Here is a 72,089-nt window from a genome sequence, read left to right as displayed (position 1 = left end):
GGCCATTTTGTTTTTGTCTCTGACGAAGATCTGAGCCGCTGCCTTTTGAAAGCTGTAATTAGCTTTAAGCTTGAAAAGTAAACAAGAGCTGATTATACGGCGTTTGTGGTACAGAACGAAGCAGAGCCACATGGCTCAGCCATTGAAACAGACGGTTTTTCAAAGTTGATTTCATATGTTGTTTGAATTTGCAGTATTAGGCCTACAAAAAGGCTATTCATATACATTTTTAAAGTGGTTTCACAGTATTTGTCAAATGTGTGCAAATTATCACATAATGAGAGTTTCTAGTTGATTTACTGGGATTCAAGGAACAGTAGCCCACATGGTTAAATAAACAGACATTCCATGATCACATGAATGGTGCCATACTGTATGATAGATTCAATCAAGAGGGACCTTATGCAAACGTTTGTAGCTATATGTGTTCTGGGACATGATGGGTCTGTTAACATTTTCACAGCACGCCATTTTCCAACCTTGTGATTAAGATCCAGGGCATTCTTGCTGCCCCAAAAAAATTCCAAGGAGTATTCACGTCTTGTCTCCATCTCCTGCCTAGTTTCTCCAAGCCAAGTGTGATGACGGGGTAGGAAAGCCGATGGTGAGGGAAGTTGGCAGTGGCCAGGGGGAATTGGGGGCTACACCATCCAAAATCCACCATCTTGTCTTCCATCCCATTTGCGTTGTATTCATTAGGCACCAAACAGAAGAAAACTGACTGAATGTGGCGAGTGGCGCAGTGGTCTAAGGCACTGCATCTCAGTGCTAGCTGTGCCACTAGAGATCCTGGTTCGAGTCCAGGCTCTGTCGCAGCCGGCCGCGACCGGGAGACCCATGGGCGGCGCACAATTGGTCCAAGGTAGGGGAGGGTTTGGCCGGCAGGGATGTGGGTTCGTTTCCCACGGGGGGCCAGTATGAAAAAAAAAAAAAAAAAAAAACGTATGCATTCACTAACTGTAAGTCGCTCTGGATAAGAGCGTCTGCTAAATGACTAAAATGTAAATGAATCAGGGAGGGACTCTGACCTCCGCTTCGGTGCGCCCTAATGAAACAACTCTGGTCTCCCGTCTGAAAACACTGCGCCTGACTTACCACCTCTCATTGTTTTCCTTTGTCAGGATTGAAAGACACGAGGAGCAGATGAAATAAACCCCAGCTGCTTTCAGAGGAGGAGGCCCTTGGCTTGGGAAGAGGCTTGTGATGGCTGTGGTGTGCTGCTGACCCCACGTTGAACTCAGAATGAAGTGGGCTAATTCAAGGGAAGTGATGTGGGAGTCCACTATCTGTGTAAATAGAATGCACATCAGTATCTTGTCGCAGGTAGCAGGTAAACATGTCTGCATACAGATGGAGGATCTTAATCTGATCACCCTGTTGCAGGAGAACTTTCCTGCAATGCAGCAAATGTAAAACTTTAGTGTATTTGAGGTTTTAAAAAGGCTTCTGAAGTTTGTAATTTCCACTTAGAAATTCCCTTACAAAAAATGGATCAACTCCTACAAAAATGTCTATCAATTATAATCCACATAATAATTCACAGTTCCTGTTGCTGCAGGATTATTTTCCTGCTGTAGCAAACTGGCTCAAATGAAGATCCTACATCTGTAGTTGAAGTTTAGTAAATTAAAAACATTGATGTTCAATAGATCTAGTAGTGGATACTCACCTTTTACTACATAAGGACAGTTTTTCCCAGTGGTGGATGCCTACTAAGCATTCATTTTATAGCCTACACGACATACTGAATCATGCTTCAAGCCTGTCAGACTTGAAGCATCTGAACCACAGGAGGCTGCTGAGGGGAGGACGGCTCATAATAACGTCCGGAACGGAGCAAATGGAATGGAACCAAACACCTGGAAACCATGGAAACCACGTGTTTGATGTATTTGATACCATTCCACTTATTCCTCTCCAGTCATTACCACGAGCCCGTTCTCCCCAATGAAGGTGCCACCAACCTCCTGTGATCTGAATACAAGTCAATGATATACAGTAAACTGTAGGGACTATGTCTGTGACGCGCCCTCAATGAATGACTGCAGCGCTGTTTATTTTTGACCCTGTCTTTTTGTTTTGTTTCTTTAAGCACCATGTCTGTCAGCCTCAGTGTAATTAAATGGAGACAGAGAGGCATGAGGGGAAACGCAGCCTTCTCTTTTAGCAGCAGTGAGCCGAGCCGCAGCCAGTACTGCCTGGAGGTGCTTTCCTCTTGAACCCCGGCCAAGAGTCTTTTCTCTGCTTTTAACCCTTTGCATCGCTGTGTTTCTCATCCAATTAACCCCCGCTACGGGAATGAGGAGGTTTCACTGAGATAGAATGACACATATTGAGATAGAATGACACATATTGAGATAGAATGACACATATTGAGATAGATTGACACATATTGAGATAGATTGACACACATTGAGAGATATATCTATCTATCTATCTATCTATTTCTCTGTCTGTCTGTCTGTCCATCCCAAAAATATATCTGTCTGTATATTTTTTATTTTACCAGGTCAGTTGACTGAGAACACATTCTCATTTACAGCAATGACCTGGGGAATAGTTACAGGGGAGAGGAAGGGGGATGAATGAGCCAATTGGAAGCTGGGGATGATTAGGTGGCAATGATGGCATGAGGGCCAGATTGGGAATTTAGCCAGGACACCGGGGTTAACACCCCTACTTTTACGATAAGTGCCATGGGATCTTTTGTGACCACAGAGAGTCAGGACACCCGTTTAACATCCCATCCAAAAGACGGCACCCTACACAGGGCAATGTCCCCAATCACTGCCCTGGGATATATTTGTTTTGACCAGAGGAAAGAGTTCTTCCTACTGGCCCTCCAACACCACTTCCAGCAGAATCTGGTCTCCCTTCAAGGGACCAACCAGGACCAACCCTGCTTAGCTTCAGAGGCAGCAGTGGGATATCTAGCTAGCTAGCTGTCTATCAATCAATCAGTCTCTGCATATCTGTCTGTCTGTCTGTCTGTCTGTCTGTCTGTCTGTCTGTCTGACTGACTGACTGTCTGTCTGTCTGTCTTTCTTTCTTTCTTTCTGTCTATCTACAGTGTCTTAGTCCGCTAAAGGCCCTGTAGAAACTGGGTCAAATACAAAATGAGGACATGAGGATAGATGTGTCATCGCTGGTCTGGTCCCATTCACACCCTTTTAGTTAATGGTCTGCTGTGTAATGACACAATGTGTCATTTGCAGTGCATACAATGTTGAAACATGATGTCACCATATTTCCTTCATGTGCTTTCCTTGTGCAGAAACTGGACGTGTATTCCACTTAAAAGTCTGTTACTTATTTAGTTCATATAAAGAACTTCACAACATGGACTTCAATGTAGATTTTGTTTGAGTATTCAGAAAAGAACAAATGACCCGTTCATTCATTTTAACTATTCAAAGCTGTCTCCCTCTCAACGTGATGCTTTGTGCTGATAGAACGGCACATTACAAAACTCACATTTACCCAAGATGCCGGTGCAAACACGACACGGCAAATGTACGTACAACTGCAGCTTTTTATTTTCTTTAAGCTCCTTAATGTTTTCCATATTGCCAGTGTAAATGGATACAGGAAATGCTGTCACACCACTTTGCTTTCCAAACTTCCAGAATGAGGTTTTGGCTCTGGGTGATGTCTGTGTGGTGGATTCCAGCTCTCTCCCTGGTCTGACCCTGCTCACATCTCCTCCCTGAGAGTTTGCTCTCTCCCTAGTGCTGATGTCAGGACTCCATTCTCCCCCTGCTGCCAGCTCTAGTCATCTCACATCTAGACTAAACTCTGTGGATTAGTGTGTGTGTGTGTGTGTGTGTGTGTGTGTGTGTGTGTGTGTGTGTGTGTGTGTGTGTGTGTGTGTGTGTGTGTGTGTGTGTGCGTGCGTGCGTGCGTGCGTGCGTGCGTGCGTGCGTGCGTGCGTGTGTGTGTGTGACTCGGTATTTACAAGTATAATATATTTCATATAATATATAAAACTTTATATTAAATCTAGGTAGATTATATTTGGGATAGTTGGTTGAGATAGCTGTCTTTGTGTGTATGTGTTCTTGCGTTAGCGAGCATGGGTGTGTGTTTGTGTGTGTATAATGAGCAACTATGCTTACTGTGTGTGTGTGTGTGTGTGTGTGTGTGTGTGTGTGTGTGTGTGTGTGTGTGTGTGTGTGTGTGTGTGTGTGTGTGTGTGTGTGTATTTAACTATTCTTGTGGGGACCAGAAGTCACCACAAGAATAGTAAACAAACAAAAATTTGACCAACTGGGGACATTTTGTTAGTCCCCACGAGGTCAAATGCTATTTCTAGGTGGTTGAGGGTAAAGGTTAGAAATTAGTGTTAGGGTTAGAATTACGTTAAGGGTTAGGGTTAGTTTTAGGGTTAGGGTTAGGAGCTAGGGTTAGTTTTAGGGTTAGGGTTAGGAGCTAGGTTTAGGTTTAGGGTTAAGGTTAAGTTTTTGGGTTAAGGTTAGGGTTAAGGTTAGGGTAAGGATAAGAGTACGGGTTGGGGTTAGGTCTTTAGGTCTAGGGTTAGGGGTTAGGGGTTAGGAAAAATAGGATTTTGAATGGGACTGAATTGTGTGTCCCCACAAGGTTAGCTGTACAAGACTGTGTGCGTGTGTGTGTGTGTGTGTGTGTGTGTGTGTGTGTGTGTGTGTGTGTGTGTGTGTGTGTGTGTGAGCGTGCGTGCGTCATTATTTTCACTGTTTATTCCATCTTTAGCCATATGTTACGACGCACCACACACATATATACAGACATGGTCCACCTTATGCTTTGGTTCCAATGTGAAGTCCTATGTTAGTAACATAATGTTACATCCTATGTGTGTAAAAGTAACAGGTCAGCGCTAGGTTAGACCTGTCAGAACTCAGGGTGTCGGAGATGTCTGAGCACCAGTTAACACAGACAGGAATCAGTGTTAAGAATGAGCCCCGAGCCAACTGGAGATGAGTTAGACAGCATTACAAGTGGCGACACTTTCCCCAGCTCCTTTTCTACAGCTCCTGTACAGATGCAGAGAAGGGGGAGAACAACGTTATGTGGAACATTTGTTTTAACATGTTCTAATCCAGGCACTCTGTGCAATTCATTCTTACTATTGTGACATTGTTGAATGATCGAGGAGACCTGCAGGCTGTCCAATGTACAGAGACATTTCTCCGAATCGTGTAAAACATGCACTTTACTGAACTTCCTTCCTCCTGTAGTGACCTAAACGATGGTTGTGTAACTTTAAAGTTTTGTCGCTGTACATCTTTTCAATTCAATTATCATAATCCTTCAATAAAGAACATGAGTTTGTCTTTTCAAGACACTGTGGAGGTTTTAATCTTTCATTTGTCTCTACTCATGTGTGACAACAAATGCAAGGCGCATATGGCCCCTGCAGTATTTAGGGATTGTCTTTGTCCGGGCAGAAATCTGCCAGGTCATTCTAGTCCTCTACAGATACAGGCCCAGGTGACAGTTGGTTCAAGCTTTGTATTCAAACCTCAAACTTGAATCTTTTCATATTTTGCTCTCAATCGCTCTCCCTCTGTCTCTCTCTTTCTCTCTTCATATCAAAGCATTCTGTCTGACAGTGGATGGACTAGACTAGAACAGGGTCGTATTGTCAAATCCCTCTTGAACCAACCAGAAACTACAGAAACGTTTTCATTCCTGTTTCTTTGTGAAAATAAGGTGTTAAAAAAAAAGAGAGAAAAGGTGGAACGGAGAGGACTTGACACAAAAGCATTTTTCTGTGGGTTACCGGTCCGGGCGACATGTTTGAAATCGAAGAACTTAATTTCAGCCCATCATGGAGACAAGAAAGGATAAAACAATACTATTTTGCCTAGTTGTAACCAGATAGTGTTTTTGCAGAGCAGTTAGAGGTATCATTACTGTATAGAGCATATAGAACATGAGATAGGAGACAGGGAATTTCACACAAAGTAGACAACGGCTCCGCTTGGTTCTTGTGTTGTTCCGGTCGCCCTGGTTTAAGTGGTTCTCTACGCTTTTGTGAGGCCTGTCTGTCAAGTACTGTGGCGGTGAGAAAGGAAGGCCTCGGCTGTCAGTCTAAAGGAGTTACTCCACATGAGGCCCAAGGAGCAGCAGTAGTCATCAAATCAAATGTGTTTATAAAGCCCTTTTTTTACATCAGCAGATGCCACAAAGTGCTATACAGAAACCCAGCCTAAAACCCCAAACAGCAAGCAATGCAGATGTAGAAGCACGGTGGCTAGGAAAAACTCCCTAGAAAGGCAGATTTGATTTGATTTTGATTTTGATTAGTAGTCACGGCAGCTCTTGAGAAAGCCTGTTGACAGAGGTGTTCCCACACGGCCTCCAGGGCTGGACTTCTACCTTGTTCTTCTGTAGGTCTACTCGACAAGGCTTCTTAATGTAGGCCACCATGCTGCACTTTGGGTTTTGATGATGTCTCTGTCACTGTGGACCTATGAAGAGGATAGCTGGGTGATATGGACATCCCACACCAGTGTTGAGCCATGAATGACAAGTCTACACACTGTAAATGTACAGACACACACACACACACACATCCATACGTACACACACGCCAGCACGCGCACTCTACACACACGTATGTATGGTGGTATTATAAATGTTGTATTTTAGATATGTAGTGATGTAATAATGTTATACAGTGCTTTCGGAAAATATTCAGACCCCTTGACTTTTTCCATATTTTGTTAGGTTACAGCCTTATTCTAAAATTGATTCAACTGTTTTTTTTCCCTTCTCATTAATCTACACACATTACCCCATAATGATAAAGTAAAAACATGTCCTCTGTAGCTCAATTGGTAGAGCATGGCTCTTGTAACGCCAGGGTAGTGGGTTCGATCCCCGGGACCACCCATACATAAAAAGGTATGCACACCTGACTGTAAGTCGCTTTGGATAAAAAGTGTCTGCTAAATGGCATATTATTATTATGTAAAAATACATTTACATAAGTATTACTCAGTACTTTGTTGAAGCACCTTTGACAGCGATTACAGCCTCAGGTCTTCTTGGGTATGACGCTACAAGCTTGGCACACCTGTATTTGGGGAGTTTCTCCTATTCTTCTCTGCAGATCCTCTCAAGCTCTGTCAGGTTGGATGGGGAGCGTCTCTGCACAGCTATTTTCAGGTCTCTCCAGAGATGTTAGATTGGGTTCAAGTCCGGGCTCTGGCTGGGCCACTCAAGGACATTCAGATACTTGTCCCGAAGCCACTCCTGCGTTGTCTTGGCTGTGTACTGAGGGTTGTTGTCCTGTTGGAAGGTGAACCTTCACCCCAGTCTGAGGTCCTGAGCGCTCTGAAGCAGGTTTTCCATCAAGGATCTCTCTGTACTTTGCTCCGTTCATCTTTGCCTCAATTCTGACTAGTCTCCAAGTCCCTGCCGCTGAAAAACATCCCTACAGCATGATGCTGCCATCCCCATGCTTCACCGTAGGGATGGTGCAAGGTTGCCTCTAGACGTGACGCTTGGCATTCAGGCCAAAGAGTTCAATCTTGGTTTCATCAGACCAGAGACTCTTGTTTCTCATGGACTGAGTCTTTAGGTGCCTTTTGGCAAACTCCAAGTGGGCTGTCATGTGACTTTTACTGAGGAGAGGCTTCCGTCTGGCCACTCTACCATAAAGGCCTGATTGGTGGAGTGCTGCAAAGATGGTTGTCCTTCTGGAAAGTTCTCTCATCTCCACAGAGGAACTCTAGAGCTCTCTCAGAGTAACCATCGGGTTCTTGGTCACCTCCCTGACCAAGGCCCTTCTCCCCCGATTGCTCAGTTTACCCGGGCAGCCAGCTCTAGGAAGAGTCTATGTGGTTCCAAACTTCTTCCATTTAAGAATGATGGAGGCCCCTGTGTTCTTGGTGGCCTTCAATGCTGCAGATATTTTTTGGAACGCTTCCCCAGATCTGTGCCTCGACGCAATCCTGTTTCAGAGCTCTATGGACAATTCCTTCGATCTCATGGCTTGGTTTTTGCTTTGACATGCACTGTCAACTGTGGGACCTTATACAGTGGCTTGCAAAAGTATTCACGCTCCTTTGGCTTTTTTCGTATTTTGTTGCCTTACAACCTGGAATTAAAATGGATTTTTGGGGGGTTTGTATCATTTGATTTACACAACATGCCTACCACTTTGAAGATGCTAAATATTTTTTCTTGTGAAACAAACAAGAAATAAGACAAAAAAACAGAAAACTTGAGCGTGCATAACTATTCACCCCCCCAAGGTCAATACTTTGTAGAGCCACCTTTTGCAGCAATTACAGCTGCAAGTCTCTTGAGGTATGTCTCTATAAGCTTGGCACATCTAGCCACTGGGATTTTTGCCCATTCTTCAAGGCAAAACTGCTCCAGCTCCTTCAAGTTGGAAGGGTTCCGCTGGTGTACAGCAATCTTTAAGTCATACCACAGATTCTCAATTGGATTGAGGTCTGGGATTTGACTAGGCCATTCCAAGACATTTAAATGTTTCCTCTTAAACCACTTGAGTGTTGCTTTAACAGTATGCATAGGGTCATTGTCCTTCTGGAAGGTGAACCTCCGTCCCAGTCTGAAATCTCTGGAAGACTGAAACAGGATTCCCTCAAGAATTTCCCTGTATTTAGCGTCATCCATTATTCCCTCAATTCTGACCAGTTTCCCAGAAGTGTTGGGTTTGCGCCTGACACAGCGTTTTCCTTGATGGCCAAAAAGCTAAATTTTAGTCTCATCTGACCAGAGTACCTTCTTCCATATGTTTAGGGAGTCTCCCACATGCCTTTTGGTGAACACCAAACGTGTTTGCTTATTTTTTTCTTTAAGCAATGGCTTTTTTCTGGCCTCTCTTCCGTAAAGCCCAGCTCTGTAGAGTGTGCGGCTTAAAGTGGTCCTATGGACAGATCTCCTCTGTGGAGCTTTGCAGGTCCTTCAGGGTTATTTTTGGTCTCTTTGTTGCCTCTCTGATTAATGCCCTCTTGCCTGGTCCGTGAATTTTGGTGGGTGGCCCTCTCTTGGCAGGTTTGTTGTGGTGCCATATTCTTTCCATTTTTTAATAATGGATTTAATGGTGCTCCATGGGATGTTCAAAGTTTCTGATATTTTTTTATAACCCAACCCTGATCTGTACTTATCCACAACTTTGTCCCTGACCTGTTTGGAGAGCTCCTTGGTCTTCATGGTGCCGCTTGCTTAGTGGTGCCCCTTGCTAAGTGGTGTTGCAGACTCTGGGGCCTTTCAGAACAGGTGTTTTTATACTGAGATCATGTGACAGATCATGTTACACTTAGGTTGCACACAGGTGGACTTTATTTAACTAATTATGTGACTTCTGAAGGTAATTGGTTGCACCAGATCTTATTTAGGGGCTTCATAGTAAAGGGGGTGAATACATATGCACGCACCACTTTTTTTCTTTCTTTTTTAATCTTTCTTTTTTAAACAAGATATTTTTTCATTTCACTTCACCAATGTGGACTATTTTGTGTATGTCCATTACATGAAATCCAAATAAAAATCCATTTAAATTACAGTTTGTAATGCAACAAAATAGGAAAAACGCCAAGGGGGATGAATACTTTTGCAAGGCACTGTATAGACAGGTGTGTGCCTTTCCAAATAATGTCCAATCAATTGAATTTACCACAGGTGGACTCCAATCAAGTTGTAGAAACATCTCAAGGATGATCAATGGAAACAGGATGCACCTGAGCTCAATTTCGAGTCTCATAGCAAAGTAGATATGTAAATAAGGTATTTCTGTTTTTTTATTTTTAATCCATTTGCAAAAATGTATAAAAACCTGTTTTCACTTTGTCATTATAGGGTATTGTGTGTAGATTGCTGAATATATATATATTTTTTTTTTCATCCATTTTAGAATAAGGCTGTAACATAACAAAATGTGGAAAAAGTCAAGGGGCCTGAATACTTTCCGAAGGCACTGTATGTACTGTTTTATTAGATTTGTATCCTTAATTTGTTTGGACCCCAGGAATAGTAGCTGCTGCCTTGGCAACAGCTAATGGGGATCCATAATAAACCCTTGGAAGAGTAGTTGCTGCCTTGGTAGGATCTAATGGGGATCCATAATAAACCCCAGGAAGAGTAGCTGCTGCCTTGGCAGGAACTAATGGGGATCCATAATAAACCCCAGGAAGAGTAGCTGCTGCCTTGACAGGAACTAATGGGAATCCATAATAAACCCCAGGAAGAGTAGCTGCTGCCTTGGCAGGAACTAATGGGGATCCATAATAAACCCCAGGAAGAGTAGCTGCTGCCTTGGCAGGAACTAATGGGTCTCCTTAATAAGTACAGATATTAATGTGGCCACCAAGTCCTTTATTTACGTAATGTTTCACATTGCATGTCGGATAGTTGTGCAGTGTCTAGAGCAATTTTGCTTGGTTGTGTATTTTGTAACAATATCCCAGCAGACATTATTGTCTGTTGACAGGGTATAGAAATAATCCATGGAATTTCTGTGGAATTTCAACGGAATGTTGTGGCACTGAGGTAAAAGAGATGTGTGTTCCTCCTGTGTATCCTCCTGTGTTCCTCCTGTGTATCCTCCTGTGATCCTCCTGTGATCCTCCTGTGTATCCTCCTGTGATCCTCCTTTACAGTAGATAGATAGACCACAGTAGACCTCCTCCTTTACAGTAGATACTACCTGTGTGGTCTAGCTGTGTGGATATGTCATTGGTAGGCCTGGTTATGATACAGTCCACTATTGCATTGAAATCACATGGTCAATTGGTAAGTTTCATAATAATGATCTATCAATTGAATAAACACCCATGGATCTTGGACTATAAAGTAAAATGTTACCCAATTGTTCATAGATGTTGCAGTCACCTACTTTGGAACTTAAAAGGATAGTGTGAGATTTTATCAAGTACGCGCTTTTCTACTTACCCAGAATCAGATGAATCCATGGTTTCCATTTCTGTGTCTCTGTGTCCAGTATGAAGGAAGTTAGAGGTCGTTTTGTGAAGCCAATGCTAACTAGCGTTAGCGCAATGACTGTAGAAAAACTGCTTAATTTCCAGAATCTCACACTGTCCCTTTAAATGACGGATTCAGATTGATCTTGAAAACATTAAGCAATTTTGACTGTGACAAATGTCTAGGACTAATTGGTTTCTTATGGTTATGATGTAGTCATCATTGATGAGTGAGTTATCATTTATTTGTCTAAATTCACCCATGTGCTTCTGTTTGTCACCTTTCAAACAAGAAAGAAGCTAGCACACACACACACACACACACACTGACACACACACACTGACACACACAGATACTGACACACACACTGACACACACAGATAGGCACACACACACTGACACATCAATTCACATACTGTATATGTGCCTCTGGTCGCAGAACCATCATCATGACAACAGAGACAGAGAGCGAGACGGAAATAAACAGAAAGAGACAGCGAGACAGAGACAGAGATAAGGTGCTCCCTCCCTCTCTCTCTCTCTCTCTCTCTCTCTCTCTCTCTCTCTCTCTCTCTGTTTCTCCCTCACTCTGTCTTTCTCTTTCCCTCCCTCCCTCCCTCCCTCCCTCCCTCCCTCCCTCCCTCTCTCTCCTCTCCTCTCCTCCCCTAGGGGATGGGATGTTCTCAGCAGTTGTAAAGCAGCCTGGCGGCTAGCAGACGGTCTGGCTCCACTGGCTGGCTGGGCATAGACACACAGCCAGACATTCTGTCATGGGCTTCACTTTCACTGGGCTCAGCTAAACAAGCTCCCCCAGCACCATGCAGGAACACACACACACACACACACACACACAAACATACACACACACACACACGCACATGCACAGACGCCTATAGACACAGGCAGGCAGACAGGGAGGCATGAACACACACACAAACACACATACACACACAAACGCCTATAGACACAGGCAGGCAGACAGGGAGGGAGGCATGAACACACACACAAACACTTCCTTCCCCGATGCCTGAACATGATACTGAACACAGGAGCTGTTTACTCGGCCCTACTTGTCCAAACACACATTGATTTACGAGGAGAGAGACAGAGATAGGGCCTGACGGATGACAATGTATTTACTGTCAGACCATACAACAGATGTGTGCATTCTGACATATGCTCATGCTCTGAGACTGCTAGGTGTGTATTACAGTAGCTGTCCTGCCTCCTATCCCTGTCTCCTATCTCTGTCTCCTATCCCTGTCTCCTATCCCTGCCTCCTATCCCTGTCTCCTATCCCTGTCTCCTATCCCTGTCTCCTATCCCTGTCTCCTATCCCTGCCTCCTATCCCTGTCTCCTATTCCTGTCTCCTATCCCTGTCTCCTATCCATGTCTCCTATCCCTGTCTCCTATCCCTGCCTCCTATCCCTGTCTCCTATCCCTGTCTCCTATCCCTGTCTCCTATCCCTGTCTCCTATCCCTGCCTCCTATCCCTGCCTCCTATCACTGCCTCCTATCCCTGTCTCCTATCCCTGTCTCCTATTCCTGTCTCCTATCCCTGCCTCCTATCCCTGTCTCCTATCCCTGTCTCCTATCCCTGTTTCCTATCCCTGTCTCCTATCCCTGTCTCCTATCCCTGTCTCCTATCCCTGCCTCCTATCCCTGTCTCCTATCCCTGTCTCCTATCCCTGTCTCCTATCCCTGCCTCCTATCCCTGTCTCCTATCCCTGCCTCCTATCCCTGTCTCCTATCCCTGTCTCCTATCCCTGTCTCCTATCCCTGCCTCCTATCCCTGTCTCCTATCCCTGTCTCCTATCCCTGCCTCCTATCCCTGCCTCCTATCCCTGTCTCCTATCCCTGTCTCCTATCCCTGTCTCCTATCCCTGTCTCCTATCCCTGTCTCCTATCCCTGTCTCCTATCCTTGCCTTATCTGCTGACTGCAATAGACACCTGAGAGGAAACACAAATACACACTATGCCATGTTGTCTCAATTCACACATACCGATTTGGCTTTTTTGTTAAATAGGTCAAATAAGAAAGTGGCATAAGTAATATTGGTCTGTCATCCAGTTAAGATGAATCAATTGATGGATCAATATAGATACAGTGGCGTCATCGATTTCTCTCTCTCTTTCTCTCTCTCTTTCTCTCTCTCTTTCTCTCTCTCACACACACACACTCTCTCTTTCTCTCTCTCTTTCTCTCTCTCTTTCTCTCTCTCTTTCTCTCTCTCTCTCACACACACACACTCTCTCTCTCTCTCTCTCTCTCTCTGTATTTCTCTCACTCTCTCTCTTTCCCCCTCTCTCTCCCCCTCTCTCTCTCTCCCTCTCTCTTTCCCCCTCTCTCTCTCCCCCTCTCTCTCCCCTCCTCTCTCCCTCTCTCTCTCCCGCTCTCTCTCCCCCTCTTTCTCTCCCTCTCTCTCCTCCTCTCTCTCCCTCTCTCTCTCCCCCTCTCTCTTTACCTCTCCTCCCCTCTCTCTCGCCCTCTCTCTCTTTCCCTCTCCTCTCCTCCCCTCCCTCTCCTCCCCTCTCTCTCTCCCTCTCTCTTTCCCTCTCCTCCCCTCCCTCTCCTCTCCTCCCCTCTCTCTCTTTCCCTCTCCTCCCCTCCCTCTCCTCCCCTCTCTCTCTCCCCCTCTCTCTTTCCCACTCCTAATTTTTCTCTCCCCTGTCTCTGTGTGTGGGGTGGTGTAACAGGAGAACGGGGCAGGCCTTCCAAAACGTCTCCCGCTCCCTCTTCAGTTCTCCCTCACTTGGTAGAGATAGAGTACCACTAGGTCAACCTGTCATTCTCCCTGACCATGATGGATCGCTGTAGAAGTGCATACAGGATATCTCTCAGCACTTCTACAGCCAGTTTACTGTGATAACCACTCACCACCGCAGTATTACAGTATACTATAAGTCAATACAGGATATGTCTCTAGGACTTGTGGTGAATGTGTATCTGTCTGACTAGTTTATATACACTTAGTAGGCTTACAGTAGTTGGCAACCATGGTTCTATGGAAAGAGCTACCGGGTGTGCAGGATTTAGTTCCAGCCCAGCGCTACCACACATGGTTTGATTTATTTGAAGGTTAATCTAGGATAGATGTAGGATAACCATAACCATAATACAATATTTATTTCCAATGTGCTCCTTGGTGGGAAAATATATAATCAACAAGATCTTGATTAGTTGACTCAGATGTGTCAGTGCAATTGAAAATGTCAGAATAGACCACTGTGGTACAGACAGAGATGTGTAACCTGGGCCGGGATTCACTCCCATCCACGTCAGATCTGCGTTATTGCGCACTAAACATTTAAAGGTAATTTCCGATTGAGCCGACATGTGAAGAGTTTACCGAGAACGTTGGGAAAAATGCCTTTAAAAACCGCATTGTCCACTGTACAGAGCGCTGCGCTATGAATTGAATCCCAGCCCTTTTGTCAGGTCAACTATTACTCTCTGCTGCCATCTTGCGGTTAAAGCAATTAACTATATTATTGCCTCGTGAATTATCTCATGGCGCATTCCCTCTGACTTCCTTCTCTGCGGTGCTTTTTCTATCTACAAAAGACTGCGTATTTTCCATTTATAATAAAAGATAGAGAGAAATGACGCATGGTAGAGAGTAATGCTGCACGACCAAGTATAACACATGGATACCGAGACATAAGTATCCTATGGGTTCATCCCAACCACACGGCTAGCCTGATAAATCCAGACTATGAGTGACAGGCCATCCATACTTCTTACTGGGCGTTGTCAGGCACACATGTAACCACACAGTGATCCGGTGGCTGACTTTGATGGAGGGTACCCCACAGATCATTTGAGGGCCCTGAGGACATGATATGACATGGGGGTGTCAGACACACACGCGCGCGCCCTGGGGGCAGGAAGGGGGAGATAAATGAGGCGAAGTGGCTTAACCAAACAGAACAGCCTCGAGGGTAGATTTTCAACCCCAAACAGCCCCACCCCGCCTAACATTAGCATGTTTATAGAGGTTGAATGTGTTTGTTTACATTCGACTGCCCCTGGAATCACCTTTTGATGAAACCTATTAAGAGCAAAGGACCTTGGAAGAAGTCAATGCTCTGTGATAAAGTATAGCATATGAATACTAGCATATGAATACTAGCCTAGTGCTCACATCGTTGTGTACCAAACAGCCCTGGTTTTCAACCCATAGATGATCTGAAGACATTGTTAGAGTCATCAAGTAATTTAATGTTGTTGTTAGGGATATATCAGTGTAAGAAAGCCTGTGCTTCTAACCTTTTTTTTTTACAACGACCGACACAACAAAGACCAAACACCGGCTCACCAAAATGCTTTTCTTTATGCCATTTCCATTTGCTAAACTCTGGCAATATAATAAGGTATCATATCTAAGAACAACATTCTATCTTGCAGAAATAGGTTTTTGTTAATTTGTTTTCGCCATTATATGACAATCTGTGTGTGGGCTTATCGAATTAGCTGAGAATTCCAACAATAACAATGTTCTCACTCATATTTCACAACCGCTGAATTACAACGGTAGCCCAGGGACGTTATTTGCATATTGTAGAGGGTGTGAATAGGCCTAGGAGAAATGATATCAACCACAGAGAAAATCAATGGGCTGTGACCAGATGTTGTGTCTTCTACTCATGTAATATCTCAGATTGACTAAAGGCTTTAGATCATATAAATGCAAATGTGGGATTATTATACATGACACGAAGTTCAATTATGTTTATGGTACAGAGAGGTTTTTTTTTTTTTTTTTTTTACAGAAGAACTGTTCCTCAATCTGTCTTGGTTTTGTGTTGGCTGAAAGTACATGATTAGACCTTGGTCTAGTTGGAGTCTAAAGGCCATTAATATAGAAACCAAAAAGTGCTAATGGTTCCAAATGGTAAATATATGCTCACAGCAGCGTTTCTAAACCCTGATCCGGGGATCCTAAGAGGTGCAGAATTTAGTTTTTTCCTTAGCACTTAGTACTAATCCAGTGGTAATGTCTGTTTTTAGACAAATACCTACATTTTAACAATTGCAGCAATTAATTCATGACTCATACTGTGAACTTTAAGGAGGCTAAACAATAGTTTTAAGTCTGTAAGCGGTCTTATCTATAAAATACTGAGACTACAATGACAGAGGAAAATGTGTTTTTGGATGGCAACCTTTCAGAACGCATGTTGAGAGCTGCAGCATCCAACTTTTGCCACATGGGAGCGCTAGAACACCTCGCTTGTTGACACCCCTGTGCACTGCAACTCCAGAGGCCATAAGCACAAAGCAAACTGAATGAGAAAAGGCAGGTGTTGTTCTAAAGAAAAATGTCTCTCCCACTTAAATGTTTGATTATTGATGATATCATTTATCACAAAATGGAGGAATTGGAATATACAGTTTTGTTCAATACGGATTGGAGCAATTCATTTCTAACATATTATATTCATATATCACACCATACTATAACCTAGGCCTATTCATTATAAAAATGATATCTCTTCCTTGTGTGTTCTGACTGAGAAAATTGTAGGTTTATAAAAATATATATATATGAGGAATGTCTAATGGTGTTTTGCCACAGTATAAATTACTTATTTAAACTAGGAGATTGAAAAATCATTGGACTATGCAAAATAAGTACAACTAAACAGTGAGACATTCAATTCTCGCTTCCTTGTTTTTTTTTTTGTTGAGTTACAGTGAAATGAAACATGAAAACCATAAACAGCAGACATATAGGATAAGCTGAGTCACCCGTGTTCAAGGCGTGCCCCATTACAATACCTAACATATGACCGCTCCAGTTGTTGTGCAATAGAACAACTAGATAAAGGGTGACACCATCTCTCTTTCCTGACCACTATCAGGAACAGTGCTCTATCCTACTCTATCCTAAACAACAGGAAATTAGCCCGCCACTCCGTCCTCACCCGTATTGACCAGGACAGTCATTTTAGACATGAGTCACCACGGTGGTGTGGGGGGTCATGTTATAGTTGTGAGTGCATGGTCAGCAGGACCATATCAAGGCTCTGTGGGACTCAGTGGAACTCGGGTATAGTCTGGCTAATCAATAGCTGTGTGTGTGTGTGTGTGTGTGTGTGTGTGTGTGTGTGTGTGTGTGTGTGTGTTTAACCTGTCTGTCTGACTCAGGTAAACTTCAGCTCACCCACAACACACACACACACACACACACACACACACACACACACACACACACACACACACACACACACACACACTCACAGTACTCCAGAACAGGCACCTCAGCAGACTGAGACATCCTAGTCTAAAACAACACCACGTTGCTGTGTGTGTGTGTGTGTGTGTGTGTGTGTGTGTGTGTGTGTGTGTGTGTGTGTGTGTGTGTGTGTTACAGTAAATAGTCTGTGGATGTTGTGTACAGTCTAACACCTGAAGGTTAGGACACTGTTTACCTGGCAAGATGTATGCACACATGACTGTAAGTCGCTTTGGATAAAAGCGTCTGCTAAATGGCATATTATTATATTATTAAGATGGTGATTGAACTTGGGTAACTGATTGTTGATGATTTATTTATTTTTCCTAAATAACCTAAATGTACCAATTCTTACTTCATACTTTCTTATATTAATAGGTCAATGTTAGGTGATAGAGAACCAACCAGAGCACCAACCACCAAACCAATGGAAGCATAACTTTTTCAGGAAGTTTCGTAATACTTTCAATTCTGCAAACTGCACAATGCTTTACGACGGCCCATTAGAGTAAAATTACCCCCCCCCCCCAAAAAAAATAAAAAAAATAAAAAAATGTTTACGGTTATTCATAGCCCTACACACCAAATTGTGCAACACTGTAGGTTTCTAAAGATTTGTTGGTCAGGAAGTATAAATGCAGTATTGCTTCCTGTACTGGAATGGATCAACCAGTGTAAATGATGAGTCAGCCACACCGTCGTCATTATGCAGAGGTGTAGTGACTCCTAACTGAAATAAACAGAGAGAGGAGGGAGTGAACGACCTTGAGGCCTGGGAGAAACAAGTGTGTGTACATCGTGTGCTGCCTCAGACTTGGAGCTGCCAGAGGCTGTCGAGAGATTGATGGCTTTTAGAGGGAGAAAACATCATGCCATAGTAGTGCCAAGGAGATTTGTGAAAGCACTGCTTGACAGCTCTCACCAGTTCTCCCTGAGACCCATCATGTCAGAAATGGACTGGAATAACAAGCTGTGGTGTTTCATACAGGTAGATCATAATAACAAGCTGTGGTGTTTCATACAGGTAGATCATAATAACAAGCTGTGGTGTTTCATACAGGTAGATCATAATAACAAGATGTGGTGTTTCATACAGGTAGATCATAATAACAAGCTGTGGTGTTTCATACAGGTAGATCATAATAACAAGCTGTGCTGTTTCATACAGGTAGATCATAATAACAATCTGTGGTGTTTCATACAGGTAGATCATAATAACAAGCTGTGCTGTTTCATACAGGTAGATCATAATAACAATCTGTGGTGTTTCATACAGGTAGATCATAATAACAAGCTGTGGTGTTTCATACAGGTAGATAATAATAACAAGCTGTGGTGTTTCATACAGGTAGATCATAATAACAAGCTGTGGTGTTTCATACAGGTAGATCATAATAACAAGCTGTGGTGTTTCATACAGGTAGATCATAATAACAAGCTGTGGTGTTTCATACAGGTAGATCATAATAACAATCTGTGGTGTTTCATACAGGTAGATCATAATAACAAGCTGTGGTGTTTTATACAGGTAGATCATAATAACAAGCTGTGGTGTTTCATACAGGTAGATCATAATAACAAGCTGTGGTGTTTCATACAGGTAGATCATAATAACAAGCTGTGGTGTTTCATACAGGTAGATCATAATAACAATCTGTGGTGTTTCATACAGGTAGATCATAATAATAAGCTGTGGTGTTTCATACAGGTAGATCATAATAACAAGCTGTGGTGTTTCATACAGGTAGATCATAATAACAAGCTGTGGTGTTTCATACAGGTAGATCATAATAACAAGCTGTGGTGTTTCATACAGGTAGATCATAATAACAAGCTGTGGTGTTTCATACAGGTAGATCATAATAACAAGCTGTGGTGTTTCATACAGGTAGATCATAATAACAAGCTGTGGTGTTTCATACAGGTAGATCATAATAACAAGCTGTGGTGTTTCATACAGGTAGATCATAAGCACATACACACAGACACACAGAGACACACACACACACACACGCACACACAAACACACACACAAACAAACAAACACACACACACACACACACACACACACACACACACACACACACACACACAAACAAACACACACAAACACACACACACACATAACATATAACACATAACACATGACAGAAAACACACACACACACACAATGACACTGGCGTCAGCATCATTAATCTGAGATGGGTGTCAATGATCAAATGTTTGCATGTAATATCACTGGTGTTAGATATGAAACTTCCGAGGCATTGAGACCACATGCTCTAACGTTTATTTCACGCTACATTGTTTAGTTACATGACGACAAAAGTGCTCTGGTTGTTGGAAACCGGTTTTGATTTAGGGCCTTTGATTCTGCTGAAGGCTTCAGTGTTTTATATAACAACTATTGAACGTTTTTACTATATTTGGTATTTGAAATGTATTAACGATGAAATGAAGTACTATACGTTTAGTTTAGTTGTATGTAGCACAAACTTGATGTGACGTGTCAGCAAGCAATCCACACCAGACCAAGGTGGTTTTATCAGGTTAGCTCCAGTGTTTTCATCTTATCAGAGCAGCACAAAGACTCAGCTTCCTTTTCTTCTACCCTCCCGTCCTGCTCTGGGACACCAGCTGACATAACACACACCCGCCCCTTCCTCCTCCCCAAGTGTCCCCAGAGTCCAGTCCACCACAATGCCATTATCGTCCATCGGATTGTACATGGTCATTACCCCATTCAGCTCTGCCGACGTGCCTTTTGTGCTGGGTAATTCTTCACAGCATCCCCCTACCCTGCTCCCACCCCAATCCCTGCTCCCGTCTACTGCAGCCCATCTGTTTAGCCCATCCCCTTCCACCCAACACTCCAAACCAAACCAGCTGTCTTGGCTGTCCCAGTCCCGGAGGGCATAAACAGGTGGCGGGCCTAGTGCGGGACGGCTACATGCGACGCATGGTAGTGCTCTCTCTCTCTCTCTCTCTCTCTCTCTCTCTCTCTCTCTCTCTCTCTCTCTCTCTCTCTCTCTCTCTCTCTCTCTCTCTCTCTCTCTCTCTCTCTCTCTCTCTCTCCAACCTGTCAACATAGCACAGCACACAGTGAGTGCTGGGAGGAAGCAAGTGCTCTTATGATTGTCTGTGCTATCTCTATGTGCAGGCAGTTTGGTTGTAACCACAGACCCGGAGGTAGAGAAAACCACGAGGCCCTGCAGCTGACTCCTGCGGGACACTCTTAAACACTTAAATACATCTGGTTGTTTACTGCACAAAAAAAACAGATGAAAACACATTTTGGGATGATTTGAGTTGTTGCTTATTTATTTCAGGCATGATCCATGTAATCAGGATAACTGATAACACAAAGATAATATAAAACAGATATAATATTTAAAAGGGCAATCTGCAGTTCAAACAATAACAACGTGGATCACCCCACCACTGATTTGGTAAATAGCCGATGGGTTGAGCCTGGAGAAATGTAAGCACTCTCAAATTCCTAGACAGAGTTAAGGACTGACCATCCATGAGAACAAAATGACCGTTTTAACCATGTTCTAAGGCTATACAGTGTTTGTTCACAATTACATTGTTTACCAACAAAGGAGGAAAAACAAGCTTATATTTTGAGTTAGACAATTGATCGAAGCTCATGAGACATTTATAAGTTGTAATCTTCAAGACTCAATGGGCATATATCATGAATTTAAAAGTCCAAAAAAATGGACGTAGCATCGCAGATTGCCCCTTTAAAGAAGAAGCAGTCCAACAGTATTCCTGTGGAACTGGCTGTTATGTTGATATCACCAACCAGAACATTAAAGTCATACCAGTAACAGGCCACCCTTTAGAAATCTATTTATAAAAGGTTTGGAGGTTCTTTTGACAGCAGGTATGAAGGAAGAGGAGGCCACGCCTTTAGCTGATGTAAAAATATACATTGCCATCTCATGGTAATAGATACCAGGGAAAGGGTCAGTCATGCTGAGCTTTAAGGGAGCGGTATTCTTACAACAGGCTATGCAGTGTGTTAAGACAGGCTGACGAGGTGGACGCTGGTCAATGAGCCAGTACCCACACACTAAAATAGCAACAGCAGGTCAATGTTACTATTCTAGGAAGAACGTCAACTGTCAATTGTTGGAGCTTCTAGGAGATTGGTCTACACTCAGATAGTTCTTTATTTTTCTGATTCTAAGACAAAAGTACAGAAGATTGGACAGTGATGTAGTTAATAGATATGACCACAGAAAATGACAATAGGCCGAATATAGCAAATGATTTGAAACACTTCCACCTTGAGAAACCACCCAACCAGTCCTCTCAGCAGTGCTGCTACTTACATATACTGTATATCTGACCCTCGCTACCCCCCTCTCTGACCATTCTACACCCTTCACAGATAGGGGGCTTGTACGTGTGTGTGTGTGTGTGTGTGTGTGTGTGTGTGTGTGTGCGTGTGTGTGTGTGTGTGTGTGTGTGTGTGTGTGTGTGTGTGTGTGTGTGTGTGTGTGTGTGTGTGTGTGTGTGTGTGTGTGAGTACTGCCCATTAAATGTTAAATGTATCTTGCTTGAGCTAGGGTTATGTTAGCCTGGCCTGGACAAGCTGGGGCAGGTTGTGTGCATGCTGGCCTTCACCATACTACTTATAGCAACAAGTACCTACTCACGTCACTACTACTGCTGGGGCTGGGAGAAAGCAGAGATCCCACTGCTGGGGCAGGGAGAAAGCAGAGATACTACTGCTGGGGCTGGGAGAAAGCAGAGATCCTACTGCTGGGGCTGGGAGAAAGCAGAGATCCTACTGCTGGGGCTGGGAGAAAGCAGAGATCCTACTGCTGGGGCTGGGAGAAAGCAGAGATACTACTGCTGGGGCTGGGAGAAAGCAGAGATCCTACTGCTGGGGCTGGGAGAAAGCAGAGATCCTACTGCTGGGGCTGGGAGAAAGCAGAGATCCTACTGCTGGGGCTGGGAGAAAGCAGAGATCCCACTGCTGGGGCAGGGAGAAAGCAGAGATACTACTGCTGGGGCTGGGAGAAAGCAGAGATCCTACTGCTGGGGCTGGGAGAAAGTAGAGATCCTACTGCTGGGGCTGGGAGAAAGCAGAGATCCTACTGCTGGGGCTGGGAGAAAGCAGAGATCCTACTGCTGGGGCTGGGAGAAAGCAGAGATCCCACTGCTGGGGCAGGGAGAAAGCAGAGATCCTACTGCTGGGGCTGGGAGAAAGCAGAGATTCTACTGCTGGGGCTGGGAGAAAGCAGAGATCCTACTGGAAAGTCCCTACCAGGGTGATGCATTGCATTCTCAGTCTACACTGATAAATCCCCTAACCTCCCCTCCCCCCCATATCCAGAACACAATAACAACACTATACTACAGACCTACTCTCCTCTCTCTCTATACCCCCCCAAAATAACAACACTATACTATAGACCTACTCTCCTCTCTCTCTACCCCCCCCCCCACAATAACAACACTATACTATAGACCTACTCTCCTCTCTCTCTATAGCCCCCCCCCCCCACAATAACAACACTATACTATAGACCTACTCTCCTCTCTCTCTATACCCCCCCCACAATAACAACACTATACTATAGACCTACTCTCCTCTCTCTCTATACCCCCCCCCCCCACAATAACAACACTATACTATAGACCTACTCTCCTCTCTCTCTAAACCCCCCCCACAATAACAAAACTATACTATAGACCTACTCTCCTCTCTCTCTATACCCCCCCCACAATAACAACACTATACTATAGACCTACTCTCCTCTCTCTCTATACTCCCCCACAATAACAATACTATGCTATAGACCTACTCTCCTCTCTCTATACCCCCCCACAATAACAACACTATACTATAGACCTACTCTACTCTCTCTATATCCCCCCCCACAATAACAACACTATACTATAGACCTACTCTCCTCTCTCTCTATACTCCCCCACAATAACAATACTATGCTATAGACCTACTCTCCTCTCTCTATACCCCCCCACAATAACAACACTATACTATAGACCTACTCTCCTCTCTCTATACCCCCCCACAATAACAACACTATACTATAGACCTACTCTCCTCTCTCTCTATACCCCCCCCCCCACAATAACAACACTACACTATAGACCTACTCTCCTCTCTCTATACCCCCCCACAATAACAACACTATACTATAGACCTACTCTCCTCTCTCACTATACCCCCCCACAATAACAACACTATACTATAGACCTACTCTCCTCTCTCTCTATACCCTCCCCCGACAATAACAACACTATACTATAGACCTACTCTCCTCTCTCACTATACCCTCCCCCCACAATAACAACACTATACTATAGACCTACTCTACTCTCTCTATACTCCCCCACAATAACAACACTATACTATAGACCTACTCTACTCTCTCTATATCCCCCCCCACAATAACAACATTATACTATAGACCTACTCTCCTCTCTCTCTATATCCCCCCCACAATAACAACACTACACTATAGACCTATTCTCCTCTCTCCCCCCCCCCCCTCCCCCCTTACACAATAACAACACTATACTATAGACTTACTCTCCAGATGGTTTACATAACTTTCCCATTTCCTTATCTCTGCTACTGCATGGCAAACGATACCGGAACGCCAAGTCTGGGACCAAAAGGCTCTGAACAGCTTCTACCCCCAATCCATAAGACTGCTGAACAGTTAATCAAATATCTACCCTGGTTATTTGCATTGACCCCTTTTTTATTTTCACTGAATCTCTTGCACCGGCTCTATGCACACTCACTGGACTATACCCACACACTCACACATACTACATTGACACTGCAACACACACAAAACACACACATGCATGTTGACGCCACACACACACACACACACACACACACACACACATCGTTATCTATCCTGATTGCCTAGTCACTTTTATCCCTACTTACATGTACTGTACATATTACCTCAATCACCTCCACTACCTCGTACCCCTGCACGTTGACTCAGTACTGGTACTTCTTGTATATAGTCTCGTTATTGTTATTTTATAGTGTTACTCTTTCCTTTTTTGCACATTTTTCTTACTGTTTAACTCTGCATTGTTGGGAAAGGGCTCGTAAGTAGGCATTTCACGGTAAAAGTCTACACCTTTTGTATTCGGCACATGTGACAAGTACAATTTGATTTGATTGCCACAGTCTTGTAGCAATCATGGTTTTAGGATTGTGTTCTATTGAGAGGAAAGTATGACATGTACTTCAGTGGTGTGTTGTGTGGATTCTGTCCAATCATCTGGAACAGATTGGGAGTGGACCCCTTCAACATGTTTCCCAAATGCTTAGACAAGAGGAAAGCCTCTCCTGAGTTCTGGACTGAAATATTGTTTATGTTATGTTTTTCTAATAAACAGAGATGACATACTTTAGGAACCTAGTGATCTTCTATAGGCCTCTATGTTTTATTCAGTGATGGTGCTGCATGCATTATGGAATGTTACATAATGTATCAGACTTGATCGTTATGTGGAGTTTTCAATCACTGCTGGCAATTGGTATGGGCCGGGGCCAGGCGAAAGGCAGGGCCCATGCAATGCAGACGCTGCACATTTTGGTCAGCTGCAGCCTTAGGGCTTTCACAGGTCTACTTTTCAGTCTGAATGGGGAGTCTACGGAGGGTAGTCGTCCTGCGTTTGCATTTGAAGTAGATTTTTTAGCATACTTCAGACTACGACGGCGGATGACTATGAACTTGGCCAAACTTCGTTGATAAAATAATCACACGTATACCAACGCGTAGGAAACCATATTACATATTTTTTTATTCAAAATCCTTAGTCCAAAATGACGAATGTTTTTTGTTTTTAACCTAATTTAGGCGAGGATGAAGAATGCATGTAGAATCGACTAGAGCGAACTAGGTTTCGCCGCGGAGTGTTACTGGGTTGAACAGTGTGCGGTAATCTCTGAGCAGGAGCTCGTCAGCGCTGAAACTGGGAGATACAAATCAACTTTGTTTGTGCAGCCTACGTGTGCATTTAACAAAGTCGTTGTTCAAGCGCCCACTTCATTTTGTCCTTTGGATAGTTGTAGAAAATATTTACGTCTGTATCTTGCGAAACCTAGGACCACAGTACTGGAAGGACTTTACTGACCTCAAGATGTCAATTCTGCCTTTTACTCCCCCCATTGTGAAAAGGCTTTTGGGTTGGAAAAAAGGCGAACAGAACGGACAAGAGGAGAAATGGTGTGAAAAAGCAGTGAAAAGCCTAGTGAAGAAGTTGAAGAAAACAGGGCAACTGGATGAATTGGAAAAAGCCATCACAACCCAGAATATCAACACGAAATGTATTACCATACCGAGGTAAGCGACTATAAGCATGCATTGCAATGTTTGTGAGGAAGAAGTAGAATCGATTGAATGTGACAGATTTCAAATACAAAGCTGGCTAGTTAGGTTGGACTTTCCAGTTGTTGCTTTCCCTTCCTCGCAAGCAATTTGATATTGTAGCCAGTGAATATTTCTCATTCAAGGATAGTTTGGCTTTTGAGCGTTTGGGCATCCTGCACAAACCATAGGTAGGTAACTAGCCAGCTAACGTTAGCTAGCTAGCTAACTGAGCAAGTTAGACAGTGAGCTGCCTCTTGTCTGCATCATTAGCAATCATAGTACAGTAAACATAGCTAGCTAGCAAATGTAGCTAGCTAGCGAGTGTTTAATGTTTTGAGGGTTGTCAATGTTTGTTTTCAACAATCATCATTGCATGCCACTTTTGTTGCACAACGAATTATAATTCACTGTCCTAGCTATCAAACTACACACTCCGACGGTAGATATATATGATACAGAAAACGAGGCGAATCTGCATAGTGCAATAGACAGCTGTAAAATTCAAAACACAAATGGGTGACGAAGTTATATAATTTGGCCTTAATCTGGGGCGCTTTCTACTAGGGTGGTGCGTAGGCGAGACTGAATCATCGTTTTCGCCATGCAGTGCAATACATCCACTGCTGTCTTGACATATTTCAACCCCTACAGTACCCAAACGTACTCTCCTTAAAACCATCAATTAGGCCTAGCCTAGTTCTTCAGCTGCATCCTTTAAGCTTGTCATGTCACTGTAATGCTGAAAAGCTAGCATCTATTTACACCTCCTTGTCAGCTCAGTCAATCTGATGTTTGTAAACTCAATCCATGTTTATTGTTCAGAGCTTTCATGTCCTTCAGTATACAGTATCGATGTTTTGTTTATTTGCAGCGACGCTAATGTGTAATGCTAAAGTTTGGGCAACTTCTGTGACCCTGCTGCAGTCACTGTTGTTATTTCAGCATCTCACAACAAAGCAGACCTGTGTTTGGCTGAAACTGTCATCATGACAGTGACGTTGTCCTTTGAGTTTCAGCAGTTAATACACACGTTTTTCTTATGTCTACAACAAAATAACATCTCACATCTTTATCAATGAATAGGCCTTCAAAATCCCATCTCCACTATTGTTTGACATGGACTGTGTGTTAGCAAGCTGTGGGGTGTGTGTGGGCAGAAGTAGGATACATTTAGAGCTAATCAGGCACTCCCACATTCTTGTTTGACCATCACAAGTGTTGTGCATTCTTCAGTCAATTGAATATCCTCTTAGCCAGGCTTGTAGCGCTGAAGATATCTGGCCCGGAAGTATAATATGCTAATATCTCCCTAATACCCTGGCTGTAGTGCAGGTTGTCCATAAGCCCTTGTCACAGACCAGTTTCATATACCCACTCCTTATAGTCAATGCTGGGACTGGAATGGGGAAAGCTGATCCTAGAGCAGTGCTTAGGGGACATCCTGTCCCTGAATAACGCCCCTCATTTCCCGGCAGGCCTGTTCCTATTTATTCCCCTGTGGTGGGGCTGACAGCAGCTGCTTGCTCAGGCCTGTCGAGGGGGTCATGGGGAGCTCTCCTGGCTGACACATTCGTTCCCCAGCGCCTCATCATCACTATCATCACAGCTGATGAGCTAGCTAAGCTACGGTAACGCACCAGGATCTCTGTACTGTGCACCGGGTTTCACTCAGTCACAGCTGGCTTGATAGAGCTGATGGTGGTGGACTTGTATGGAACAATAACATGTGTAGCCTATAGGACAGGTGTTTGTGGGGAGACCCTAGTTGACAAATGAGAATGACAAAATACCTGTAATATGTTGTCACATTGTTACGTTCAATTGAGAATTGACCTCCCAGTAAATAGGCCTACTTTTAATCATTTACTTTGAGCAGTGGTCATTACCCACTTAGGCTTTCTGGTTTTACAGTAGGGCAGTTCCATGCCCGATTGGGCCAAAATATATTTATGGTGTTTTGGATCCTTCTGAGATTAAATCCATCGAAAGGTCCTTTGGGGAAGGGTGTTTGACATTGGGGGAAGTCTAATATATGGGATTGCCCAGTAACACAGGCACCAGTCATCAGATCAAGGTACTTACTCACTGATCTAGACCCCAAATCCTAAAGCTGAGGAAGTTGAGCAACTGACCTACCTGATCTAGACCCCAAATCCTAAACCTGAGGAAGTTGAGCAACTGACCTGATCTAAATGAAGCACAATTATTTCAGATTGAAACAGGAGCTGCGTTAAACACTAACGCCTCGGTGCCCAGTATGGATTTAGAGGCCCTGAGTTGTTAGATAACGTTTCAAATGGGTTTAACAGCAGCAATCTCCTCTAAGAAGCCGTGCAATCAGAGAGAAGTAGAACCTATAGCTGGCGTAGTGAGCCGTTGTGTGTCATGGAGCAGTTTTAGGCCTCATGATTTTCTTTCCTCCTTGTCCAAACATCCAATTCATGATTTGGTTGTTTGGAAACCAGTAGTCTTATTTCCTGTTACATTTTTATTTTCTGAAATGTTGCGCAAAAATTGCAGTTCTCTACCCAGAGTGTGTTCTTATTTTGTGGTGCAAAGCTATTGCTCTTAGCCTCTTAGCCTCTTTACACCTTTGTGGTTTTGACAGTCATTTTTCCTTTTTAAACAATGGGTAGCTCCGAGAAACTAGGGCTCTGGGCCAAATTCATGTCTTAGTCATTCTGCGGTGTGTACTTATTGCTTTGTGACGTCTCACGCTCGCTCTCACTCTCTCGCCTGAGCAATGCTGATGGCACTGGCAGGAACTTCGGTATGAGAGGCCTGTTAGAGGCCCACTTCCGCCTAAAACAAACATTCTCACATCTGTCAAGTCATTTTAAGAGTGACTTTCTCAGAGACTGTCGAGGCGGCTGTTAAGTGAACGAGTCTGCGCTGTTTGAGGGAGGAAGAAGACTAATGTGCTCTCCGTGTCGTTAAACTTGGTTTAGTGAACTCTAGGCTAGGTGAGTTCTGTGACACGTGTGGGGTTCGTAAAGCAAAGCGGACAACACCATCGTTTTCACGGGAGTCTCCCCTTTCCATAGTGGGGTCATATTAGTTTGTATCGCAAACGGTCCGGACGCTACAGACAGAAGTTGGCACAATCGGCAGTACCGACTTCAGACTAGTCCCGTGGGGCTTGTGGGGGTCTTGGAGCAAAATGGAGACCACCATGGTGTTCCTGAGAGGCTCGTCATAGTGGGCATATTAGTTATTAGGCCAAACCTTTCGGTCGCTACAGACGTTTTCCTGAGAAGACCGATTTTCGGTATGTCTCCTGGACTGACAAATAGCGCTGTATTTCTGCCACTTTCCACCACAGATGTGGAAGGCCGACATTGGTGGATTGAGACGCAGCCCATGCAAACAAAACCGACATCCCTAGCTTAAACTGACAGATTTTGATGGATGTTTTTATTATGTTAATTAGATTGTTGCATCAACACTCTTAAGGATTAGGAGGAAGACAGTCCCAGAGGCAATCCAATCACAGCGGCTGTGAATTCAATACATTCAAATGAATAAAATGTAATAAAATTAACCAATCCTATTTGAAAATTAGGAGCAATCGTCAATTAGTTTCATGAGTTGACTGTATTTGAACTGGTCTTCCCTCTTGACCAATCCCAATCTGTAGGTCTTTACTGTGGTGCGGAGCTGAGAGGGCAGAACTGCAACAGACTGCACAGAATTCTCCAGCTCGCTCGCTCGCTCGCTCACCCCCTCTCACTCTTGGTTCGGGGCCAGGACCCGGGAGCAGCAGCCTCTCTTGTCCACACACGTCCGTCTGGCTGCAGTCTGGGGCCGCCGACTCACACTGCAGCATGTTTGAGCAGGAGAAAGACAGTGCCTGAGTTTGTGTCTGGATCAAGTGCCATTCTGTGACTTTGGCTAATATGCCTTATTTTTTTAGCCGTGGTAGCGAGTATCGCGAATTGTGTTACTTAACCTGGTATCGGTATCAAAGTCAGAATTCTGGGATCGTGACAACACTAAGGGAAAGAGACAGGAGAGAGAGCAGGAGGGAGGGGGAGAGAGGGGGAGCAGGAGGGAGAGGGGGAGCAGGGAGGGAGGGGGAGAGAGGGGGAGCAGGGAGGGAGGGGGAGAGAGGGGGAGCAGGGAGGGAGGGGGAGAGAGGGGGAGCAGAGAGGGAGTGAGGGAGCAGGAAGAAGAGAGGGGGAGGGAGGGAGGGAGAGGGGGTGGAACTTGAGCTGATAACAAAATGATTAAACAGATTTGTTTTCCCACCACAAGTGGTCTACGGTGCCGTTGTACATCAATAAAAGCGTGTGTGCTGGTGTGTCTACTAGATAAAGTATGGAATGATTAATAAACTGCCCTAGTTGCGATTCAGAAAATATTTAAGAATGCATTATACCACCGAAGTGATTTACAGGGAAATTTAAACCATGTACGCACGCACACACTAAGGTTATTATAGTAAACTGAAACTGAAACTAAAACCAATCATACATTTTTTTGTAGTAAACTGAAATAAAATAATGAACATCCCCGTTTTTAAAAACTCTAACTATACTGAAACTTATCTTTGACTCCACAAGTAGAACAAAAATAAAATATAAACCATCATTAATTATGTTCATCTAAAACATTTTTATCTTCTACAAATCTAATGGGAGTTTCAGTGGGGTTTTCAAGCTACTGAATGCGGTGGGTAAATGAGGAGATGGCGATGTTTCAAAAAGGGCCAGCTTGAGCATCACTATTCCTAGCTATCACTAGGTAACGGAAAAAATCGCCTGGGTAGCTAACTTGATTCTTCTTACACGTACTACTAAAGTTAAAATTGTGGCTGCAGATCTGACTTTTCTGGACTCTTCCCGACAGCTAAAGGTCCCGACCTCTTCTGAGCATGTGCGAGATTCTCTACTTAACGCAGTCTCTACTTTACTCGTAGAGAACAGGCTACCATGGCGAATGGTGCTCCTTTAATGAAGTTAGATCAAAGCTGAATCAAAGTCTGCAAGATCACATAATGATAGTATTCTACATTACAGATATTATTATTATTTGTGGGGTGCTTATATTTGTCCTGTTACACACAAGTGTGTAATGGAAAAGTGTTTCTTGCAACTCCCAACTCCCCCTGAGACACCCACAGGAAGTGGGGTCATGGCCAGTGTCACCGTTGTACAGCGCCACTGGAGCAATTAGGCTTAAGTGCCTTGCTCAAGGGCACAGCGACAGATTTTTCACCTCGTTGGCTCCGGCATTCAAACCAGTGGCCTTTCGGTTGCTGGCCCAACACTACCTGCCGCCCCTGCCAATATAATAGCGTAGTATAACGTTACTGTAAGACAAATAAACACCACCTCATGTCTTTTTTTTTCTTCTTTTTTTTGTGTGGATATTTTACCTCCTTTTTCTCCCCAATGTCGTGGTATTCTATTGGTAGTTAGTCTTGTCCAATCGCCGCAACTCCCGTACGGACACAGGAGAGGCGAAGATCGAGAGTCGCGCGTCCTCCAAAACACAACACAACCGAGCCGCACTGCTTCTTGACACAGTGCCCGCTTAACCCGGAAGCCAGCTGCACCAATGTGCCGGAGGAAACACTGTACACCTGGCGACCGAGTCAGCGTGCACTGCGCCCGGCCCGCCACAGGAGTCGCTAGTGCGCAATGGGACAAGAACATCCCTGCCGGTCAAACCCTCCCCTACCCTGGTCGATGCTGGGCAAATTGTGCACCGCCCCATGGGTCTCCCTGTCAAGGCCGGCTGCGACAGAGCCTGGAATCGAACCAGGATCTCTAGTGGCACAGCTAGCACTGCGATGCAGTGCACACCACCTAATTTCTAATGACATTTCAGGATGATTGTGCGAACGGTCGCATTTTTCTGTCATGTGGCCATAACTCAACAATGTGACAGTAGGCAAAATATGTGTTTTGATTGAAACTAAACACAGGTAGGTTATGCTGCAGTTTGTTGACACCATCTGCTCAAAGATTGGCTCACTATACATCATTCAAAACACTGTATCACTCAAGAAGATCTAAATGAATATTCCCATGAAACTGATTGAGATCACATGGTTAGCATGCAGATGCTGCATGGACGGACGTTTCACCGGTAAAAACGGGAAGAATTATCATTCACGGTTGACAGTGAGAAATGTGAAGGGAGGTTGACCACAAACGTGTGTGCATAAAGTAGAGATAAAGAAACAGTGACTGGGAAAAGGAATCCAGGGGGGCGGGACGGGACGTTTACCTACGGCTCCGCAGCCTCTGGCAAGTTAAAAAGCATTGGATTGGCGTAAGCATGGGCGAGAGTTTCATTCCACCAAGTCACATTGAGCTTGACTTTATAATTTGAACCGAACTTGACCCACCACCTTATGTATTACTGCCCCCCCATTGCAAGAAGTGACATCCCCAAAAAACATTATACAACACAAATGTCTCCTAGCCTCCCACGCATGCTTTCTGTCCCTAATACTAAAACGAAACGAAATAATATAAAAAAGTGGCAGCAGCAGTAGTAGTAGTAGTGGTGGTGGTGGTAGATAGTGGTCAGGCCAAGGCAAAGCATGGTAGAGTAGAGCTTTCTCTGTTCCTCTCCCCCACAGATAGTGGTCAGGGTAGAGCTGTCTCTGTTCCTCTCCCCCACAGATAGTGGTCAGGGTAGAGCTTTCTCTGTTCCTCTCCCCCACAGATAGTGGTCAGGGTAGAGCTTTCTCTGTTCCTCTCCCCCACAGATTGTGGTCAGGGTAGAGCTTTCTCTGTTCCTCTCCCCCACAGATAGTGGTCAGGGTAGAGCTTTCTCTGTTCCTCTCCCCCACAGATAGTGGTCAGGGTAGAGCTGTCTCTGTTCCTCTCCCCCACAGATAGTGGTCAGGGTAGAGCTTTCTCTGTTCCTCTCCCCCACAGATAGTGGTCAGGGTAGAGCTGTCTCTGTTCCTCTCCCCCACAGATAGTGGTCAGGGTAGAGCTTTCTCTGTTCCTCTCCCCCACAGATAGTGGTCAGGATAGAGCTTTCTCTGTTCCTCTCCCCCACAGATAGTGGTCAGGGTAGAGCTTTCTCTGTTCCTCTCCCCCACAGATAGTGGTCAGGATAGAGCTTTCTCTGTTCCTCTCCCCCACAGATAGTGGTCAGGGTAGAGCTGTCTCTCACTAATATAACCTAACCCCTGCCTCCACACAGAGCGGCAGTTGCTAACCAACCAGCAGCCCACACCCTCCCCAAGGCCCCGGCAACCAGCCGCAGCACATTCCTCTGGGCTGACTAACCACGCCTCACACACACACAGCATAAGGACACACACACACACAGCGCATGGAGGAAGCGTGCCACGACCGGACCTGGCACAGCTCTCACACACACACACACACAATACCCAGGATGCTCTCTGTGCGTGAACACAGAGAAGCAGTCAACAAGCCAAAAAATGCAGAGGGCCCGGTGCCCACATACACTGGGGAATCCTCACACAAAGCACTCCTGGTTCTGGAGGAATGAGGTATGGCGATGGTACCAGGCAGAGCAGACGGACTTCACTGTGTCCATCTGTACCCATCTGCCAAGACTACACACACACACACACACACCCACACACAGACACACACACAGAGACGCCGAAGGAACAGAAAGAGAGACGTCTCAGACAGCAGTATCCCCTTTCAGACAAATCAAACAATGCGTTCAGTTCAGCTCCCAGTCCAGTGGTGAATACAGCACAGAGATGCGAGACGCAGACAGACAAACTCTAGGTGAACCAGAGTGTATCACATAACTAGAGAACAATACAGTCTGGACTGTGACTCAGTGAAATGCTTTGAAATGCAGCGTGTCTGTGTGTGTGTGTGTCTGTAAAGCTGTGTGTGTAAAGGTATGTGTGTGTGGGAGGAAGACTGGGGACATTTTGATGGCTCTGAAGGGTCTGTCCCAGACAGACTGAGATTAAACACCTTTTGTTGAGTGTCAACCAACAAGTGTCTCGGCTGTTTTTTTTTTTTCATGTTTATTTTTAGTTGCAGTGCCAAGGCTAGTGTTTCGTTGTCAATACTAGGCTAAGCAGGAAGCAAAGGTCCTAAAGCAACATCCAGGGCGGTCACAATCTGCAACACCTTTATCAGTTGATATCAAATTAAGCACAACATATTTTGGTCCAGTCTAGGTCCTCCCTGCCCGTCTAATGGTTGAGCCTTTTAACTTGCACATTCAGTTAGTTTTTCAAGTCTTGCATCTTGGCTGAACGAACAATGGCCTTTTCCCCATGTGTTTGATGTTGGCGTTGAGACCTTCCCAGACACAGGCGGGCACACAAACACTGTCTCTACTCTGTTACACTGCTGTGCTCAGTGGAACCGGATGTGTTTGCCTGCTGTTTTGAGGTGAGAGGAAATATCTAACTAGCTAGCAGGTGAATGACTGCCAGGCCAGGTGCACACACACATTTTCCCCAGACAGGGAAGCAACACTGTAAAGGTAACAGGGAAGCAACGCTGTAAAGGTAACAGGGAAGCAACGCTGTAAAGGTAACAGGGAAGCAACGCTGTAAAGGTAACAGGGAAGCAACGCTGTAAAGGTAACAGGGAAGCAACGCTGTAAAGGTAACAGGGAAGTAACGCTGTAAAGGTAACAGGGAAGCAACGCTGTAAAGGTAACAGGGAAGCAACGCTGTAAAGGTAACAGGGAAGCAACGCTGTAAAGGTAGAGTCAGTGAGCGTTTGGTATCATTTAGGCCTTCTCCCCCCCATATCACTGACAACTCAAGCATACTCAGATGGAGTTTAGAAACCTTTTCTCCACAGGTTAAAAAATGTTTTTAAAAAAGCCATCTTGCTTGTCAGTGTTTTGCTTGCTGATGCAGTGTCATTTACCAGGCTACCACTGACTGCATCCAGATTGGACGCTTTGGCTGGCCACAAGCTTTTATGACGGGACACACAATGCTTGGAGGGTGGAGAAGAGGAGAGGGGAAGTAGTCGGGGCAGGGGGACAGACGGAGGGAGGGGGGTGGGGGGCAGCAGACACTCTGAGCCGCCCTGAGCTATTGAGACTGTCTGTCATTCTTTACCCCCCTTTTGTCCAACAATCTCTCCTCTCTCTCTCTCTCTCTCTCTCTCTCCTCTCCTCTCCTCTCCTCTCTCTCCTCTCCCTCTCTCTCTCATGTCTGTATAAGGAGATGGCCATTCTGTTATTGCGGTGTCTGTAGTTGTTTCTGGACATTAGCCAGACAAGGTCGTCTTTGTTGTGCTGCTAAACTGTAGTTGGTCGTTATGACGGCGCAGAAATAGCATAAACATTCTAACCAGATTCTATATCAAAGCATAGCCTATAGGCTAGACCAACCAATAAACTGTAATTCATACATTTTAAATATCTTAAATATGTACAATGATGAAGCCTAATGGATGTTTTTCTTCCAGTCAAACTTCCTTTTGACTCACTGCAGTAGTGCGCTGAGTGAGCTGAAGGATTCTGTAGCCAAAGTTTTTGTCTTGGTCCACAGAGGGGTGTGTGTTCAGTGGCGCTTGGAGCCTCGAACCGTAGCCTGTCTGTGTGCGACTGTTCGTGCCTCAAAGTGTTTGTTTTGCCCCCTCAGATTAGTGCTGCTCAGCCTGGGTCCGTCGGATTCTCTGATATGAGGCAGACACGCACACACACACACACACACCCCACCAACCCCTAAATCTGGGAACCCCCGCTCACACACACACAACCCCTAACCCCTCCACCCCAGCAGCAGCTGTACCAACCCCCAAATCTGGGCCCTTTCCTTCTGCTTACTACACAAACATACACAACACACACAACAGCAGGTGACGTGGGGTGCAGGTCTCCCATCCCCTGCAGGGTTGAGAGGGGCTCAGGGTCAGCCTCTGTGTTGGAGAGCCACAATACCATTCACCCAGTTCCCCCAAGGCAAAATCAATAGTTGTTTTCCCTTTTCACATCAGTTCTGCCCAGTTCTACACCTACATTTAAATGTGTCTACCATGTCCACATTGTAAATGGATTTCCTTTTGTCCCCCCCCCCCCCCTATATTCAAATGCCTGAATGTATTCTGCAAATGGTGGAACAGGCTAAATCTGATAACACAACAACTTGATGACAGCAGCCACTACTGTAGCTATCTAGCCAGCTAACCTCTGTAACTAGCCAGCAAGCTAGCTAGCAAAGCTAAAGGGATTGCAAACAGGTTAGCATAACTCTAGTCAAACAAACCATTTTTTCCTAATAAGCTAGCCAGCTAGCATTTCTGAAGCCAGCAAACACATTCCTCACACGGTGCCTTTCGCTCCCAGAACACACGTTTTCTGGAGACTTGTGGGCGAAGTGCTGATGACGTCGCCCACTGTATGCGCTTTCGACTGAGGAGAAATCGGCACACAAATGCGTCCCTGACCAACTCCTAAAGTGGTCAGCCAGATCTGAACAAAATGTGACTTTTGTGTTCTGATGGCAGAAGCCACATGTAAGTGTCAGGTGTAGACCGGGCTATGCTGTAGTGTTGCATGGGCCTAGCGCTATGGGAATCAGACTGCTGTGGGGCTAAACATGAATAACCATGCTCCGTTAGCTAGGCCTAGTGACTCACCGCTTCTCACTAGTTTTCCCCCCTAGATACACTCTAGATAGGGTTTTGAAAGTAGGATGGTGGAGGGTCATGTTATTGTTTACCCAGTTTCTGTCACTGAAATGTTATTAGTTTTGTATTTGGTCTGTTTGGGGTCAGTCTGTCCCCCAGTGCGGGAGTGCTGAGAGTGTCAGTCAGTGTAACTAGCCTCAGTTACACACAGCCATACCTAGGTCTTGGCACTAACTGCTCTGCTGGCCTGGATCCTTGGAGGGTACTAACTGCTCTGCTGGCCTGGATCCTTGGAGGGTACTAACTGCTCTGCTGGCCTGGATCCTTGGAGGGTACTCCGGATCCCTCCCGAACCCATTTGGTGTTTTCCGTTCCCCAGCACCCCATCCATCTCTCATGTCTTGTCAGGGTGTAGCCCACCAGCACCAGGGCAGGGCGTACAGGGCCAAAGCCATTCCTCCACACCCACCCTGGAACATATTTGAAACACAACGCGCTCCACGTACTCATAAAGCATATTTGAAGAGTGTGAGGACGTCTGGGGCTCGGTATGGCCCCTCCAACAACGTGGGAGTTCAGTGGAAAATGTCCAAAGAGTTGGTCGGGAGATGGTGGCATGTTACGAATGGCTGGGGGGTTGTTCTAGGCAACGTTTCACTCACTTCTATCTCTGTGGTAAATCTCTTGAACAGTGACTCAGTGGCTCTATATGAAGTTGTTGGTGTTTTGTCTAGGGCTTGTTGTGTGGTCCCTCCCTCCCTGGACTGTGAAAGTGGATTCCCTCATGTTAGAACAGCCAATGAAATCTGCGTCTGAATCTGTGTGTTTCCTGGACCTGACCAGAAAGCCGTTGCGGGGGGTGCAGTGATGAGAAAAGTGTCCCAGTGAGGGAATGTGAATGGGCAATTCCAAGGTAACGGAATTACCATAGAGACTCAGATTTGTCCACTTTTTTAAAATGTATGCCAAACAAAAACCTATTGATTTTCAAAGTTTAAACAAACCATACAACTCTACTTTGAACAATTTAACATAGTAAATAAAACTAAAAACATTTACTGGAAATTACGGTAAAATCTCCCTCAGGTTTATTCTGTTACCAAACGTTGTATCGGCCCAGTTCTGCTGTAAATGGGGTTTATTTGCCACACGCCGTAATAGTTTTGGGGAATAGGATGTTTTCGTCTGTTCAGTGTCTAAACCCCCAGTCTAAACCCCCAGTCTAAACCCCCAGTCTAAACCCCCAGTCTAAACCCCCAGTCTAAACCCCCAGTCTAAACCCCAAAGGCATACATCCACTGTAGAGCATGGGCCTGAGACGCATACCAGTTACATCACCTCAGCCCAGTCTGCACACGCGCACACACACACACACACACACACACACACACACCAAACCTGGGTTCAAATACTATTTCAGGTATTTCAATTACTTTTCAATATATTTCAAAACAATTATTCAGATAACCTTTTAGTTGAAAAAAAAAAACAAGTAGTTGAATATTAGAATGTATTTGATACACTTGGAAAGTATTTGAAAATACTGCACTGACTCAAATACACTCCCATGCATTCAACCTAGGTATTTGAAAATACCTTAAAATACCAATAACCATTCAAATGGCCTACTCAAATAAAAGTACTTGTTTTGGGCTGTTTATTAGAAAATATCAAATACACAGAAACAAGTATTTAAATAACAAATACTCAAATACACGTCTTTGAACCTAGCTCTGACACACACACACACTATTGCTATCCTTGTGGGGACCAAATCATTGATTCCTATCCAACATCCTAAGCCTAACCCCTAACCCTAAAACTATACCTAACCCTAACTCCTAAACCTACCCATAACATACAACCCATATCCTATCCATAACCCTAACCTTAATTATAACCCTAATTGTAACCCTAACCTAAGCCTAAAATAGCATTTTTCCTCGTGGGGACTGGCAAAATGTACCCACTTATCAGAATATTCAGTGTTTTACTATCCTTGTGAGGACTTCTGGTGCCCACAAGGATAGTTAAACACACACACACACACACACACGCACACACGAGAGAGAGTGAGCTGAGCTAACCCAGCCCCCCATTAACCTTAATTCTTTATGATGGCCACAGGACTCACTGATGTGCAAAGCCCTAGGAAATGGCTGCTCGTTTACGGGCTGTGGCAACAGCAACCCACTGACTCCTTTTCAGCCAATCGGGGCTCATAAAAAGGGACCTTGCCCTGTGACACGCACTGTGTGAAATTACTTTTAGTTTAATAAGAACCGGAGGATGTGTTTGTGAGTAGGACCGAGAGCTCGTCTGGATAGAGAGAACTGCATGCTCTGTGTGACATAATGCGATTTCTGATTAGGGACTGTATGTTGCAGATTTGCTGCTGGTTTTCATGGTTTAATTATTTAGTTTGGTTTAAGGCGACATCGTTGAATCCCAACCCCCCCACACACACACACCCATCCTCCTCCACCACACACAGGAGGATTCTGATTTTAACATCACCCCCTCCCCTTTCTCAAACTGCCAAGATGGGAAAAAGCTGCTTTGAAATATTAAAGGCCATGATGTTTTCCCCTCTGGAGGCACAGTAGTTGGCTGACACTGACACTGACACACACACACACACTCACAGAGAGTCTGGCTGAGTTCCACTGGAGGCTCCTCCAATCACATTACCGCATGGAGCGGTGGTACGGTGAGATCATTGGTTAGCCGGCCAGACTCCTCGTTGCTCCACTGAGACTCTCTCCTGCTGACGGAAAGGCTTCTAAAGCGCTTAGTGGGGGACCAGGTTGAACCCTAACGGGGGAAAAACATCAGCAGATTCACAGGGAATATATTACATAGGATGACGAAACAATACTCCAAGCCGCAGCTCCATACTACAGTGCATTCGGAAAGTATTCAGACCCCTTAACTTTTTCCACATTTTGTTACAGCCTTATTCTAAAATGGATTAAATGACATTTGTTTTCCTCATCAATCTACACACTACCTCATAATGACAAAGTGAAAACAGGTTTTTAGAAATTTTTGCAAATGTATAAAAAATTGAAAGCAGGAACATCTTAAGTATTCGGACCCTTTGCTATGAGACTCGAAATTGAGCTCAGGTGCATCCTGTTTCCGTTGATCATCCTTGAGATGTTTCTACAACTTTATTGGAGTCCACCTGTGGTAAATTCAATTGATTGGACATGATTTGGAAAGGCACACACCTGTCTATATAAGGTCCCACAGTTGACAGTGCATGTAAGAGCAAAAACCAAGCCATGAAGTCGAAGGATGTGTCCGTAGAGCTCCGAGACAGGATTATGTCAAGGCACAGATCTGGGGAAGGGTACCAAAAATGTCTGCAGCATTGAAGGTCCCCAAGAACACAGTGGCCTCCATCATTCTTAAATGGAAGAAGTTTGGAACCACCTAGACTCTTCCTAGAGCTGGCCACCCGGCCAAACTGAGTAATCGGGGGAGAAGGGCCTTGGTCAGGGAGGTGGTCACTCTGACAAAGCTCCAGAGTTCCTCTGTGGAGATGGGAGAACCTTACAGAAGGACAACCATCTCTGCAGCACTCCACCAATCAGGCCTTTATGGTAGAGTGGCCAGACGGAAGCCACTCCTCAGTAAAATGCACATGACAGCCCGCTTGGAGTTTGCCAAAGGGCACCTAAAGACTCACAGACCATGAGAAATAAGATTCTCTGGCCAAGCGTCATGTCTGGAGGAAACCTGGCACCATCCCTACGGTGAAGCATGGTGGTGGCAGCATCATGCTGTGGGGATGTTTTTCAGCGTCAGGGACTGGGAGACTAGTCAGGATCGAGGGAAAGATGAATAGAGCAAAGTACAGAGAGATCCTTGATGAAAACCTGCTCCAGAGTGCTCAGGACCTCAGACTGGGGCAAAGGTTCACCTTCCAACAGGACTACAACCCTAAGCACACAGCCAAGACAACGCAGGAGTGTCTTCGGGACAAGTCTCTGAATGTCCTTGGGTGGTCCAGCCAGAGCCCGGACTTGAACCAGCTTGAACATCTCTGGAGAGACCTGAAAATAGCTGTGCAGCGACGCTCCCCATCTAACCTGACAGAGCTTGAGAGGATCTGCAGAGAAGAATGGGAGAAACTCCACAAATACAGGTGTGCCAAGTTTGTAGCGTCATACCCAAGAAGACTCTATGCTGTAATCGCTGCCAAAGGTGCTTCAACAAAACACTGAGTAAAGGGTTGTAAATAGTTATGTCAATGTCATATTTCAGCTTTTTATTTTTAATAAATTTGTTAACATTTCTAAAAACCTATTTTTGCTTTGTTATTGTGTGTAGATTGACGGGGGGGGGACAATTTAATCCATTTTAGAATAAGGCTGTAACAAAATGTGGAAAAAGTCAAGGGTTCTGAATACTTTCCCGAAGGCACTGTACTTGTCAAACAGTGAACTGATAGTGTATACTGTTTGTTGGATTGTCATGGGGTCCATGGGTAGCTTTTGATGTGTCTTACTCATTTGTAGGATGAAGTTTGGTCCAAATCGGATGTTGGGTATTATATTTACTGAATATTATCTGAATCCTTTAAATTCACATGGCCAATTTGGTTGCAAATCAATTAGCTGAATTTCTAAAAATAAAAAATGAATAAAATGTTTCAGGAATGGCAATCTTATCTGTTTCTAACTACAGAAATAATTTCAGAACAATCTTGAGATGGTGAGTGTTGTGTCAGGGCTTGCTGAAATGACATGAAACGACCGAATGTCCTCTCATTGTTTGTTTTGGACCGTCATCAGGATAATATCTCTTTACCAAGATGGTAATAATTCACGTCAGAATTTCGACCATGTAATCATAACCAGAGAATGAACAGTAAAGTTACAAAAAAGAATTTGAAATTCATTTGTGATGAATCGGCTTCACGTTTCCTACCCCAGCTACAAGTTGTCATACTAATAACGCAAGCTGCAAGCCATGGGTAGCTTCTTGTTTTAGACTTCCTGTCTCTGAGTTAGGGATATCATCGCCACTTATCATTAGACCAAAAAACCCTTATCACACAGCTCTGACCCACGACGATAAGGGGTTAAGCTGTGGTGGGAGTGCTATGTAGTTTGTTTTTATACGCCGTGAAGATCTCTTTCTGACTGGCCTCAAATTCTGTGAAGGAAACATTCTAATTCCATTGGTAATGGTTTGAATATTTTACATGGTTATAATGGAATAATGTTTTCAGTTCAATTCAAGAGTGCAGGCTGTTTCCCCCCACATGGCTGAGTGGTCTAAATGTTTCGTTGACAACAGATGGCCATGGGGGAAGGAAACCCTGTCGGTATTGTAACGTACTAACGGGTCTTCTGTGGCCTAGACAGCCTCCCTCTGCTACTGGGATCCTAAATCAAGGTGCATCAGTATGAGTAACCAAAAAAGTGTAAAACAAATCAAAATAATATTTTATATTTGATATTCTTCAAATAGCTACCCTTTGCCTTGATTGCAGCTTTGCACACTCTTGGCATTCTCTTAACCAGCTTCACCTGGAATGCTTTTCCAACAGTCTTGAAGGAGTTCCCACATATTTTGAGCACTCGTTGGCTGCTTTTCCTTCACTCTGCCGTCCGACTCATCCCAAACCATCTCAATTGGGATGAGGCCGGGGGGTTGTGGAGGCCAGGTCATCTGATGCAGCACTCCATCACTCTCCTTCTCAGTAAATAACCCTTACACAGCCTGGAGGTGTGTTGGGTCATTGTCCTGTTGAAAAACAAATGATAGTCCCTCTAAGCCCAAACCAGAAGGGATGGCGTATCGCTGCAGAATGCTGTGGTAACCATGCTGGTTAAGTGTGCCTTGAATTCTAAATAAATCAGACCGTGTCACCAGCAATGCACCCCCACACCATAACACCTCCTCCTCCATGCTTTACGGTGGGAAATACACATGCAGAGATCATCCGTTCACCCACACCGCGTCTCACGAAGACACGGCGATTGGAACCAAAAATCTCACATTTGGACTCCAGACCACATTTCCACCGGTCTAATGTCCATTGCTCGTGTTTCTTGGCCCAAGCAGGACTCTTCTTGTTATTGGTGTCCTTTTAGTAGTGGTTTCTTTTCAACAATTCAACCATGAAGGCCTGATTCACACATTCCCCTCTGAACAGTTGATCTTTAGATGTGTCTGTGACTTGAACTCTGAAGCATTTATTTGGGCTGCAATTTCTGAGGCTGCTAACTTTAATGAATGTATCCTCTGCAGCAGAGGTAACGCTGGGTCTTCCATTCCTGTGGCTGACCTCATGAGAGCCAGTTTCATCATAGCGCTTGATGGTTTTTGCGACTGCACTTGAAGAAACTTCCAAAGTTCTTGAAATGTTCCGTATTGACTGACCTTCATGTCTTAAAGCAATGATGGACTGTCGTTTCTCTTTGCTTATTTGAGCTGTACTTGCCGTAATATGGACTTGGTCTTTTACCAAATAGAGCTATCTTCTGTATACCCCCCTACCTTGTCACAACCCAACCGATTGGCTCAAACGCATTAAGAAGGAAAGAAATTCCACAAATTAACTTTTAAGAAGGCACGCCTGTTAATTGAAATGCATTCCAGGTGACTACCTCATGAAGCTGGTTGAGAGAATGTCAAGAGTGTGCAAAGCTGTCATCAAGACAAAGGGTGGCTATTTGAAGAATATAAAATATATGTTGATTTGTTTATCACTTTTTTGGTTACTACATTATTTTTAAATGTGTTATTTCATAGTTTTGGTTTCTTCACTATTGTGTAAAAAATAAAGAAAAACCCTTGAATGAGTGTCCAAACTTTTGACTGGTAGTGTGTGTGTTTATTTTTATACAGTGGAGAGAACAAGTATTTGATACACTGCCGATTTTGCAGGTTTTCCTACTTACAAAGCATGTAGAGGTCTGTAATATTTATCATAGGTACACTTCAACTGTGAGAGACGGAATCTAAAACAAAAAAAATCCAGAAAATCACATTGTATGATTTTTAAGTAATTAATTTGCATTTTATTGCATGACATAAGTATTTGATCACCTACCAACCAGTAAGAATTCCGGCTCTCACGGACCTGTTAGTTTTTCTTTAAGAAGCCCTCCTGTTCTCCACTCATTGCCTGTATTAACTGCACCTGTTTGAACTCGTTACCTGTATAAAAGACACCTGTCCACACACTCAATCAAACAGACTCCAACCTCTCCACAATGGCCAAGACCAGAGAGCTGTGTAAGGACATCAGGGATAAAATTGTAGACCTGCACAAGGCTGGGATGGGCTACAGGACAATAGGCAAGCAGCTTGGTGAGAAGGCAACAACTGTTGGCGCATTTATTAGAAAATGGAAGAAGTTCAAGATGACGGTCAATCACCCTCGGTCTGGGACTCCATGCAAGATCTCACCTCGTGGGGCATCAATGATCATGAGGAAGGTGAGGGATCAGCCCAGAACTACACGGCAGGACCTGGTCAATGACCTGAAGAGAGCTGGGACCACAGTCTCAAAGAAAACCATTAGTAACACACTACGCCGTCATGGATTAAAATCCTGCAGCGCACGCAAGGTCCCCCTGCTCAAGCCAGCGCATGTCCAGGCCCGTCTGAAGTTTGCCAATGACCATCTGGATGATCCAGAGGAGGAATGGGAGAAGGTCATGTGGTCTGATGAGACAAAAATATAGCTTTTTGGTCTAAACTCCACTCGCCGTGTTTGGAGGAAGAAGAAGGATGAGTACAACCCCAAGAACACCATCCCAACCGTGAAGCGTGGAGGTGGAAACATAATTCTTTGGGGATGCTTTTCTGCAAAGGGGACAGGACGACTGCACCGTATTGAGGGGAGGATGGATGGGGCCATGTATCGTGAGATCTTGGCCAACAACCTCCTTCCCTCAGTAAGAGCATTGAAGATGGGTCGTGGCTGGGTCTTCCAGCATGACAACGACCCGAAACACACAGCCAGGGCAACTTAGGAGTGGCTCCGTAAGAAGCATCTCAAGGTCCTGGAGTGGCCTAGCCAGTCTCCAGACCTGAACCCAATAGAAAATCTTTGGAGGGAGTTGAAAGTCCGTATTGCCCAGCGACAGCCCCGAAACCTGAAGGATCTGGAGAAGGTCTGTAAGGAGGAGTGGGCCAAAATCCCTGCTGCAGTGTGTGCAAACCTGGTCAAGACCTACAGGAAACGTATGATCTCTGTAATTGCAAACAGGTTTCTGTACCAAATATTAAGTTCTGCTTTTCTGATGTATCAACTACTTATGTCATGCAATAAAATGCAAATTAATTACTTAAAAATCATACAATGTGATTTTCTGGATTTTTGTTTTAGATTCCGTCTCTCACAGTTAGTGTACCTATGATAAAAATTACAGACCTCTACATGCTTTGTAAGTAGGAAAACCTGCAAAATCAGCAGTGTATCAAATACTTGTTCTCCCCACTGTGTATATACAGTGAGGGGAAAAAAGTATTTGATCCCCTGCTGATTTTGTACGTTTGTCCACTGACAAAGACATGATCAGTCTATAATTTTAATGGTAGGTTTATTTGAACAGTGAGAGACAGAATAACAACACAAAAATCCAGAAAAACACATGTCAAAAATGTTATGAATTGATTTGCATTTTAATGAGGGAGATAAGTATTTGACCCCTCTGCAAAACATGACTTAGTACTTGGTGGCAAAACCCTTGTTGGCAATCACAGAGGTCAGACGTTTCTTGTAGTTGGCCACCAGGTTTGCACACATCTCAGGAGGGATTTTGTCCCACTCCTCTTTGCAGATCTTCTCCAAGTCATTAAGGTTTCGAGGCTGACGTTTGGCAACTCGAACCTTCAGCTCCCTCCACAGATTTTCTATGGGATTAAGGTCTGGAGACTGGCTAGGCCACTCCAGGACCTTAATGTGCTTCTTTTTGAGCCACTCCTTTGTTGCCTTGGCCGTGTGTTTTGGGTCATTGTCATGCTGGAATACCCATCCACGACCCATTTTCAATGCCCTGGCTGAGGGAAGGAGGTTCTCATCCAAGATTTGACGGTACATGGCTCCGTCCATCGTCCCTTTGATGCGGTGAAGTTGTCCTGTCCCCTTAGTAGAAAAACACCCCCAAAGCATAATGTTTCCACCTCCATGTTTGACGGTGGGGATGGTGTTCTTGGGGTCATAGGCAGCATTCCTCCTCCTCCAAACACGGCGAGTTGAGTTGATGCCAAAGAGCTCGATTTTGGTCTCATCTGACAACAACACTTTCACCCAGTTCTCCTCTGAATCATTCAGACATTCATTGGCAAACTTCAGACGGGCCTGTATATGTGCTTTCTTGAGCAGGGGGACCTTGCGGGCGCTGCAGGATTTCAGTTCTTCACGGCATAGTGTGTTACCAATTTGTTTTCTTGGTGACTATGGATCCAGCTGCCTTGAGATCATTGACAAGATCCTCCCGTGTAGTTCTGGGCTGATTCCTCACCGTTCTCATGATCATTGCAACTCCACGAGGTGAGATCTTGCATGGAGCCCCAGGCCGAGGGAAATTTAGTTATTTTGTGTTTCTTCCATTTGCGAATAATCGCACCAACTGTTGTCACCTTCTCACCAAGCTGCTTGGCGATGGTCTTGTAGCCCATTCCAGCCTTGTGTAGGTCTACAATCTTGTCCCTGACATCCTTGGAGAGCTCTTTGGTCTTGGCCATGGTGGAGAGTTTGGAATCTGATTGATTGATTGCTTCTGTGGACAGGTGTCTTTTATTTGGGTAACAAGCTGAGATTAGGAGCACTCCTAATCTCAGCTCGTTACCTGTATAAAAGACACCTGGGAGACAGAAATCTTTCTGATTGAGAGGGGGTCTAATACTTATTTCCCTCATTAAAATGCGAATCAATTTATAACATTTTGGACATGTTTTTCTGGATTTTTTTGTTGTTATTCTGTCTCTCACTGTTCAAATAAACCTACCATTAAAATTATAGACTGATCATTTCTTTGTCAGTGGGCAAACGTACAAAATCAGCAGGGGATCAAATACTTTTTTCCCTCACTGTGTATGTGTGTGTGTGTATATATATATATACTGCATTACCAAAAGTATGTGGAAACCTGCTCGTCAAAAATCATGGCCATTAATGTGGAGTTAGTCTCCCCCTTTGCTACTATAACAGCCCCACTCTTCTCGGAAGGCTTTCCCCTAGATGTTGGAACATCGCTGCGGGGACTTCAGCCACAAGCGTTAGTGAGGTCGGGCACTGATGTTGGGAGATTTATATCTGGCTCGCAGTCGGCGTTCCAATTTATCCCAAAGGTGTTCGATGGAGTTGAGGTCAGGGCTCTGTGTAGGCCAGTCAAGTTCTTCCACACCGATCTCGACAAACCGTTTCTGTATGGACCTCACTTTGTGTACGGGGGCATTGTCATGCTGAAACAGGAAAGGCCCTTCCACAAAGTTGGAAGCACAGAATCGTCTAGAATGTCATTGTATGCTGTACTGTTAAGATTTCCCTTCACTGGAACATTGGGGCCTAGCCCGAACCATGGAAAACATTCCCATTATTCCTCCTCCACCAAACGTTACAGTTGGCACTATGCATTGGGGCAGGTAACGTTCTCCTGGCACCCTCCAAACCCAGATTCGTCCGTCGGACTGCAAGATGGTGAAGCATGACTCATCACTCCAGAGAACGCGTTTCCACTCCAGCCGACGCTTGGCATATCGCATGGTGATCTTAGGCTTGTGTGCGGCTGCTTGACCATGGAAACCCATTTCATGTAGTGTATAAAATTGCACAATCTTCTCTCCGTACCAATGGTAAAATGTGTAGAATTGCAGGGGGGGGGGGGGGGGGGGGCTGCACATTTTTTTGCTTGCAAGGTGAAATGCTTTTGCTTATATCTCAGTATATGGGGTTTTATGGGGTGTGAGCTTCTGTACTCTCGCATTAGTGAGATTGTGAATTTACCATTTGGAGTTGGCCATTTCAAGAATAGCAAACTATTCAAGCAATGTGCCAAAAGGCAACAAAAATGTTAATGAACTTATGCCTCCAAAGCAGTTACAACAACAACAACCAAAGGAACCTCTCTCTCTGCCAGGTCTCTGGATGGGCGGTTGCAGGTGTCCCACAGGAAGGGCCTGCCCCATGTCATCTACTGCCGTCTGTGGCGCTGGCCCGACCTGCAGTCCCACCACGAGCTGCGGGCCATCGAGCTCTGCGAGTACGCCTTCCACACCAAGAAGGATGAGGTGTGTGTCAACCCCTACCACTACCAGAGGGTGGAGACGCCAGGTACGGACAACTGTCCCTTCTCATTTAAAGATCATGAGAGGTTCAATGAGATTCGCTTCAGTAGCATGTATTGCACATCTTTTAAATGTATTAGCTCTATGACAACTAGTTTGACAGATGTGGGAGGCTTAGCTCTTATGTTTAGGCTGTCTATAACTTCTATATTCACATTCTTTACATTGTAGTCATTTAGCAGACGCTCTTATCCAGAGCCACTTACAGTTATACTGGCCCCCCCGTGGGAAACGAACCCACAACCCTGGCGTTGCAAGCGCCACGCTCTACCAACTGAGCTACATCTGTCAGTGTGTTAGAGAAACAATGCACCGTGTGTCTGTGCATTTCTGTTCTTCCTGTTTCTGTCTGTGTGTGATAAATGTCTAATTGTGTGCATGTCTGCAGTGCTGCCCCCTGTGCTGGTTCCCAGACACACAGAGATCCCCAGTGAGTTTCCTCCTCTGGACGACTACAGCCACTCCATCCCAGAGAACACCAACTTCCCCGCCGGCATCGAGCCACAGAGCAACTACATACCAGGTGAGATATCAGTCCTATAAATAGTGAGACAAGTCTACATACCAAGTGAGATATCAGTCCTATTACTGCTGAGACCAGTGCTAAAGGAGGTGAGACTAGTCCTCACACAGATTCCTAGAGCAGGTGAGACCAATCTTGATTTATGAAGCACGTTATAGAAGTCTTAAAGTGGGTGAGACTGGTTTAAGTGAGACAAGTTTAAAATGAGTGTAAGGTCGGTGAGAACCGTCTTAAAAGCAAGTTAAAATCCCATTCAAGCGGACAAGACAGGTGAGTGGCGGAGACTGGCAAAGAGTTTGCAATGCTTGACCTTGTTTCACACAGCTCAGTGTCTGGGATTGTGTCTTGTCTGCCCGCTCTCACACAGTCTAGTTGTGACAGCCAATGGTTTTTATTCAGTCACTTTTTTTTCAGTTCTCCTCCTGGCTAGTTCTTCTCCTGGCTAGTTATCATCCCCTCTAGCCCCCCACCCCCTCTAGCCCCATCCCCTCTAGCCCCCCCATCCCCTCTATCCCCTCTAGCCCCCCCATCCCCTCTATCCCCTCTAGCCCCCCCATCCCCTCTATCCCCTCTAGCCCCCCCATCCCCTCTATCCCCTCTAGCCCCCCATCCCCTCTATCCCCTCTAGCCCCCCCATCTCCTCTAGCCCCTCTATCCCCTCTAGCCCCTCTATCCCCTCTATCCCCTCTAGCCCCCCCCATCCCCTCTATCCCCTCTAGCCCCCCCATCCCCTCTAGCCCCTCTATCCCCTCTAGCCCCCCCATCCCCTCTAGCCCCCCATCCCCTCTAGCCCCCCATCCCCTCTAGCCCCTCTATCCCCTCTAGCCCTCTATCCCCTCTAGCCCCACTAGCCCCTCTATCCCCTCTAGCCCCACATCCCCTCTAGCCCCCCATCCCCTCTAGCCCCACATCCCCTCTAGCCCCACATCCCCTCTAGCCCCACATCCCCTCTAGCCCCTCCATCCCCTCTAGCCCCCCATCCCCTCTAGCCCCCCATCCCCTCTAGCCCCACTAGCCCCTCTAGCCCCACATCCCCTCTAGCCCCACATCCCCTCTAGCCCCACATCCCCTCTAGCCCCACATCCCCTCTAGCCCCTCTAGCCCCCCATCCCCTCTAGCCCCACTAGCCCCTCTAGCCCCACATCCCCTCTAGCCCCACATCCCCTCTAGCCCCACATCCCCTCTAGCCCCACATCCCCTCTAGCCCCACTAGCCCCTCTAGCCCCCCATCCCCTCTAGCCCCCATCCCCTCTAGCCCCCCATCCCCTCTAGCCCCACATCCCCTCTAGCCCCTCCATCCCCTCTAGCCCCCCATCCCCACTAGCCCCCCATCCCCTCTAGCCCCTAGCCCCTCTAGCCCCACTAGCCCCTCTATCCCCTCTAGCCCCCCATCCCCTCTAGCCCCCCATCCCCTCTAGCCCCCCCATCCCCTCTAGCCCCCCCATCCCCTCTAGCCCCCCATCCCCTCTAGCCCCACATCCCCTCTAGCCCCCCATCCCCTCTAGCCCCCCATCCCCTCTAGCCCCTCCATCCCCTCTAGCCCCCCATCCCCTCTAGCCCTCTAGCCCCTCTAGCCCCCCATCCCCTCTAGCCCCCCATCCCCTCTAGCCCCCCATCCCCTCTAGCCCCCCATCCCCTCTAGCCCCACTAGCCCCCCATCCCCTCTAGCCCCTAGCCCCTCTAGCCCCACTAGCCCCTCTATCCCCTCTAGCCCCCCCATCCCCTCTAGCCCCCCCATCCCCTCTAGCCCCCCATCCCCTCTATCCCCTCTAGCCCCCATCCCCTCTAGCCCCCCCATCCCCTCTAGCCCCCCATCCCCTCTAGCCCCCCATCCCCTCTAGCCCCACTAGCCCCCCATCCCCTCTAGCCCCTAGCCCCTCTAGCCCCCCTAGCCCCTCTAGCCCCACTAGCCCCTCTAGCCCCCCATCCCCTCTAGCCCCCCCATCCCCTCTAGCCCCCCATCCCCTCTAGCCCCACTAGCCCCCCATCCCCTCTAGCCCCTAGCCCCTCTAGCCCCCCTAGCCCCTCTAGCCCCACTAGCCCCTCTAGCCCCCCATCCCCTCTAGCCCCCCCATCCCCTCTAGCCCCCCCATCCCCTCTAGCCCCCCCATCCCCTCTAGCCCCCCCATCCCCTCTAGCCCCTCTAGCCCCCCATCCCCTCTAGCCCCCCATCCCCTCTAGCCCCTCTAGCCCCCATCCCCTCTAGCCCCCCATCCCCTCTAGCCCCCCATCCCCTCTAGCCCCCCATCCCCTCTAGCCCCACATGCCCTCTAGCCCCCCCATCCCCTCTAGCCCCCCATCCCCTCTAGCCCTTTAGCCCCCCATCCCCACTATCTCCTCTAGCCCCCCCCCCCAACTCCTCTAGGCCCCTCTCCTCCCCTCCCTTCTCAGTGATTTTGGGTGGCCTCCTAGGCCCCTAACCTACCTTCAGACAGACACTAGCAGAGGTGTGAGCCACATCAGCAGACCGGATGAACAGTTGCCAAACACACACACACACACACACACACTGAGTCCAGAGGAGGTGGGCAGCCTCTGCTTGGCACAAACGATGTCTGTGGTGCCTTGAGATGCCAGACCGCCAGAAGCAGACACTGCCTCATGAAGACCAGACCAGCACATGGTCCGTTACTACCTCTGGAGGACAAATTGACCCCCCTGTTACAGGCTATCAGGAGTAGAACTAACTCAGTCAATACATTCCACCTGGCAGGAGTAGAACTAACTCAGTCAATACATTCCACCTGTCAGGAGTAGAACTAACTCAGTCAATACATTCCACCTGGCAGGAGTAGAACTAACTCAGTCAATACATTCCACCTGTCAGGAGTAGAACTAACTCAGTCAATACATTCCACCTGTCAGGAGTAGAACTAACTCAGTCAATACATTCCACCTGGCAGGAGTAGAACTAACTCAGTCAATACATTCCACCTGTCAGGAGTAGAACTAACTCAGTCAATACATTCCGCCTGTCAGGAGTAGAACTAACTCAGTCAATACATTCCGCCTGTCAGGAGTAGAACTAACTCAGTCAATACATTCCACCTGTCAGGAGTAGAACTACCTCAGTCAATACATTCCACCTGGCAGGAGTAGAACTAACTCAGGAGTAGAACTAACTCAGTCAATACATTCCACCTGTCAGGAGTAGAACTAACTCAGTCAATACATTCCACCTGGCAGGAGTAGAACTAACTCAGTCAATACATTCCACCTGGCAGGAGTAGAACTAACTCAGGAGTAGAACTAACTCAGTCAATACATTCCACCTGGCAGGAGTAGAACTAACTCAGGAGTAGAACTAACTCAGTCAATACATTCCACCTGGCAGGAGTAGAACTAACTCAGTCAATACATTCCACCTGGCAGGAGTAGAACTAACTCAGTCAATACATTCCGCCCGTCAGGAGTAGAACTAACTCAGTCAATACATTCCACCTGTGTTTTCTACTGGTTTCCACTTCCCTTCCCTTCCCTGAATAAAAGCATTGGCAGAGAGTTTAATGATAGAGGGTGTTGTTAATATGCAGATGTGGAGCCATGTTGGTCCATGTTATTAGAAGAACCTACCAACCATAATGGTTGTTTACTCTGTTTAGTGTGGTTTACTAATCGTGTGTGTGTGTGTGTGTGTGTGTGTGTGTGTGTGTGTGTGTGTGTGTGTGTGTGTGTGTGTGTTTCAGAGACTCCTCCGCCAGGCTATCTCAGTGAAGATGGGGAGACCAGTGATCACCTGATGAACCACAGCATGGACACCAGCTCACCCAACCTGTCACCCAACCCAGTCTCTCCAACACACAGCAATTTAGGTAAGTGTTAGGGCTGGGAATGTCCAGGGACCTCACAATACAATATTATCACCGTAGTTAGGTGCCGATTCTATATGTATTGCGATTTGATACTGCGGTTTTATTGCAATTTGATGTTCCAAACATATTGCTCACCATATGTCTGCTGCAGAGAGACGAGAAGGCATGATCAATTATTGGTATTTATTTTTCGCCGCAGGTACCGCTAACGCAAACATTTTTTGCTATCTGGCCGTATGTTTGTGGATGTTTATTTGTGAGATTGAGACACAAAGTGGTGTGTGAGACAATGAGATTGTGTGTGTCTGCGCTAACTAGCGGACAAGCGTTGCACCTCAGCCCTCCCTCGGGAAGCCAGTCCACCGCTCCGTATTGTAACAGAGGAAGCCTGGTCTGCTCATGAAAGGCCTTTGTCTCGGTCCCATCTGAGCCCAGAGCTGGCCAACACAGTCAACCCACACTAACATCAATAATAATATCCTGTTGGTTATTATATCAGTGTGGAAAATCACTGTGGGGTTTCGGGCCCAAGCTACTGTAGAAAAAACAAATAGACTGTGCCTTCAAATAGGCCCAGTCAGTACACTGTACTTCAAATAGACAGTGCCTTCACATAGGCCAAGACAGTTCACTGCACTTCAAAGGCAAATGTTGAAGTAGTTAGAATGGAAAAGTAAAAAAAAAAAAAAACCTTGCTGTTACGAGAACTGTGCAAGCGTTTTCCGAATGTTTTGGTTACGGAACCCTGTAATTTGCCATAGGCTCCACTGTCTCCACATTTCTGCTTTGTGCTTCTGGGAGCTGACTCTGCGCTTATCTCTCTCTTCAGTCTCCCTCCATCTTTAAGTCCTCTACTCCACTGGCTCTGCTGTTATCTCTCTCTTCAGTCTCCCTCCATCTTTATGTCCTCTACTCCCCTGGCTCTGCTGTTATCTCTCTCTTCAGTCTCCCTCCATCTTTATGTCCTCTACTCCCCTGGCTCTGCTGTTATCTCTCTCTTCAGTCTCCCTCCATCTTTATGTCCTCTACTCCCCTGGCTCTGCTGTTATCTCTCTCTTCAGTCTCCCTCCATCTTTATGTCCTCTACTCCCCTGGCTCTGCTGTTATCTCTCTCTTCAGTCTCCCTCCGTCTTTATGTCCTCTACTCCCCTGGCTCTGCTGTTATCTCTCTCTTCAGTCTCCCTCCATCTTTATGTCCTCTACTCCCCTGGCTCTGCTGTTATCTCTCTCTTCAGTCTCCCTCCATCTTTATGTCCTCTACTCCCCTGGCTCTGCTGTTATCTCTCTTCAGTCTCCCTCCATCTTTATCTCCTCTACTCCCCTGGCTCTGCTGTTATCTCTCTCTTCAGTCTCCCTCCATCTTTATGTCCTACTCCCCTGGCTCTGCTGTTATCTCTCTCTTCAGTCTCCCTCCATCTTTATCTCCTCTACTCCCCTGGCTCTGCTGTTATCTCTCTCTTCAGTCTCCCTCCATCTTTATGTCCTACTCCCCTGGCTCTGCTGTTATCTCTCTCTTCAGTCTCCCTCCATCTTTATGTCCTCTACTCCCCTGGCTCTGCTGTTATCTCTCTCTTCAGTCTCCCTCCATCTTTATGTCCTACTCCCCAGGCTCTGCTGTTATCTCTCTCTTCAGTCTCCCTCCATCTTTATGTCCTCTACTCCCCTGGCTCTGCTGTTGTCTCTCTCTTCAGTCTCCCTCCCTCCCTCCCTCCCTCCTGTCCTTCCCCACCTCTATCTCCTCTTCCTTCCCTCCCTCCCTCCGGTCCTTACCCACCTCTCTCTCCTCCTCCCTCCCTCCCTCCCTCCTGTCCTTACCCACCTCTCTCTCCTCCTCCCTCCCTCCCTCCTTCCCCACCTCTATCTCCTCCTCCCTCCCTCCCTCCTCGTCCACTCCTGTTCTGTCTTTTACTCTGTTCAATACAATTGATTGTTTACATGAAAGAAGCAATCCAAAGTTGCCAAAGCAATACAGTACAACAAGTCTCTCGTTCACACTTTATTTGGATAGTCCCATATAGATGATCTTTGTAAGGGTAGGGGTAAAGGTTAGGGTTAGTTAGTTATGTTGTTGACGGTAATTCAACATCTATTGAACATCTACACTACCGGTCAAAAGTTTTAGAACACCTACTCATTCAAGGTTTTTTCTTTATTTTTACTATATTCTACAATAGTTTAAGACATCAAAACTATGAAATAGTAGTAACCAAAAAAGTTTTATTTTATATTTGAGATTCTTCAAATAGCCACCCTTTGCCTTGATGACAGCTTTGCACACTCTTGGCATTCTCTCAACCAGCTTCACCTGGAATGCTTTTCCAACAGTCTCGAAGGAGTTCCCACATTTGCTGAGCACTTGTTGTCTGCTTTTCCTTCACTCTGTCTTCCGACTCATCCCAAACCATCTCAATTTGGTTGAGGTCGGGTGATTGTGGAGGTCAAGTCATCTGATGCAGCACTCATCACTCTCCTTATTGGTAAAATAGCCCTTACACATCCTGGAGGTGTGTTTTGGGTCATTGTCCTGTTGAAAAACAAATGATAGTCCCACTAAGCCCAAACCAGATGGGATGGCGTATCGCTGCAGAATGCTGTGGTAGCCATGCTGGTTAAGTGTGCCTTGACTTCTAAATAAGTCACAGACAGTGTTACCAGCAAAGCACCCCCACACCATAAAACCACCTCCTCCATGCTTTACGGTGGGAACTACACATGCAGAGATCATCCGTTCACCCACACCACGTCTCACAAAGACACAGCGGTTGGAACAAAAAATATCCAAGTTGGACTCCAGACCAAAGCACACATTTCCACTGGTCTAATGTCCGTTGCTTGTGTTTCTTGGCCCAAGCAAGTCTCTTCTTCTTATTGGTGTCCTTTAGTAGTGGTTTCTTTGCAGCAATTCGACCATGAATGCCTGATTCACACAGTCTCCTCTGAACAGTTGATGTTGAGATGTGTCTGTTACTTGATTTCTGTGAAGCATTTATTTGGGCTGCAATTTCTGAGGCTGGTAACTCTAATGAACTTATCCTCTCAGCAGAGGGCACCCTGGATCTTCCATTCCTATGGCGGTCCTCATGAGAGCAAGTTTCATCATAGCGCTTGATGGTTTTGGCGAGTGCACTGGAAGAAACTTTCAAAGTTCTTGAAATGTTCCAGATTGACTGACATTTATGTCTTAAAGCAATGATGGACTGTCGTTTCTCTTTGCTTATTTGAGCTGTTCTTGCCATAATATGGACTTGGTCTTTTACCAAATAGGGCTATCTTCTGTATACCCCCCCCCCCCCCCCCCCCCACCTGATTGGCTCAAACTCATTAAGAAGGAAAGAAATTCCACAAATTAACTTTTATGAAGGCACACCTGTTATTGAAATGCATTCCAGGTGACTACCTCATGATGCTGGTTGAGAGGATGCGAAGAGTGTGCAAAGCTGTCATCAAGGCAAAGGGTGGCTATTTGAAGAATCTCAAATATAAAATATATTTTCATTTGTTTAACTTTATTTTCGTTACTACATGATTCCATATGTGTTATTTCATAGTTTTGATGTCTTCACTATTATTCTACAATGTAAAAATAAAGAAAAACCCTTGAATGAGTAGGTGTTCTAAAAATGTTTGACCTGTGATGTACAAAGCATCTACTTGGGACTATCTAAATAAAGTGTTCCCCTTCCCCCTCTGTCTCTCAGACCTACAGCCTGTGATGTACTGTGAGCCGGCCTTCTGGTGTTCTATCTCCTACTATGAGCTGAACCAGCGGGTGGGCGAGACCTTCCACGCCTCCCAGCCGTCCCTCACCGTGGACGGTTTCACTGACCCCTCCAACTCGGAGCGCTTCTGCCTGGGCCTCCTCTCCAACGTCAACCGTAACGCCGCTGTGGAGCTGACGCGCAGACACATTGGTACTGACAAATAAACCGCTGACAAACTGACACGTGGCCGATGCTAGGTCATTGACATGAGGGGGAAAGTGAAATGGAATAGCTTTGTTAGATGGGATAACTGGTCAACTTTAGGACTACCCCTACTTACTACCTGAACCACATGTACTGCCCACACATGGTAGCCGCATGAAACAGGATTGTGGTTACAAGGTCATTCACACCGAAGTAAAGAGAAAGAGAGAGCAGTTGTATTAGCTGCTACCAATACCTTAGGTCAGGGGTGGTAGGGGTTGGGTCAGGGGTGGTAGGGGTTGGGTCAGGGGTAGTAGGGGTTGGGGTAGTAGGGGTTAGGTCAGGGGTAGTAGGGGTTAGGTCAGGGGTGGTAGGGGTTAGGTCAGGGGTAGTAGGGGTTAGGTCAGTGGTAGTAGGGGTTAGGTCAGGGGTGGTAGGGGTTAGGTCAGTGGTAGTAGGGGTTAGGTCAGGGGTGGTAGGGGTTAGGTCAGGGGTGGTAGGGGTTAGGTCAGGGGTAGTAAGGGTTAGGTCAGGGGTAGTAAGGGTTAGGTCAGGGGTAGTAAGGGTTAGGTCAGGGGTAGTAGGGGTTAGGTCAGGGGTGGTAAGGGTTAGGTCAGGGGTAGTAGGGGTTAGGTCAGGGGTGGTAAGGGTTAGGTCAGGGGTAGTAGGGGTTAGGTCAGGGGTGGTAGGGGTTAGGTCAGGGGTGGTAGGGGTTAGGTCAGGGGTGGTAGGGGTTAGGTCAGGGGTGGTAGGGGTTAGGTCAGGGGTAGTAGGGGTTAGGTCAGGGGTGGTAAGGGTTAGGTCAGGGGTAGTAGGGGTTAGGTCAGGGGTGGTAAGGGTTAGGTCAGGGGTAGTAGGGGTTAGGTCAGGGGTGGTAGGGGTTAGGTCAGGGGTGGTAGGGGTTAGGTCAGGGGTGGTAGGGGTTAGGTCAGGGGTGGTAGGGGTTAGGTCAGGGGTGGTAGGGGTTAGGTCAGGGGTGGTAGGGGTTAGGTCAGGGGTGGTAAGGGTTAGGTCAGGGGTAGTAGGGGTTAGGTCAGGGGTGGTAAGGGTTAGGTCAGGGGTGGTAGGGGTTAGGTCAGGGGTGGTAAGGGTTAGGTCAGGGGTAGTAGGGGTTAGGTCAGGGGTGGTAGGGGTTAGGTCAGGGGTGGTAGGGGTTAGGTCAGGGGTGGTAGGGGTTAGGTCAGGGGTGGTAGGGGTTAGGTCAGGGGTGGTAGGGGTTAGGTCAGGGGTAGTAAGGGTTAGGTCAGGGGTAGTAAGGGTTAGGTCAGGGGTAGTAAGGGTTAGGTCAGGGGTTAGGTCAGTGGTAGTAGGGGTTAGGTCAGTGGTGGTAGGGGTTAGGTCAGGGGTAGTAGGGGTTAGGTCTGGGGTGGTAGGGGTTAGGTCAGGGGTGGTAGGGGTTAGGTCAGGGGTGGTAGGGGTTAGGTCAGGGGTGGTAGGGGTTAGGTCAGGGGTAGTAGGGGTTAGGTCAGGGGTGGTAGGGGATAGGTCAGGGGTGGTAGGGGTTAGGTCAGGGGTGGTAGGGGTTAGGTCAGGGGTGGTAGGGGTTAGGTCAGGGGTGGTAGGGGTTAGGTCAGGGGTGGTAGGGGTTAGGTCAGGGGTGGTAGGGGTTAGGTCAGGGGTAGGCAACTATATTCAACCGTGTGCCTATTTTTGTCAGAGAATGGTTGAGGGGCATAATTATAATAATTTGTACACTGCAAATTGACCACAACTAAGCCAAATAAGAGATTGTATTGGAAATTAACAATAATTTCATACCTAGATTACAGTGAGACGTGATCACATGTCAATTTTTATTTGTGGGAATACTTGAGAACAGGTTTCCTAAATATGTCTTTAGATATACATCACATGTTCATTGTCATCATTGTTCAAAGTGAATTGAATGGACGTCTGTGTGTACACACCAGGGGTGGTAGGGGTTAGGTCAGGGAATGGACGTCTGTGTGTACACACCAGGGGTGGTAGGGGTTAGGTCAGGGAATGGACGTCTGTGTGTACACCAGGGGTGGTAGGGGTTAGGTCAGGGAATGGACGTCTGTGTGTACACCAGGGGTGGACTCCCCAGTGGCTGTAGTCCTAGATTAATGGTTCTGTCTGTATGTGTCTGCAGGCAGAGGGGTGCGTTTGTACTACATTGGAGGAGAGGTGTTTGCAGAGTGCCTCAGCGACAGTGCCATCTTCGTCCAGAGCCCCAACTGTAACCAGCGCTACGGCTGGCACCCCGCCACTGTCTGCAAGATCCCACCAGGTGAGAGCTGAGAGTGTGTGTGTGAGAGACAAAAAGTTGACGCACAGTAGGTTAATTTCCACAATGACTCGCACTCTGTCGTTACTCACCAGCACACGTTGGACACACACCTCATTCATTGTCTGACTGTAACTTTTGTCGGATGGTTGTCTGACAGTTGTGTGACGGTTCCGTAGGCTGCAACCTGAAGATCTTCAACAACCAGGAGTTTGCTGCCCTGCTGGCCCAGTCGGTGAACCAGGGCTTCGAGGCGGTCTACCAGCTCACCAGGATGTGCACCATCCGCATGAGCTTCGTCAAGGGCTGGGGAGCAGAGTACAGGTAACCATAGTCCACAGCTCTCATACAATGAAGGTTTCATGTATTAAACGGAGTCACCCCTGTCAGTAGTCGATACCATGCTCCCACCTGATTAGCTGACTAGTTGATTCAGGAATAGACCAACTATGTGGGATGGCTGAGGGGTGCAGAGTTAAGTAACGATGCTCAACCCCCCTCCCCCCCCAGCCTCTCCACATTGTCTCCAGTGTCTGACTAGGCCATGACCCTGTATCTCGCTAGCCTCGTACGAACCATCCTGATCTCGCAAGCTTACATTCTGGATACGACCAGATTCAAACTGAGCTAGCTGGTAAATCAAGCGCTTTGCGAACCCAGTAGGGAGAAGACTGAGAAAATCCTTCAATGCAGTTATTTGCTGTTCTTTCATATAAGTTCTGCCCTCCTGTTCTGATACAACTGCTGCTATAGCAACACTAACCTCAAGATCAGCCATTGTTGTTATGATTTTCCACTACAGACGCTTCTCATTGTCCTGATCAACTAAACCACCCCCACAGATGATCAGAGGATGCTGATTGGTCGGTTTGAATCTGGTCGTGGCCAGACTGTATCTGTGTAGTGAAACAGAATGTAAGCTGGCGAGATGGGGATGGAACGTACGAGGCTGGTGTCCTCCTCTCTTCCCCATAGAAACAGGCCTGGCTGTGCCCACCGCTCTGTTTTCAGCCAAACACACATGTGCTGTATCAAAGGGAGCTGTCAGTTCCCCCCCTCCTGTCCTCCTCTTTTCCCCCCTCCTGTCCTCCTCTTTACCCCCCTCCTGTCCTCCTCTTTTCCCCCCCTCCTGTCCTCCTCTTTTCCCCCCCTCCTGTCCTCCTCTTTTCCCCCCCTCCTGTCCTCCTCTTTTCCCCCCCTCCTGTCCTCCTCTTTTCCCCCCTCCTGTCCTCCTCTTTTCCCCCCTCCTGTCCTCCTCTTTCCCCCCCTCCTGTCCTCCTCTTTCCCCCCCTCCTGTCCTCCTCTTTCCCCCCCTCATGTCCTCCTCTTTTCCCCCCTCTTGTCCTCCTCTTTTCCCCCCTCTTGTCCTCCTCTTTTCCCCCCTCTTGTCCTCCTCTTTTCCCCCCTCTTGTCCTCCTCTTTTCCCCCCTCTTGTCCTCCTCTTTTCCCCCCTCCTGTCCTCCTCTCCCCCCTCCTGTCCTCCTCTTTTCCCCCTTCCTGTCCTCCTCTTTTCCCCCCTCCTGTCCTCCTCTTTCCCCCCCTCCTGTCCTCCTCTTTTCCCCCCTCCTGTCCTCCTCTTTTCCCCCCTCCTGTCCTCCTCTTTTCCCCCCTCCTGTCCTCCTCTTTTCCCCCCTCCTGTCCTCCTCTTTTCCATGCTGTAGTCTAACTCATCTGTTTGGAGAAGAGAGGGGGGAGCCTCCAGGGGCTTCTGTGCTGGGAGCCAGTGGTAGCTTTCCACCGGGAAGATCCCCAGCGCGCGCACACACACACACACACACACACACACACACACACACACACACACAGGAGGAGAGAGAGCAGAGCCAGAGACTCCGGTCCAGACACAACTCAGCATGTGAAGACACTTAGGTTCAAGGTTAGGTTACAGTAGTGTGGTGTCCAACCCTTAGGGGACAGTAGTGTGGTGTCCAACCCTTAGGGGACAGTAGTGTGGTGTCCAACCCTTAGGGGACAGTAGTGTGGTGTCCAACCCTTAGGGGACAGTAGTGTGGTGTCCAACCCTTAGGGGACAGTAGTGTGGTGTCCAACCCTTAGGGGACAGTAGTGTGGTGTCCAACCCTTAGGGGACAGTAGTGTGGTGTCCAACCCTTAGGGACAGGGTTAGGTTACAGTAGTGTGGTGTCCAACCCTTAGGGACAGTAGTGTGGTGTCCAATCCTTAGGGGACAGTAGTGTGGTGTCCAACCCTTAGGTTACAGTAGTGTGGTGTCCAACCCTTAGGGACAGTAGTGTGGTGTCCAATCCTTAGGGGACAGTAGTGTGGTGTCCAACCCTTAGGGGACAGTAGTGTGGTGTCCAACCTTTAGGGGACAGTAGTGTGGTGTCCAACCCTTAGGGGCAGGGTTAGGTTACAGTAGTGTGGTGTCCAACCCTTAGGGGACAGTAGTGTGGTGTCCAACCCTTAGGGGACAGTAGTGTGGTGTCCAACCCTTAGGGGACAGTAGTGTGGTGTCCAACCCTTAGGGGCAGGGTTAGGTTACTGTAGTGTGGTGTCCAACCCTTAGGGGACAGTAGTGTGGTGTCCAACCCTTAGGGGACAGTAGTGTGGTGTCCAACCCTTAGGGGACAGTAGTGTGGTGTCCAACCCTTAGGGGCAGGGTTAGGTTACAGTAGTGTGGTGTCCAACCCTTAGGGGACAGTAGTGTGGTGTCCAACCCTTAGGGGACAGTAGTGTGGTGTCCAACCCTTAGGGGACAGTAGTGTGGTGTCCAACCCTTAGGGGACAGTAGTGTGGTGTCCAACCCTTAGGGGCAGGGTTAGGTTACAGTAGTGTGGTGTCCAGCTATGCTTATTATTTCCCCTGTGCAATTTCTCACTCAAATATTTAGTTTTAATTAACAATTCAAGCACATGCCGTAGGTACAGTTGTACAGACGTTTTCCATTAGCAGCCATTGATAAAGTGTTCATGTGTTTCCACTATTTAAAAAAAAGACCAGCTCAGCCCAGTGCACACAGGACTGAGACAGAGGGAGTTGTGTAAGGGGGATGGAATGCAAGAGAGAGAGAGGGAGGGTAGAGAGAGGGTAGAGAGAGGGTAGAGAGAGGGTAGAGGGAGGGTAGAGGGAGGGTAGAGGGAGGGAGGGAGGGTAGAGGGAGGGAGGGAGGGTAGAGGGAGGGAGGGTAGAGAGAGGGAGGGAGGGTAGAGGGCGGGAGGGTAGGAGGGAGGGAGGTGGAGGGAGGGGGGAAGAGAGTGTGGCCGCTGTGTTGCTGTCCCAGGGTGGGACGTCGTGTCTCCTTGTCTCTTCAGACACAGCCCACTACTGACTTCTATCACTGTAGTATTACTGCCCAGTCTGCTCTAGCCTGGTTCCAGACCACTGTAGCATTACTGCCCAGTCTGCTCTAGCCTGGTTCCAGATCACTGTAGTATTACTGCCCAGTCTGCTCTAGCCTGGTTCCAGATCACTGTAGTATTACTGCCCAGTCTGCTCTAGCCTGGTTCCAGATCACTGTAGTATTACTGCCCAGTCTGCTCTAGCCTGGTTCCAGATCACTGTAGTATTACTGCCCAGTCTGCTCTAGCCTGGTTCCAGATCTAAGGAGTTGGCAAAACAGCACAAAGACATCTCGACCAGGCTATTACCTAATGACCTCCTCCCACTGAAAAGGATAATCTTTGAGTTGTGTGATTTACAGTAGTATAATATGACTATGTTGTTAATAGTTGCCATGGACAACACTATGGCGATAGAGTGGTAAGGAACTAAAAACAAGGTGTTGTCAAAGGATAGTCTTGTTAAAAAAAACTCACAAACTGTGTTGAAAACCTACAAGAAAATGGATGTCATTGTCTGTGATATACAGGTAGAATAAAGATCCTAGTTGATTGTGTACTGCAGTGAACTAACCTCTTGTTTCTTTATGTCTCCTCCTGTTCGGTCCCTCGACCCAGGCGACAGACGGTGACCAGCACCCCCTGTTGGATCGAGCTGCACCTCAACGGCCCACTGCAGTGGCTGGACAAGGTGCTCATGCAAATGGGTTCCCCTAGCATCCGCTGCTCCAGCGTGTCGTAGGAATACTCCCCACCCCACCCTCTCTGTCACAGCACCGGGTGAATAAAACACAGACTTCAGACCGTGAACAAATAAACTAAAGGATGAGAGATTTCAGCAGGCATTGAGTCTTTGGAAGAAGAGCCTGTAGGCTAAGAAAGCCCAAGCCTCGTCTGCAACATACTCTCCCCTCCACACCAACTGTTGGTAGCACTTTTTTTTTTACATGTTTGTGGCAAAAGGGGGCGAGTGCATTAAAACAGGACTGAGTTGTCATCCTCTCTGTCATTAGCCATTTTTTTTATTGAACATGTTTAATATGTCGGCATCCAGTGCCAACGGCGCTGTAACATGGGAGGTTTTTAAGTCATGAGATTCCTCCGTTTCTTTTCTGTTTTTGGGTTATCATTGTGTAGTTAGTTGTACATGTGTTTATATAGAGGTGCAAGATAATTATTCGATCGGGTATTTTTGGAGCGGCGAGTGATACTGCTTTTTATATAGCATGCTAGAAGAACATGAAGTTTTACACATTTCAGTTGAGTTTGTTTCTATGGTTAGGCGTTTGTTGGTGGGGGGGGGGGGGGGTTTGTGCAAAATTGTAAAACGCCGCCCATTGTTAGCTGATTGAAAATATATGAATTTGTCGGAATGAAATATGTTCCTCCCTTGCCACTTCTGAGTAGTGTGTAAAGGGAAATGTAGTAAGAAGCTTTTAGGTGGGGTAGATGCTCTCCTGTCTGCCCATTCCCCGGGGCGGGTTTCCATGTTCTCCAGTTTTTCCTGGAACAGTGCAGCTCGGGTTTGTAATCCGTCTTTTTGGAAGCGCTCCAAATCTCCTTCCCGCCTCGTCAGAGACCATTGGGTTGTGGATTTGAACTGTCCCCCCAGATATCCTCTCAGACTGTCTGAGGAGTTTGATATAGAAGTGTGTTTCTAAAATACTAGTCCAACATCCATCTGAAACTGTGGTGTGATTATCCATAGCATATGACAAAATTAGAACTTGACAAACTTTTGTCATGGCAATGGCCGTGTTGAGCGACGTTGCCCCCTACGTTTTACAAGAAATCTCAATCAAGTTTGGGAATAGTTGATCCAATCGTTTATATAGGTAAACGTATACTTCAAGGGGCGCTTCCTAGTGTCCATTTTGGAAAAGTGACTTGACTGCTTATGGGCATTGCTAAGTGTTGCCAGTCAGCTGTTGTTCTCAGAACCTAGGATTAAGCGAAGTATCCTGGACTGTAGATACAGGAGTGTTCCTTCCTCATCTCTATTTTACTACAGAAGTGTAGTGTTTTGTATTTTGTAATGAAACGCCATGCAAGAGTATGGTGCTGATGTGAAAACCCTGAGAGTTGCTGTATCACTTGTCAAATCTAGCTAGCCTAATCACACACACACCAGTTGCCATGCCCCCCGTCCTTGGCTGATACCGTCTCAAACTGCACATTTCTAGGACTCCATGGTTTCCCCTGGAAGAGAGCACTGTGAGTAAGTGTTCAACCTGTACCACAGTCTGTAGGATTAGTTTTGTCTCTCATCACCGTTTCACTGGCGTAGTACTCACTCATATCCAGCAGGGGGTGCTACTCTCTCAAAACAAACCGCGTGTGTGTGTATATACATCTATAAAAAGTCAAATGCATGCTTATTTTCACACTCGCTCTCTTTCTTTGTAATGTAGATTCTATTTTGCTACCAAGTATTTTTGTAGAAAGGGGATGGTATAGCATTATATGCTCTGCTCCCAATGTTGTGCACGTCTATGGAGACATACTGCTGTTCGGTGGAGAGGACACCATTTTGAGGAAAGCTGTTTTTTTTGTTTTTTTTTTAAGGGAAATGTTTGCCAGGGTCGGGCTATGTACATAGTAGGACCAAGTCCCCTTTCTGTCAGTCAGTACTTTCTAGAATACTCTACCCCTCTTATGAAATGCAGGATTTAAGTCTGCTAACTGGGATGGCAGGTAGCTTAGTGGGTAAGAGCGTTGTGCCAGTAACCGAAAGGTCGCTGGTTCTAATCCCCGAGCCGACTAGGTGAAATATCTGTCGATGTGCCCTTGAGCAAGGCACTTAACCCTAATTGCTCCTGTAAGTAGCTCTGGATAAGAGCGTCTGCTAAATGACTTAAATGTAACTGCGTGCGTGTGTGTCTATGAATATGACCCTTGTGGTCCTGATGGTTTTGGGTTAGAGCAGGACAGAAGGGAAGTAGGGTGAGATCAGATCTCCCTGTAGTGACTGACCGACAGTACCGCTTGTTATTAGAATCCCCTCACTAAAGACTGCACTGTCCAGAATGGCACCCTATTCCCTACGTAGTGCACAACAACCCATTGGGCGCTGGTCAACAGTAGTGCACTATGTGCCATTCCAGATGCAGCCCATTTTGTCTTTATGAGGAGTGGGGCTGGGTTTTGAAGGTTTCTGTTACCACCTTAATGTATTGCGGTGCTTGTTACCACCTTAATGTATGGTGGTGCTTGGTAGAGATGGAGGGAATTGAACCATGCACATGGGCTCTTACAGCACTTAGTTACTTACGTGCTTTGACCAAGCACAAGCTTCTGTCTTGACGCTAACCCAACGGTGCTAACTGCTAGCCGTTAACATTACAGTGACGCAAATCCAACGGTGCTAGCCATTAACATTACATTGATGCTAACCCAACGGTGCTAGCCGTTAACATTACAGTGACACAGAGAAGTGTGTATGAGGGTACACTGTATCACTGTTTTTCACTGCTCTCCGTGTACATTGTCCTACAAGGACATTTCAGAAAAAGTAGTATCTACCGATCTGGAGAAAGAGATTTGCTCTTTGTAAAGCTGTCCCCAAGTGTCCATGTGAACCGAACACAGATTCAACGTCCTATAGGACCATTGGAAATCCAATAGTAAATGAATTTACCTGATAGAATATATTTTATTAGCAAAGAGAAATGTTTTTAATCTGCTCTTCAAGTTGTATTGCTTGTTGTTCTTGTGTCCCCCCATACTATTGTGTGTATTAGTTGTTTGTCCTTTTATGCTCCAAATATTTTAATGTCATTTTGTATAAAGATATATCCTTATTTTTTTCTTTGCATAGGAAATGTTTGTCTCAATGATGCATCATACTTGTATCTGTATTGTTGGTCTTTTAATAAAAAAAATACATATCTCAAACAATTCTGGTGTATCCTATTATAGTTTTATTAGCTAGGACAAATCCCTTTTTATACCAAGTCAATAAATTAAAGCTGCAATATGGAACTTTTTGGGCGCCCCGACCAAATTCACATAGAAAATGAGTTATAGATCGTTCATTGTCATTGAAAGCAAGTCTAAGAAGTGGTAGATCTGTTCTGTGCGCAAGTCAACCTTCGTTAAGTTCTCTGTGTCCAGGTAGCAGTTTTCTAGAGTGAGACAGGTGGGAGTAATGATTGGTAGGTATTCTCCATGTTTTAGATTGGTTCACATTATTTCAACCACATCAAAAATACATAGGGATAACTACTGTGCCGAGGGAAATGGGACACTTTATGCTCGAGAGCTGTTCAGAAATCCAGTCATAAAACCACGTCAATAGAAAAATGTTATTTGAATGCTGTTTTTCAGAATTCCCTTTTAACAGTTTACAAAGACTTTAAATGATCTACTGTGTGTGTAAAATTTGTGACACTTATTTTATTATTTGAGGTAAAATCTGGATGGTACAATGATCCATGACTTCATGTTTTGCACTTTAGTTCAGATATTCTACTGTTCTATGAGGACATATAGTCCAGTTGGGCCACATTCAACCAATTGTAATTTTGAGAGTGAAAACATCTAAAACCAGGAATAATTTAACTGAGAAAACATAATTTGGGAAAATACTAAACAGACTTTATAGGGCCCCCCTTACAGTTGTTTATTAACCATTATTGTAACAGGTAAATTGACAGAAAACAGTGCACTACTTTCTCTTGTACACTAAGGACCCTGGGAAGAGTTACAGGGTAGAGGAGAAGAGAAGAATGTGTCTATTTGAAAGATATAAAAAAAATTAGTCGCTTGCGACATGTTTAATTTTTTAAAAGTATCTCTCATGCTAGAAAAGGTTGGAGAACCCTGGCTTCCAGTAACGTGGGTTGGAGACCCCTGGCTTCCAGTAACGTGGGTTGGAGACCCCTGGCTTCCAGTAACGTGGGTTGGCGACCCCTGGCTTCCAGTAACGTGGGTTGGAGACCCCTGGCTTCCAGTAACGTGGGTTGGAGACCCCTGGCTTCCAGTAACGTGGGTTGGAGACCCCTGGCTTCCAGTAACGTGGGTTGGAGACCCCTGTTCTAACCACTTTGCTCACCTGGATAGTTCTAACCGCTTTGCATTGAGCACTGAATCCATTGCTGCACTGAAAGCCCCATGTAGCTAAGTTGGTAGAGCATGGCGCTTGCAACGCCAGGGTTGTGGGTTCGATTCCCAGTATGAAAATGTATGCACTCACTAACTGTAAGTGGCTCTGGATAAGAGCGTCTGCTAAATGACTACAATGTAAATGTAAAATGAAAACCTCCACTGTATCCATGCACTGACATCTAAAAGACAACCATGACAAGTGGAGCTACTCCAGAGAGGGAGAGAGAGAGAGAGAAGAAACTGTCTTAGAGAGTGGTTTCCTGTGTTAGTTTGGGGATAGCCAGACCGTAGTTGGTGAGTAATCTGGCGCTCCTCTGGGCAGCAGACAGAAACAGGACCACTAATTACAGGCTTGCAGCCAAACGCATGCTGTTTCGCTCTCCATGTTTCACCGTTGCTAGGTAACGGCTAATATAAACCATGCCCACGTCTGTGAGAATCACAGCCCCGGCCACTGTGATATGAAGACAGGCTTTGTTCAGACACCCGTGGGGCAAGGAGGACCTGCTACCTGCTGTCACTTCAGGAACTACCACCCACTGACACACAACAGACAATGGTCTTAAGGGAGGAGATTTAGGTCTAAGATTCCTTAGGTTATCTTATTACACTCAAAAAAGCCTGTCAGATTCTTCAGTCCTCAAGAGTCTTATGTTGAGATTCATACTGTATGGCCCAGGCCAGTCAATGTCTCAGCAGGCCAGAATGGGAAAGATATCACCATATCATTTCTTCATCTTATTCGGATAGTTAGGCCTATGCTTATTCCTTCTAGCAATCACAGACATTCTCACAGACATATCATCTATGAAATGATTGCTGATTGTTTATTCATTGTTGTTCATGTCTTATGGTGTCTTTTTGACCTTTGTGTTTTGATGTATTTTGACCTTTGGTGTTTTGATGTCTTTGGACTTTTGTTTTGATGTCTTTTGACCTTTGTGTTTTGATGTCTTTTGACCGTTGTTTTTTGATGTCTTTTGACCTTTGTGTTTTGACCTTTGTTTTGATGTATTTTGACCTTTGTTTTGATGTCTTTTGACCTTTTGTGTTTTGATGTCTTTTGTCTAACTCATCTCAAACTGCCTTTACTTGTATTTATTCAGAGCCACACTTCACCTCATTACCAGGCTGAGCCTTCAACCCTTTAGAGAAGTTACAAGTTGTGTTTCCATAGCTAGGGAAGACAGTTAGGACTTGTGAAGAGAAGAATCAACAACCTCTGCATCATCAAAACAGTTGCTTTGTGAGAAGGTGTTAAAGTCCACACAGTTAGCCATTGTTATATAGCTGAAAAGTACCAGTGGCCTGCCTGGCTTTTGCCCCAAGTGAGAGCAGGTCCGCTGGAGCCATGGCCCAGTGAGACACGGGTGCCGGGCCCGCGTAGATGGAAACAGAAAGTCTGAGCCTTTTGGGTAAAACGCAGTGCACCAAGATGGCTACCAATAAAACGCCCTACTACAACTCTTCTTTAATAATTAACAGTGGTTTGGGGGAGGGAAATCAACAACACAGGGGTCTATGAATCATTGATTGAGCTCAGTCTCTATATAGCTTGTAACTTTGGTTGTGTGGATTGACCCAGTTTGTTTACACTTTCATCATATTTTTACTTGAACGTTTTTTGGGACATCATGACTGCTGCTTTCCAATTGGGCACTAGCTTATCTACAGACCATCACATGACATGACTGCTGCTTTCCAACTGGGCACTAGCTTATCTCCAGACCATCACATGACATGACTGCTGCTTTCCAACTGGGCACTAGCTTATCTCCAGACCATCACATGACATGACTGCTGCTTTCCAATTGGGCATTAGCTTATCTCCAGACCATCACATGACATGACTGCTGCTTTCCAATTGGGCATTAGCTTATCTACAGACCATCACATGACATGACTGCTTCTTTCCAATTGGGCATTAGCTTATCTCCAGACCATCACATGACATGACTGCTTCTTTCCAATTGGGCATTAGCTTATCTCCAGACCATCACATGACATGACTGCTTCTTTCCAATTGGGCATTAGCTTATCTCCAGACCATCAAACGACCAAGGTACTTATGTTACTCTAGTCACTCTAGACGTATTTATGGAAGTTATGAGTGAATGCTTTTATCAAATATGGCAACCACTAATGTATTGTGGCAAATCCCAATGAACGGGAGTGATGCTACAGTCACATACTAGTCATAGACAGAGATCCTAATGAACGGGAGAGATGCTACAGTCACATACTAGTCATAGACAGAGATCCTAATGAACGGGAGAGATGCTACAGTCACATACTAGTCATAGACAGTTAGAGATCCTAATGAACGGGAGAGATGCTACAGTCACATACTAGTCATAGACAGTTAGAGATCCTAATGAACGGGAGAGATGCTACAGTCACATACTAGTCATAGACAGAGATCCTAATGAACGGGAGAGATGCTACAGTCACATACTAGTCATAGACAGTTAGAGATCCTAATGAACGGGAGAGATGCTACAGTCACATACTAGTCATAGACAGAGATCCTAATGAACGGGAGAGATGCTACAGTCACATACTAGTCATAGACAGAGATCCTAATGAACGGAAGAGATGCTACAGTCACATACTAGTCATAGACAGAGATCCTAATGAACGGGAGAGATGCTACAGTCACATACTAGTCATAGACAGTTAGAGATCCTAATGAACGGGAGAGATGCTACAGTCACGTACTAGTCATAGTCAGTTAGAGATCCTAATGAACTAGAGAGATGCTACAGTCACATACTAGTCATAGACAGAGATCCTAATGAACGGGAGAGATGCTACAGTCACATACTAGTCATAGACAGAGATCCTAATGAACGGGGTAGATGCTACAGTCACATACTAGTCATAGCCAGTCAGAGATCCTAATCTACAAGCATTTCGCTACACCCGCAATAACATCTGCTAAATATGTGTATGTGACCAATAAAATGTGATTTGATTTAATAACATCTGCTAAATATGTGTATGTGACCAATAAAATGTGATTTGATTTCATGAACAAGAGAGACGCTACGTTCATACAGTCAGAGATCCTAATGAACGGGAGAGATGCTACAGTCACATCTAGTCATAGACATTCAGAGATCCTAATGAACGAGAGAGAGACGCTACAGTCATACTAGTTCTAAGTTGAGTAATGGTGATGTAGACCTATAGGAATTGGTTAGTGAAATTCATGAGATAGAAGGAATTTCCTTCAGATCGCAAACTGGTCAGAGAGATTTATAGTGAAAGTGTTGGTTCTTCAGTCTAATTTTAAACACATTTCTACTTTTAAAGGCTCTATATAGCATACATAAAGGCTCCATAAGCACAGTATTGCCTGGAGCACAGCAGGTGTAACTGTCATGTCACGCCAGAACTATACCTGCCATGTAGTGACAACATGTGTAAATAAATATAGCGGTGAAGTTAAAGACCGCTGTCTTCATTTATCCTGGTCAGTTTACTGACAGCATGTTATTAGCTTAGCTTAGCATAAACAGACCGCTGTCTTAATTTATCCTGGTCAGTTTACTGACAGCATGTTATTAGCTTAGCTTAGCATAAACAGACCGCTGTCTTAATTTAACCTGGTCAGTTTACTGACAGCATGGTATTAGCTTAGTTTAGCATAAACAGACCACTGTCTTAATTTATCCTGGTCAGTTTACTGACAGCATGTTTTTAGCTTAGCTTAGCATAAACAGACAGCTGTCTTAATTTAACCTGGTCAGTTTACTGACAGCATGGTATTAGCTTAGTTTAGCATAAACAGACCACTGTCTTAATTTATCCTGGTCAGTTTACTGACAGCATGTTATTAGCTTAGCTTATCATTAACAAACAGCTGTCTTAATTTAACCTGGTCAGTTTACTGACAGCATGTTATTAGCTTAGCTTATCATTAACAAACAGCTGTCTTAATTTAACCTGGTCAGTTTACTGACAGCATGTTATTAGCTTAGCTTATCATTAACAAACAGCTGTCTTAATTTAACCTGGTCAGTTTACTGACAGCATGTTATTAGCTTAGCTTATCATTAACAAACAGCTGTCTTAATTTAACCTGGTCAGTTTACTGACAGCTTGTTATTAGCTTAGCTTAGCATTAACACACTGTACGCATGACATGATATTTACACCTGCCCTGCTCCAGGACAGAACACACTGGTTTGGTGGTTACATCCCTGTTTAGGTAGCGCAAGTCATTTCATGTATTATTTCACATGTAGGCCAACAGCGGAACCTCAAAGATAGGAACCTCAGAGTTCCAGCCCGACCAGTCAACCCAACTGGCAACACTAAACCAGGACATGTAATATCCCCTTCAACTGGCAACACTAAACCAGGACATGTAATATCCCCTTCAACTGGAAACACCAAACCAGAACATGTAATATCCACTTCAACTGGAAACACCAAACCAGGACATGTAATATCCCCTTCAACTGGAAACACCAAACCAGGACATGTAATATCCACTTCAACTGGAAACACCAAATCAGGACATGTAATATCCCCTTCAACTGGAAACACCAAACCAGGACATGTAATATCCCCTTCAACTGGAAACACCAAACCAGGACATGTAATATCCACTTCAACTGGAAACACCAAACCAGGACATGTAATATCCACTTCAACTGGAAACACCAAACCAGGACATGTAATATCCCCTTCAACTGGAAACACCAAACCAGGACATGTAATATCCACTTCAACTGGAAACACTAAACCAGGACATGTAATATCCCCTTCAACTGGAAACACCAAACCAGGACATGTAATAGCCCCTTCAACTGGAAACACCAAACCAGGACATGTAATATCCCCTTCAACTGGAAACACCAAACCAGGACATGTAATATCCACTTCAACTGGAAACACCAAACCAGGACATGTAATATCCACTTCAACTGGAAACACTAAACCAGGACATGTAATATCCCCTTCAACTGGAAACACCAAACCAGGACATGTAATAGCCCCTTCAACTGGAAACACCAAACCAGGACATGTAATATCCCCTTCAACTGGAAACACCAAACCAGGACATGTAATATCCACTTCAACTGGAAACACCAAACCAGGACATGTAATATCCACTTCAACTGGAAACACTAAACCAGGACATGTAATATCCCCTTCAACTGGAAACACCAAACCAGGACATGTAATATCCCCTTCAACTGGAAACACCAAACCAGGACATGTAATATCCTGGTTTGGTGTTGCCAGTTGAAGGGGATTTAACCCCTACAGCAATTGCATCTTAATGAACTTGTGTTATGTCACACTTTTTGAAGCACAGCTTTTTTGGGGACATTGATACAGTGCTTGGGTAATGTGGTCCTCTGTAGCTCAGCTGGTAGAGCACGGCGCTTGTAACGCCAAGGTAGTGGGTTCGATCCCCGGGACCACCCATACACAAAAATGTATGCACGCACGACTGTAAGTCGCTTTGGATAAAAGCGTCTGCTAAATGGCATATTATATTATATTATGTCACATTTGGCTATGCATCCGACATCAGGAGCTGTTATGTAACAATGCGTCTCCTTTCCCTTTAGTGGGCAAGATTGATTTTTTTTCTCAAACCCTTTTCACTTATCCAGAGTCAGACGTCCAGTCAGTTCAGATCCACGAGGACAATAGTCCTCCTCAGAAATGTATCTACTCCCTCTGACCGGCTCTCAGGTCTTCTTGTTATTCTAAACATCGGATTATTTACGCCCT

At 45.7% G+C, this 72,089-nt stretch overlaps 1 protein-coding gene across 1 annotated transcript; it reads left to right on the top strand.

The window, feature by feature from the left end:
• Nucleotides 1-25,162: 25,162 nt before the first annotated feature.
• Nucleotides 25,163-62,225, top strand: LOC311111713 (mothers against decapentaplegic homolog 3). Its single transcript, XM_084154519.1, has 8 exons — nt 25,163-25,540; nt 47,238-47,431; nt 47,834-47,968; nt 51,655-51,780; nt 55,479-55,691; nt 57,799-57,936; nt 58,113-58,257; nt 61,848-62,225. The coding sequence occupies exons 1-8, from the start codon at nt 25,338-25,340 to the stop codon at nt 61,969-61,971; spliced, it is 1,278 nt and encodes a 425-aa protein (XP_084010645.1). The 5' UTR covers nt 25,163-25,337; the 3' UTR covers nt 61,972-62,225.
• The last annotated feature ends 9,864 nt before the right edge of the window (nt 62,226-72,089 follow it).

The sequence above is a fragment of the Coregonus lavaretus genome, assembly GCF_964263955.1.
Source record: "Coregonus lavaretus genome assembly, chromosome: 37".
Classification (NCBI taxonomy): domain Eukaryota; kingdom Metazoa; phylum Chordata; class Actinopteri; order Salmoniformes; family Salmonidae; genus Coregonus; species Coregonus lavaretus.
Note: the sequence above shows the minus strand (reverse complement) of the source record. Positions and strands in the feature narration are given on the sequence as shown.

Excerpts from the sequence above, each read along its gene's own strand:
- LOC311111713 (XM_084154519.1), top strand. The coding sequence starts at position 25,338 with ATGTCAATTCTGCCTTTTACTCCCCCCATTGTGAAAAGGCTTTTGGGT. Across the intron at positions 55,692-57,798 it reads GCTGACGCGCAGACACATTG|GCAGAGGGGTGCGTTTGTAC; the intron begins GTACTGACAAAT and ends ATGTGTCTGCAG. Across the intron at positions 57,937-58,112 it reads TGTCTGCAAGATCCCACCAG|GCTGCAACCTGAAGATCTTC; the intron begins GTGAGAGCTGAG and ends ACGGTTCCGTAG.